Below are 64,976 nucleotides of genomic sequence, written 5' to 3'. Positions count from 1 at the left end.
GCGAGGTGATTTGAGGCTTGCCACTGCTGGTACGAAGCTCGGGCTGATGACGTGTGAGGGGGACAATTACAGGGAGGTCCGCTTGATTGTGGAGAGGAGCGGACTGTATCCACTGGTCAGGTGCAGCTATGTAGAGACGGATCCAGGGCTTATATCGGCCCTTGTGGAGAGGTGGCACGAGGAGACTAGTAGTTTCCACATGCCATTTGGGGAGATGACTGTCACCCTTGACGACGTCTCCGCTCTTCTTCACATCCCGGTTGGTGGGAGATTCTACACTCCAGGAGTGGCCTCGAGATATGATGTGGCAGAGACCTGCGCTTTGCTGTTAGGGGGGGATGCAGATTTGTACATGGCTGAGTTTGATAAGCTTAGGGGTCCGACTATGAGGTTCAGCTTCTTGCGAGACCTTTACCCGAAAGCTGTTGCAGGTTTGTTTCATTCATTATCTGAACTTTTTCCAACTATTATTTATATTTACTTAATCATAATTGGTATTACATTGTAATGTAGAGGGGCGGTACGAGCATGCAGCCAGGATGTACCTGATGCATCTTGTTGGCGCGACATTGTTCGCCGACAAGAGTGGGGGGCACTCATTCTCCGCCCGTTGGATAGGCATGCTACAGGATCTTGAGCGGGTGTCGGAGTTCGCGTGGGGCGCCATGGCCCTTGCCACGTTGTACGACCAGCTTGGACAGTCTTCTCGCAGCGGGGTCAAACAGATGGGCGGTTACACTTCCCTGTTGATGGCCTGGGTCTTTGAGCACTTTCCAGACAGGCTCGTTCGCCGGTATGCGAACCCGGCTTACACAGAGGACCAGCCCAGAGCTCGTAGGTGGACAGAGTCACGGTCGGGGCATGCTAGGCTTGACGAGAGGCGAGTACTACTTGATGAGTTGACGGCCGACGACGTCACTTGGACTCCATATGAGGCCCACAGGGAATGGCGACAGCGGGATGAGAGGGCTTTGTTCTCAGGCTACATTCGGTGTCCCTATCCCCCTGCTGTGCGACCTCATCTTCCGGAGCGGGTCATGCGACAGTTTGGGTATATACAGACGATCCCGCGCCACCCTAGTGAGATGGATAGATCTCCCGCAGCTGAGGCTGTTGATGCGGCATTCGCAGGTTATGTGCAGTACTCATTCCCTGAGGGCGACCCTGCTATAGAGGAGGGACAGGCTGTGGGCGGTTACATGGATTGGTACGCTAGAGTGTCTCATTGTTTCATCATACCGGATGAGAGGAGGATTGATCTCAGTGCCGTGGTAAATTTTAAATTTTATTTCTATTTTCTTTATGCACTTGTGGTTTTCTGTATGTGATTTACTAACAGCGTTTTTTTTATTATTTACTTTCAGGCTGCTTTGCGTAGGGCTTTAGAAGTCCTTGAGTTGTCACTTGAGGTGGATGATGCTTTGCTGCCAGGCACACAGGCCCGCGCTTTAACGGAGAGAGCACTTCGCATCCTCCAGGACTTGGCTGGGACACAGGGCATTGCTTACGCTGCTGGGAGAGGAGGTCTGGGAGCAGGTGGCCGAGTAGGTGGCCGAGCCGGCGGCCGAGCAGGTGGCCGAGCAGGTGGCCGGGAGGGCGGCAGGGCAGGAGCCAGGGGAGGTCGTAGGGGTAGGGGAGGTCGTCGGGGTAGGGGACAGTAGGGGACATTAGTTGTATGAGCATTTTGTTGACATTACTATTATGATATTAGGGGACTATGTATTTTGCACTACTATTTCGGATTAGTATGAGTTTTATCTTCACTTTAACGTATATTTTTTTTTTTTATTTTTCACTTTTACCCTAAACCCTAATAATTTGTGAGCTTTATCTTCACTTTAACATTTTTTTTTTCTTTTTCACTTTTATAATCAACCCTAATAATTTTAAAAATCAATAACTTTTATAACCAACCCTAATAATCGACCCTTGTAATGGAAACCAAAACCTGGCACTCAACAACACAAACCCTTGTAATGAAGTTTAATCTTCAAGATATAATCCGAAACTTCAACCTTCGGATCAGTATGAAACTTCAACTTCCGGATTAGTATGAAACTTCAACTTCCGGACACCTCTGACAGATTCTATCACCTTTTTCAGCACCATTACTCCATAGCTTCACCTACCTCACCACCATTATGGCATGCATAAACTCCTCAACCACCAAACCACCCCCCATTACATTTCACTTCTGATCACCCTCACTCCCTCACTTCCTCTTTTCTTACTACCCCTCAACCCCCCACCACCATCATTGCACCACCACCAACAACCTTCATGCACCACCAACAACAACCTTCATCAACCAGCACCACCTTGGTATGTATCATTGCATCCATTATAATTTGCCAATAATATACGTTTGTTTATATTTTCTACCATTTAAATTTCTCTTCATTTTTTGCCACCACCATCACTTCAACTTTTCTGCCCCGACATAAATCCGAATGTTCAAGTCTCGGATTAGTACGAAAGTTATAGTCTCGGATTAGTACGAGAGTTATAGTCTCGGATTAGTACGAATGTTCATTATACGGACTGTTAACCAGTGGCAGATTGGTTTATGCAGGCAGTATGACGAGCACATTTTTCTATGATGATGAAATGCTGCTTCTAAAACAAGATAATGATGTCAGTGAAGGAATGTTGCTTCAACAACAAGATAATGTTCAGCCTATAAGTGTGGATACCACTCATTTATGGTCGACCGATCAGGTATTCATTGCGTATACCATAATGACATTATTGTTTAGTGATGCTTGAATTGATTACTAATTTTAAAATGATATGTTACCACTGTACAGATATTTGAAACTGTTGATGACCTTAAACAATGGGCTAAGAATGTTGAGAAGGACAATGGATATGCGATTGTGACTGGAAGGTCTGATTATTCCAGAAAAGGTGGAAATATGTATATTGTTCTGCGGTGCTCGAAGCATGGTGTGTACATCCCGTACAAGGACCCTAAGTCCTTCAAGTACAACTCCACCGGATCACAAAAATGTGATTGTCCTTTTAAACTTAAAGGACGACCTACGGAGGGTGATAAAAATTGGTGGCTGAAAGTGTTGGAAGGGGTACACAACCATGAACCAGCTAGATCTTTGGTTGGCCATTCCTATGCTGGTCGACTAACAGAAGAAGAGAAGGTTCAAGTCGACAGCATGAATAACAATTGGGTCCCACCGAGACACATGTTGGCCACTTTGAAGGAAAATAATCCGGGTAACTTGTCTACCATCACTCAAGTGTATAATCGCATCAAAAAAGTTAAAGAATTAGACCGCGGGCCACTTACAGAGATGCAATATTTGCTGAAGAAGTTGGCAGAAGCCAACTATGTTCACTTTGAAAGACATGAAGAAGATTCAGGTGTCATTATGGAACTTTTCTGGGCTCATCCTAATGCTATTAAACTCTTCAACACATTCCCTCACGTGGTAATCATGGATTGCACATACAAGACAAACAAATTTCAAATTCCATTGCTTGAAATGGTTGGCCTCACTTCTACTGGTCTGACTTACTCCATTGCATTTTGCTACATGACTCGTGAGCGCACACCTGACTATGTTTGGGCCTTGGAGTGCATGAAATCTCTACTTGCTGACCCTGCCCGATTACCTGGAGTGATTGTGACTGATAGGGAATTGGCTTTACTCAGTGCTGTTCGGAATATTTTTCCTGAGGCTACCCATTTACTATGCCTATTCCACATAAACAAGAATGTTGAGGCAAAGTGCAAATTGTGGGTTGACACAACGGATTTTAAAGCCTTAGTGATGCAAAAGTGGAATGAAGTGGTATATGCGGAAACAACTACACAATTTGAGGAGGAATGGAGCGACATGTGTGATATGTGTAAGGATCATCCAAGGTTCACATCGTACATTTATGACACTTGGTTGGTTCACAAGGAGAAATTTGTGAAGGCATGGACAAACAGAGTGAAGCATTTTGGAACGACAACAAGTAACAGGTACTACGCACATGCAATCTTGATAGACTTGCTTCATTTGATAGAATTGATTCATTTAATAGGCTTGTTTCATTTTTTGTATGCATTTGATAGACTTGTTTCATTTGATAGAATTGATTCATTTGATAGGCTTGTTTCATTTTTTGTATGCATTTGATAGGCTTGATAGACTAGCTTCATGTTTGTATGCAGGGCTGAAAGTGCACATGCAAGCTTGAAGAAGATGCTTAGGAATGGCAAGGGTAACCTGTGCGATTCATGGGAAGCAATTGATAGGTTGACCATCGTACGCCACAATGCAATACAAGCATCGTTTGAGCGCAGTATTAACATTGTAGAGCACCGTTTCAAGTCTCCAATGTATAAGAATATGAGAGGATTCGTTGCTAAACATGCACTTCACCTAATGTATGATGAACAAAACAGATTTTGGGGTCATGGTGAGAAATGCGGTTGCGTGATGAAAGTCACTCATGGACTACCTTGCGCTTGTGCACTTCAGAGTATGGCCTCAATTCCGTATGCAGCAGTTGATCCATTCTGGAAGATACTTTCTTGGGAACAAGTGCCTGTTGTGGAGAGTCAAACCTCAAACAGTGGATGCATGCCGCTAGAGATTGAGGCTTTATGGGCTCATTTCAATACCTTGGATGATGCGGGCCAAAGTATGCTGAGAAGGAAGCTTAAAGAGCTTTATTGTCCTCAAATCAGTTCATTGTGTCCTCCTGAAGTGAAGATAAAGCACAATCAATCGTCCAAGGAGAGGAAAACCAAACCTCCCAGAGGTCAATCAATAGGATCCACCCAGCGTGACCTTTCACATTGGGAACATGTTGGCAATCAGACCAAAGAACAAGAATCGAAAGCTAGCAAGAGGAAACCTAGGCTCACCAAAACTCCTAAAACAACTCCAACATCGCAAGCTCCTAAGTCAAAGAACAAGATGGCTATGACGGCCACCGGCTCCAAAATCTACTTACCGGAGTTGTCATCTTTTTTATGGCCATATATACATGAAGTGATAGATGTTGTCGGGGATGGTAATTGTGGATACAGAGCCGTCGCTGCATTGCTGGACCTTCAGAACGGTCAGGACAGTTGGCCTCGGGTTAGGGAAGAGCTGATTGTAGAACTCACACTCTATGAGAAACACTATACACGCATGTGGGGTTATGATGTGGTACAAGCCATGCACAATCGTCTCACTCTCCCTCCTGATGGTAGAGCCACTAAAGCCAAATGGATGCATCTACCGGAGATGGGGTACCTTATTGCTAACCGGTTTCGGGTGGTTTTCATCTCCATCTCGTTAAAATCTAGTTACACTTACCTTCCGATGAGAGGAGGCGCCCCACCGTTAGAACATCCTGTCATAGCTATTGGTCATGTGACCAATCACTTTGTACAGGTATATCCTCAATTAAATACATATCTTCTTTTTTATTAATACACTCTCTTGTCACGTTAAACAATTTATATTGAAATATATCTAATTTTACTACTATACTCTTAAATGTAGCTGAAGTTGGTGTCTGGACATCCTATGCCGCCAATTGCTCCCCAATGGGAATACAACGTTGAAGAACCCGAGTCCGAATGGTGTAAACCGTATAAAGAGCGTTTGGATAGATTTATGGCTGAACACACTGTTTGGATTGGTCCTTGTGTTATTACCAACTTTGATTTAACAGACATAACAGAAGATTGATAATATGATTCATGTTTGTAATGTTGTAACCATGTCTGTAACCATATTATTAGCAAGAATATTTTCCTACATGTATTAAGACAATGCTCCAGTATTGTAACGAGGTCTGTTTGTCCCATATTATTGTCACTGCATTTTCACGTTTCTGTCTGTGACAGTATCTGGTTTTAGAGGTACGAATCTTGAAGTTTCATATTAATCCGGGTTTTCAACTCTCGGACGTCTTAAAAAGGGGGGGTGGTAAATTTAATTATGAATCAGTCCGGAACTTATAGTCCTGGATTGATCCGAAACTTAAAGTCCTGGAGTGATCCGAAACTTATAGTCCTGGATCACCCTTATCAAGCAGCAGAATGCCTACACAACCAACTCTGACCACCATCAATTACAATCTCAACCACCATCACTGCCTACACAACCAACTCTGACCACCATTAATCTTCACCACCAACCCCATTACTCATTCCTCCTACACCATAAATCCCTTTACTTCCTATATTAGTCCCCTATGCACCAAAGGCATCCTACACCATTACATTACTTCCCTTCTTCCCTTGTTGCAGGAAATAACCAGAAGAAATGGAACAAGATCCACCATCAACCTTCATCCGCCCTTGCAAACGCCAAGACAACCTTGCCTCCAGCTCTCGTCCTCTCATTCCCGGCCCAGCTGGCGCCGTCCAGGCCGCCATGATTCACCGCAGATCCACCGACGACAAACCAAACATTTCAACCCAACAATTCGTTAGGCAAGTCCTCCAAGACGGCCACGACACCGATCCCGATTTCCAATCCAATGCTTGGCTTTCAGCCCTGCAATTAAACGGATCTGCCACTCCTCTGGGCGCAATCACTCACCATCATGAAAGAGTAGATCACGTCATCGGTGTTATCAAATCCTGCAATCCCAATGGGTTTGGAGATGCAACAGTTACACTCAAGGTATTTCCTTATTCCTCCTTATATTTCAGTGAAATGATTCATGTTTCTCTCATGACATCTGAGATTGAGATTCAGGACCCTACGGGCACTGTTGGCGCTAGTATCCATCACAAGGTCTTCACTGAAAGCGTATTTGCGAAAGACATAACTGTTGGATCTGTTCTGCTTCTCCAAAAGGTTAATCTATAGGCAACTTTAACATTTTAAGCTTCTTTGGACAACTTGGACATCACATCGTTTCTTCACTTTGCTTTCAGGTCGCTGTGTTCTCTCCTAGAAAGTCTAATTGTTATCTGAATAAAACCTTGTCCAATGTAGTCAAGGTATGATAATCTTCTTCCACATCTAAAATAAAGCATTTGAATCTTTTCCACATCTACAACAAAGCATTTGAATCTGTTTTCATTATACAGGTATTTTCAAAGGACAGTGCACCTCCACCTGGAAGCTTCACAAACATAACAGAAGATTAATATTAGTTCTTTACTAATCTATATTAAGGACTATTTGTGTAACTTTTGAAATGCTGAACTTAGATTTCGTATTGTTATTTTGCTTTACTTTTCTAATGCTTAACTTGGATTATTGTATTGTAATTTTGTTTAAATTGGATTATGTAACTTTTCAATTTTAAAGTCATGTTATATTTGCTGCAATTGGACTAAAGTCATGTTATTTTAACTGTAATTAAAGAATCCGAAGGTTTAACTCTCGGACTAGTCCAGAACATCAACCTCTGGACTGGTATGGAGGTTTAAGTCCCGGAGGGTATTCCCGGCATTTTTTTAAAAAGACTAGGGTGGCAATTCTAAACCCAGGGGTGGGAAATCTAATTCCCCTAATGAACCTATGATCTGTATTGTTAACTCTCTGTTTTTTTTAATTTTGTATGCGTGGCTTCATTTGAGTATTTGACCCTTCCTTTTTTTAGTGGATATTGACCAATATCTAAACTTCAACCCAAAAGATTAGTTAAGCATGAATAAAATAAAATTTAAGAAAACCTTAAATTCAGTGAAATAAACCTTCTACTTTTTACGAAAACTAAATAACCACTAAAAAAAACTAGGGAGAGTTTGAGTTTTTATACAACCTTAAAAGGTGGAATAAACTTTTAAGATACTCATAAGAGCAGCTATTGGTTACTATTGTTTTAGTCAAGAAATCTACACTTTGAAATCCTAGTTTTAATGTCTTAAGTCCTAGTGATCGTAAAAGGAGTATTGTAGTACAAATCTACTCGATGAGACATTCTCAAACTCTGTTCATAACTCAAGAAGTTCATGTCCTAGTTGGATAGAATCCTTGATCGTCACTCAAGAAATCATAATCGGTCCCTACTCATGATAGTGGTGAAGATCTCGACTAGTCACTCGGTTTGGATCTCATTCCTTACTCAAAATATTCATCTCTAAGGGTGAGCGTCTCCTATTGTCACTTAGAAAACCTTAACCAAACCTAAGACAAGTCTTTCTTAGATGGGGAGAGTTAGACTGTGTTGATTCAAGGAGTTTCTTTTGGGGGGGTTGAAGATGATGAAGATGAAAATCATGTGATTTCTAGAAGAAAAAAAAGAGCTAAGAACAACTGATTTTTCATTTTTGTATTGATATTTTTTTGTTCAATTGCACTTTTGGTCCCCGAAATCGTTAGTTTTTTGATGAAAAATGGTATAAGGACCGACATCACTAACGACACAAACGCGGGGGATTCAGCTTGCTAAATAAATAATTTAAGGACTCATTCTACACAATTGAAATTCGTGGGAGACCGAATGTGCTTTTAAACCTTTTCATTATAATTATTAATTCTTGTGAATTTCAATGCACTTTTTAGTTTTAATAATTAATTTATATATTGAATAATTAATAATTATACAATCATTACTCTCACTTTTCCTTTCACTCTCTCATCATTTTCCACAAATCCAAACAACTTAAAAATTATATCATTTTTAGTTCATATTCTTTCCTTTTATATTTCTTCATCTTATATTTCTTCCACTCATTTTCACCTTTACATCCAAACAGAGCATAAAAATTGAAATCCCATCACTCTTAAATGGAATGGGTGAAGCCATCAAAATAGAAATATGACCGCACGTTCCTTTTCCCATTTCAAGAAGTTGTGTACTTTGGCTAGGGATGACAACGGGTCAGATTGGGCTCGAGTTTTTACCTCTCATAACCCGAACTCTCATACGCAAACCCAAGCCCGTCGAGTTTCGGAACCCGTCGAGTTTCGGGTTTACCCAAACCCGTTGTAGCCTCAAATCCACGCTCTAACTTAACTTGATGCATACAGTTTTTTGTAAAATAAAACACAACTTACTTTATTTTGTTGTGAAAAAATTGCTTTATAATTTCTTTCAAGAAAATATGGTATCTTATTGTTCAGATATAACAAAATTATTAACAAATGAAGTTGTTAACATATTATATAAAAAATATGGGAATGCTAACTTACTCCTTCTAAAACAAGTGGGAGTAAGTTAGCAACCAACACCTTTTCAATACTAGTATGTTTTACCCGTGCAATGCACGGGATATTCATTTTTATTTTTTGTGATTTTTTAAAATCCGTGTTATTTTTTTTAAATATGTTTTACGAATTAAAGGAACAAAACTTATTTTAGATATAAGAAATCATAAGCTTTTTGTTACTGAATGTTTGTTTTTGTTTTTTGAGTTGCTATTTTTTTTGTCGTTGTTTTCCTAAATGCTCGATTGATGGTTTTTTATATCTATTGAATAGTTTACTACAGGGAGTTTTTTTTTGAAACATATTACAAGGAGTTGAAGTAACATGTATGTACTAAAAATAGACATGAGATATTTTTTTTTGCAATTGGAATAATTACATTAAGAATAAAACTGAGAACATATCATTCCACATTTCTTATAGAAAATCTTCTTCATATGACATTGCGAAAGACTTCTTTATAAACTACATTTAAAGTACTATGAGAATTGTTGTCATCACTATCGCAAATGAAGATTTTTAATCATTTACGGTGTGTGACTCTAGATGATGCTACATATAGTTGGTCATGTGAAAACACTGGTTTTGGCAAATATAACCCGCCCTTTTTAATGATTTATGTTGACTTTTATTTATTGACATGGCAAAAGAGAGTGCTATGGAAAATTCTCATTTGAATTCATTTTTGTTTATCGTGTGTATTTTTTTTATCTAAAGCTGTGTTTTTTTGTTATCTTTATTGAAAGAAAAAAATTTAATTAAAAGAAAAAAAAATCAATTTTAGATATAAGGAAATATAGATTTGTAAGTTTTTTTTTTCTGTGAATGTGCTCCTTTTTATTTGGTAGAAGTGCAATTATTTTATTTATTTATGATTAAAATGTACTCACCACTACGTTGCATCATAAGTCTTTGTCTATGCAAAATATCATCAATTTTTTTTTTCCGAAGCATCCAAAAGTGATGTTCATCTTCAACTCTTTTAATTAATCAATGGTTGCACAAAATTAAATTCAGCTCTCACCTATTAAAAATTATTCACTTTTAATGTCTCACATCCATTAGAATATTGATCATCTTTAATGTTTCTTCACACGTCACAAATTAATCACTTTTAATATCTCTCAATTAAAAATTAATATCTTTTAATGTTTGTCATCAGTTACAAATTATTTAATGTTTCTTCTTTTTGGTTTCCTAAGGTATCCCCACAACCGACATCCATGAGACTAATCCCCCAAGGCTCTGCGATCATGTTCTGTGGGTAGGCCACCTACCAATATTATTTTAGTACTTCTAATGACAAATACTACTTTTATCTAGTCTTTGTCTTTCAGATGAGAAATTTGTGCTACATTTTCCTACATGATCCAAACCACAACTCAAACAACAATGCATAAACACATGAAAAATCATAATTGAACCTTGAAAACCATTTTTGAATTGGAAAGAAAAAATGACTTGAATCTTATTAAAACCTCGATGGGTCTCAATCGGGAAGGTCAAGTACAAAGAGAAATAAAAATTGGTATCATCACGAAAGGTAGGCGTGCCCGGTTGATTTCATTAAAATTATATTTAAACATTGATATTAATTCTAAAACATAGTTATCACACGCACCGGCAAGATAGCATCCCACTATTTTGGTAGTTAGTTATTTAACAATTTAAAAAGTAGTGAAAATTTCAGTCGGAAAAAAAAATACTGAAAAAGGGGTAGGATACACTAGGGTTTACATGCACTTTGGGTATGTGATGACTTGTTTTTCTTCATATGCCCATCATGCGAAGATACTCCATAAGAGGCTAAATCAGCATCACGTTCAAAGGGTGCAAATCTGTTCTTCCTCTGAGCTGGCAAAGGAGTAACTAAAGCTGCCTTCTTTTAAGTATGAAGGCAACTTTCTTGCATGCAGTCAAGAAAGTCATGTTGATTGTCTAGTGCATTGCTAATACATATGCAGAAGTAATTAAGTTAACATTAGATCAATTTCTAATTCTACCACTTCTGTGTAATTTTCTAACCAAAATACATCCCCTGTTTGGCAAACTGTACATAAGGTAGATTTAGAACCAAATATTTAAAGGCTCAACTTACAATTGGCTTATCTTGAGGTGGATATCAATTCAATCTTTTTCATGCTCATTGATGTGGCAAACAATTCCACAGGCCAAGGTATCAGCAAGTGTGAACCTAGCTTGGTCACCAGCCTGCAAACCCGAGTGCCTCACCTCCCTTTAGTCCTGCAGTGGCTTTCCTGTTTGCTGAGGGAACCAATCCAAACCTTCCAGCACACAACATCAGGGTTGTGTAGAAGCCACCACCATAATCTAACAAAAATGTAAAAATGAAATCAATCACGCATAATCAAAATATGTGCCTTTAAAATCATGAGATCCTACCAGATTAGTGGGTTAGCCAATGAAGTCACACCGAGCTCCCAAAGCATCAGTTTCCCCCTTACATCTCATGGGTTGGACATCAAACTGCAGAAGAAAGATAAGTAAACCCAGTTCATAATTACATATTCCAGCTAAAAGTTATAGATATGAGATACTATCTCAAAAGCCATGCAAACTCATGTTAGTATGAGAGGGGTGCTTACCAATGAAGGGTGCAAAAAAGGGGGGAAATATTGGGAGCCCAAATGAAGCACATAAATGTAGCATCACAGGTCTCCATAATAAATGCATTCTAAACCCCTTCTTAAATTATAGCATCATGTAGCCAAACAAACAAATCCCATAAACTATATTCACAATCATTTTAGTTTAAAAACAAAACTGGACAACTGATAGCATAAAAATGTTTCTCAAAACAAAACTGAATTCTCAAATCCGCACCGTGAATTCAGATTTAAGCATGTAAATATTTTCATTCTGATGGCAAATTCACGTGAGATCCTTGACTATCACCCTAATCAAATTTAAGCCAAATACACAAACTGTTTAAACCACAACAACAATCCATAGAACATGCTAATCTAATAATCTCATTAAATAACATCGCCCCATTAAATAAAACCTCAATCCATTAGCAACAAAATTCTCTTCAGATGTAAACCATTTGTTCTTGTTTGGCTTCCTCCTTTCATTATCTTTCCAATATTTGTATTTCTGTAATGGACATGCATAGCATCCTTTTTATTTACCCTCAAGATCTCTATCACAATAACCCACTTTTAAAAACTAACCTTCAATCGACACTTGGGAATAAAGTAAAAGACAAATTTTGGAAACTGGGAAGCAGTTTATGAGAATTTTAAAAAGTAGCAGGCCTTCCAAACTTCAGGTTAAGTGTTATTATCTGATCCTGAATGAGTGAAAGTAAGGGAGATACAACTACTGTAACTCCAGGTAGAAGAGTTGCTGGAAGATGTAAACACAAATTAAAATAAACATGTTCAAAAGCATATAAGTTATAACTATAAGATGACAGATAACAACATTGCACCAATTAATGTAGTTTGGGTACATTGAACAGCTTGGAACTGTCATTCCAGTAATGGTAAAAGGAGGGACATTTGAGATACACATTACAACCATTTGAGAAAGTATTTACTTCAAAAGAATATAACAACCAATGAAATTAAGTTGTTAGAAGAATATGACAAAAAAAAAATCAACAAAAATATAAGAATGAGGCTTAAGAAAAAGAAATGACATGATAGCAAAGAGATTTACCACCCCCAGTAGGCATAAGAATAAATGAATCTTGCTTTGCTAAAGCTACTTTACATGCTTGATGCTGCAATGGTTGAAGTGACCTATTATCAAAGATAACAACATTTGCCAATTCGATATCATTTAGCGCCTGCAATTCTTCATAAGTTAGAGTTCTGTTTTTGTCCTTTGATACAAAGGAGGATTGTATTTTGCTGGGAGTTGATACTGAGCCTTAGCTTGGATGATGCAACTTCTGCCACCCTGTAACATATTTTAACTATTCAGTATAATCTTAGCCTCACATGGAATAGTCAAGGGAATTCTCTACCTAGTACCTACTACCGTTTCCATCCAAAAGATAACCATATCTAGAACCACGTAAGATGATCCTTGAAAGAAGGTAAGTTGAAAATCCCATTTGAATGTTTTGGAAACAGCTCAAAACCCAAATATCAGAGAAACTTCCTCTTGCAAATCCTATTAGTTTACATTCAATAAAAATTAGGAAACACCAAAAAAAGAAAGAAAACATTTTCATTTCGAAGGGTAAAAAGGATAAGAGATACGTATCCTACCTGATCAAGACTTTATTGAACACATAGTTATGGTTGTGGTCACCTTTGTACGCCATAGCTCCTTCCCCTCTCTCATATCTCGAACCTACAAAAGGGTAGTTCCAACTCAAAGTTCAATAGATATACAATTAGATAATTCAAAGCTTGAGTTGTTTAGCCACACATCCAAAAAAAATACATGTGAGGAGTATACCTATTTTTCTTTCTCTTTCGTTGATTGTATGTTGTAATGCTGGGAATAGAAAATAACAATAATAATAACAAAAACCACATCTCAACAAACCTGATACTGTTTGATTTGGAACTTGTGGCTCTAACACCCATCTCTTTAACCTTGCATCAACATCTTTTTTTATCCTTTTCTGTGTTGATTTTCCCTCATTTGGTTTTGCTTCTTCTTTCTTTCTTTTTTCCTGTTTCATGGGTTGTTTTCCTACACGTCTTTGCCATATTAAGTTATAAACCAAGTGACACCCCAGTTCAATGAGAAAATTCTACTGCATACACAAATCATGTCTATATAAATATTGCACAACTTTAAATTGGTACTTACAGAATAACATTCAAATCACCGTTGGAAGCACAAAGTAGCCAATGGAGATACACTGGCAGCAACCTGGATATAGCCACCATGGCGTAGAGGTCAAAGCCTATGCATGATGCCGCGTAAAGGATTAGAGGAATGGGAGCGGAGCAGAGGGTTAAATGAATAGGTGCGGCGCAGAGGAGAAAACATCTCATAAACTGAAAATCAAAAGCTCACTCTCATAAACTCACAATGCGTACCTCTCTACCCGCTCGACTTGATCTTTTAAGCCTTTGCGATCTTAACTACAGAGACGAAACGATAAGGAATTAGAAAAGAAGAGTAACTGAAAACGGAGAAAAGCGAAACGGCGGAACATTGAACAGTCGCCTGAATCGTTGGAAGAAAGTTATGAATGGCCAAGATTGAATCCTTTGCTAAATCAACTTGGAGGTCTCATGTGCTAAATTTTGCGGGAAGGACAACCCTTGCGAAGTCTGTCATCAGTGCTCTCCCAACTTACTGCATGCAGACAAGCCTTCTCCCCAAAGAGGTTTGCCACAAGCTTGAGAAAATCCAGAGAGATTTCGTGTGGGGAACCTCTGACAGAACTCGCGCGGCTCACCCAATATCTTGGTCCAAGTTTTGTTGTCCGAGGCAGGAAGGGGGCTTAGGTTTCCGTCGGATGCATGAGTTCAATCGGGCTTTGGTGATGAAATTGGGTTGGGGCCTGGTAGCAAACCCTGATGCTTTGTGGGCTAGAGTTCTCCGTGATAAATATGCGTGTAGGAACCAATCCATTCCGGTGGTACAGCGACGTCACTCAGAATCCCATGTCTGGAGAGCGATACGAGGAACATGGGATGATCTTGGACAGCATCTTCGTTGGAGGATGGGGGATGGGAGCAATATCAATTTCTGGTCTGATGTGTGGCTTCATTCAGGGACTGTCCTTGCCAACGTGGCGCTTTCTCCGGTCCAATTCATCGATACTGTTAGGAGTGTGGCAGATTATTTTGATCAGCGAAGTGGTGCTTGGAAGTTGGCAGAGTTTGTAAACCTTCTCCCTGCCCACGTTGTGTCTGAAATTCTCACCATGCCTCCACCAGCGCCAGATATTGGAAGGGATCGTGTGATATGGGGCTTAACTAGTGATGGAAACTTCACTTCTAAATCTGCCTATGATGCCCTAACTTCTTCGGGTAGCAATCAGACAAGAGATTGGAAGTATGTGTGGGGTTTGAAAGGCCCCTTTAAAGTTTGTAACTTTATGTGGAGGCTCCTGCATAATGGGCTTTAGGTAAATTACCGGCGATGGCAATCCAACTTGACAGCAACGCCAACGTGCCCGCTCTGTAATGAGGAAGATGAGACTCCTATTCACCTATTCCAGGACTGTGCAATGGTGAAACCGTTATGGTTGCATCTGGTTGATCAACGCCATGCGAGCCTCTTCTTTGTTGGTGACCTGAGAGGTTGGGTTATGAACAACCTGCAGACAGATTTGCTAAACTCGATAGGGAGGAGTGGCCCTCCAGATTTCGCTCTCCTCCTTTGGGCCATCTGGAAGTCGCGTGCTAATTTTGTCTTCCAGGGTGTTTCGTTTGACCTGAGGTGCTTGGTGCCTATGGCAATGAAGACTAAGCTTGATTACACTCATAGCTTGCGAGTGCTTCAAGACCCAGTCGTGGGCGGAACTAGACGCTACGAGGAGGTCGAGATTGGTTGGGAACCACTGTCAGCTTCGTGGTTTAAATGCAACACTGATGGTTCTGTTCGCGGTACAACTAACTCAGCAGGTTGTGGAGGAGTTTGTCGCGATCATCGGGGTAATTGGTTGTTTGAGTTCAGCCGTAACCTGGGCTCTTCGAACGTCTTATGGGCAGAACTCTGGGCTATGTTTACCATGGTTACCCTTGCCTGGGAAAGAGGTTTGCGTAAGATTGTGGTTGAGAGTGACTCCCTAGTTGCTGTCAATTTGGTAAATGAGGGGTGTGCAATTCTTCATCCTTATGCGTCCCTTGTGAACCAGATTCGTGTTTGTTTGGCTAGAGATTGGGATGTCGTCTGTGTTCATGTCCGGCGTGAGGCGAACCAAGTTGCTGATTGCCTTGCAAATGCTTCTCATGGCTTGGGGTTGGGGCTGCACTGCTTTGAGTCTCCTCCTCCTAGTTGCTTGAACCTCTTGTTGTTTGATCGGATGGGAGTCACTTTCCCTCGCTCTATCTTAGTGTAGTTTTCTTCCGTTTTTGGGCTTAGCCCTCCTTGTAACCAAAAAAAAAAATCCTTTGCTAAATAATGTGGTCTTTTACCAAAATGCCTATACACAAAATTAGATTGCAGTGCAATGAATAATTAAATTACAAACTTACCCTCAAGGATGCAGAAACTCTGCCTTTATATATAGTATAGATAGATAGATAGATAGATAGATAGATAGATAGATAGATAGATAGATAGATAGATAGATAGATAGATAGATAGATAGATAGATATGTAATTTTATATATATTGGTCAGGTTCGAATTCGGGTTTCACCAATACCAAACTCAAACTCAATTATATCAGTTTTTCCCGTAAAATTGGGCCGAATTCGGCCAGGTGCCCACGGGCTCGGGTTATATTACCATCGACCTTGCCTGCATACACTTTTACCATTTTTCAAAACATTGGAAAATGTATTATTATTATTATTATTATTATTATTATTATTTAAATTGGAAACCGAAACCTACTATTTGTACGTATGAGATATTAAACGCTTTTTGTTTTTTTTTTCGTTCTTTATTTACTAAACTTATTTCTATATTATAAATTATGCATAGCTCTTTATATTTTAATATTATGATATAACAAAAAATACTATGAAATATTATATTTTAATATTATTTAGTGTATATATATTCTATTCAAATAGTAAAATAATATTATATAATTAATACCGGTTTGATCACGGTTCCACAACGGTCCAACCACTAAATCTTAAATCGGTGTCATGATTGGTTCAATGACCAGTCCGGTTCTGCAAACATTGGTTTGTCCTGTCCACTACACATGTGATTAACATCTTATCATAAAACCAGGGTGAATCCATGAATCTCTCATGGGGGAGTTTGGTACAAGGTTGGGAATTACATTCCCGGGAATGTGGAGATAGATAATCATATTCTTGTATTTGTCATAAGGTTGGAAATTGGATGTCTGGGCATAAAACATTTGCAGGAACAGAATAACTTCCATAATTCCAGTCATCTGATTCCCATGAAATGGGTTGGAATCTTGCATTTTCATGGGTAAGTAAATGTAACTTCCCACTACTCACAAATTCCATCATATTTTTTTCATTTTTTATTTTTAAATTTTAAATTAAATTAATTTAAAAATATTCCCGAGAATCCTAAATTCTAACCAATCACACCTATAAGTCTTACTCATGAATAATATTTCCAACAATCTGATTCCCGGAAAAAAAAAATTCAACCTTGTACCAAACGTCAAATAGTATTTGGCATCTGTTGCTACATGTGTCTTGATTGATTCCTAATGATATAACAATAACAATATTTTGGGCTTAGGCCCTCCTTTTAGAAAGAAAAAAAAACAATATTTCATGATGTTTAACTTCCCCGTAAATTAACAACTACATGAACGTACGAAACAGAAAAGTGTAACTCATAATCAATCAATAACACCTACATCAGGGGGAAAGTGGTGGCACGCCTAGCTGGTAAGCAGGGTCAGTCCCAACATTTTGGAGGCCCTGGGTAAATAATAAAAATGAACCCCTAAACTTTTTTTTTTGAGAAAGTTTAATGGGAATACTTTGCCAAAAAAAAGCTTTCTACAACGGTTCTTTAAGGACAACCGCTGTAAAAGATAGATTATTTACAGCAGTTCTTTAAGGACAACCGCTGTAAAAATAATTCGAATTTTTTTTTTGAGGCCCCTTCTTTTTGTCGGCCTGGGCTGTGCATAGGCCGAGGGCCGGCCCTGCTGGTAAGCTATATAGCTGAAAGCTGTAAAACTACCTGATAACTGAAAGCTGATAGTTGAGAGCAGATAGCTAAAAGCTGAAAAACTACATAATTAGAACAAAAGTGTTTTGTAAAACTAGTTAGTGAACAAGCTGAAATCGTAAAATAACATAAAAAAAACACACTTGTTTAATTTTTTTATATTTAAAATTACTTTATTTTTACATTAATACCTATATGATATTAATATTATAAATATTTTAATTTCACTCAAGTTATTTATCATCTTAAAAATATAATATTAATTTTTACTTATTTAATTTTATATATTTTTTAAAATTAATAGAATAAAAAAAATTAGTAATTTGTCATATAAGTTTTCCGATGAAGAAAAAAAAATATCTGTAATATAAAATTATTTGTTTTATTCCAAAGTAATAATTATTTGTGTGCGGGAACGTGTGTGCATATTAGACAAATGTGATAACTAATAAGTAAATAAGTTTAGTAAAAAATATATAAAGCTAAAGGTGGAATTTTAATAAAATAATAAGGATAAAAATGAGAATATATTTCATAAGCTTTAAGCTACCTGAGATAGCTTATAACAACTTAAAGCTTTAAGCTACTTAAATAAGCTTCATCATCAAACACTTTTATGGAGCTTTTAAGTTTGTCGAATAAGTTTTAAGCTAGTAAAATTTGTTATAAGCTAGCTGAAATGACATGCAAAACATAGTCTTAAACCAAATAACAGTCTGATTATTATTGAAATAACATGGCATAGCCTTACCTGTGGTACAAGAAAAATAAGATAATATCCTAGGAATTTTCACTTTGTATTGGGTTGAAGTGTCCTTACTTCTCTTTATATATATTCCTCATTGCCTATAAAAAAACTTGGAGACTAACAGACCAATTGAATTGATCTCTTGTTTAGCCTCACCAGTCGAATCCTCTCTCCATCTCGCTGCAGCACCAGTCCACCAACTTAAGCCCTCCGATAGTCCGATGTATCTAATGTTGGGGATGAAGTGGTCAAAGTTTAGTTTTTCATTTAGTTAATAATGGAAAATGTTTTCTCCACACCTCATTTTGAGGTGGAAGAAGGTGGAGGAGGAGAGAGATAGGAAGAAAAGAAAAAGTAAGATAGATAAAGTATGAGATGTAATAAATGATAAGAGGAGAGAGGTAGAAACAAAAATAAGTGAAAATGAAGTGTATAAAAGATGAGGTGTGTATATATCATTACTCGTTAATAATTCCTATTGTTTAGGACACGTTAGACATTGCACCGCACTGTTTCTACACTATAAAGTTTTGTTTCAGTTTTTATCTCCTTGTTAGTTTTCAAATTCTATGACAATATGACATGACATGGCCATGTGTAATAGCCACATGAGAATATTCAAATCCCTGATCGGTAATAAATCAATTGCTCTTTTTCAATAAAACAACTTTCAGTCCATATACTCTTGTTCACAACATCTAATGGCTCCAAATGCTACTGTAGAACAAAAACACATGTGATACCTTTTTTATTCAATCGTTGCCACAACCGTGATTGTATTGGGAATTTAAGTAGAGTTATACACTTTTTTTATTTTCTATTCTTTAAATCTTAAAATTTTCAGTTTCAAAAAAAATATCTTAAAATTTAACAAACAAATATTTCGTAAGTCATACAAATATTTTATAAAAACTTAAAGTTCACTAAAAATTAAAATAAGACATTCTTCAAATTTACATGAATATTACTTTGAAAAAAAAAACATGTTTTTTTTAATTTTTCTTTAAATATTAAATTCAAATTTGGGGTATTCCTTGTTAAGTTTCTACCACTTAGTACGAGGTAAGAGATTAGTCTCACGACTACCAGTTGTAGGAACACTTTGGCTACGGGTGTCGATCGCAGTGATAAAAAGTGGTGGTTTGAATTCCTAGATTGAGAGTTCAATTTTTAAAAGCCGCACTATTGGAGAGACATTTGTGTTCAGCACACAGGGGTTGAAATTGCGAGAGCAACCTAGAAAATATTATAAATTATTCTATTCATATAATTTAATTAATTGATACGACACATTCTTAAAATATAAGTGGTTTACAGTGTAAAAAAACTTTAAACTATTCATGTTATTTAAAGAAAAATAAAATAAATATTCATGTATATTTACATTCAGAATATCATATTTAATTTAGTTAATTTTTAGTTTTTATAAAATATGATATACGAAAAAACCTTTGTTTGTTAAATTTTAAGATTTTAAGAATAGAGAGTAGAGTTTAATGGATATGCACTCTTAGTGTAAAACAGTTTTACAATGACAACCAATCACAATATGCCACGTAAGTGAAATAATAACTTTCACCTTAAATTTTAATTAAAACAAGAATATATTTATTGATGTGGCGAAATTCAATTAGGTTACTTTTAAACAAAGTTTACCCTAACGGTGCACACACATTAAATTCTAGAAAGTATTACATAAAAAAAGAATAGAAAATAACTCTCATTACAACTTACAAGCACAGTTATGGCAACATGATTGAATATATGGGGTGCACATGTGTTTTTGTCCTACAACAGCGTTTGGAGCTATTAGATACATCGAAGGGGAGATGGTGAGAGGATTCAGCTAGAGAGGATCCAGATTAATTATTTATTTAACAGCTAAATAAACCACTGACTCAGCATTAGCACAATGTGTTAATTTCCAACTTCAACAATCTCCAGCTTGAGACCGCCTTGAGCTGGAGGTTTCTTGAGCTGATCCCACTGTGTAGGTGCCGACATTCGCTGCAGTCCATGGCAGAGATGATCGATCTGCAAAGATGAAGATCTCAGATCTCGAACGAGAAAAGGGTGTGGGGCGTTGGGCGTGGCGTCAAGCGGGGAGGATTAAAGCAACGTCGGCAGCGAGGACCGAAGTGGAATTGCTCCCAGGATGGGTTTATGGTTAGGATTTATGAGAAGAGGAGATCGAGATTCAGGGAGAAAGGACAGAGTAGAACCTTAATTATTAACCCCCGCAAAACTAAAAGAAAACCCCCATTATTTACATAATTTCTAGAGGTTGATAAAAACCCCACTAACCATCTGGATTTACGAGGGTTTTATAAAACTCTGCAACGAAACCTAGGGGTGTTCATCGGATCGGATCGATACAATGAAACCGACGAACCGAACTAAATCAAAGCAATTGGATCAGTTTTTTTTGTTTTTCGGTTCAAAATCGATCCAAACCGATGAAAACAACCAATGAAGATAGGTTCGGTTCACGATTTGAAAAATTAAAAATCAATAAACCGATAAACCGAACCGATGATATATACATATTTATAAAATATTTAATTATATATATATATATATGTATGTATGTATTTTTTGAAGAAATATTGTTTATGTTACACTTTTTATGTTCGATAGACTTAATATGTTTTTGTTTTCTATTATTAATTTGTATTGGTACTAATATCAAAAACTACTTTAAACATTTCTACATTGTTAAGTATTTTAGTTGTTGATTATGAATTATGGATTTGTGATTAAGCTATAATTAAGTTATTGATTTGCTATTTTTATGCATTGTTAAGTTGTGAATCATATGTGATTGCTATATATTTAAAGTTGTGGAATTGATATTTACCAATAAAAAAAGAATTTGTGAAACCGATGAACCGAACCGATCCAAACCGTTCATCATCAGTTCGGTTCGATTTTAGAAATATTTTGACTAACAATCGATCGAAACCGAACCAATAAATTTTGATTGAATCGGTTTTTAGTTTCACCTAAAACCAGTCCAAACCGAACCGTGAAACCCCTGCTAAACTACAACTTTTTTGGTAGTGGTTGCAATTTGGCCCAATGTCCCAGAACTCCTGGTATAGTTGACAGATCTATCTTGTAGGAGAAACATATACATATAAACTTGTAACATTAAAAACATAACATATTATTATAAAAAGTTTGAATGTAATCACAACTTTTCTCTATAAATTTTCATATTTTTGAAATATTAGAATCTTTTCTAGATTAAATTCCTTTTTTCATGATTTAACGCATGCATATAGGAAATGAGGCGGTCACTCCTCGTGATTTTTTCCCTTAATATGTATTTTTCAAAAGTTATATTTGTCTATGTTAGAATTGCAATGTAATGAAATAATACAAGAAATAAGGGTTTGAATTGTGTTCTTATAAAATTTTGAATTTTTCAAACGATTAGTTTTAAAACGTTTTTGTAATTGTTTAGTGCAGCGGATAAAAGAGCAGAATAGTAAACTATAAAAACACATGCGGTATATTCCGGTTCACCCTTAAACGATAAGGTCACATCCAGTTCATGGCTTAACCAGGATTTCACTAAACAAGTATTAATGACTTCTCCTACACCAAGTATTATCTAGGACTTCTCCCAACAAGTATTCTCCAGGACTTCTCCTACAAGTATTTTAAGGACTTCTCCTTACAAGCATTTTCAGGACTTCTCCTATAATCTGTCTCAAGATTGTTTCCTTCTACAAGAATCTTTTCTTACAAGAGTGATAGTAGAGAAATTTAAGCTCGGGAACTATGAAGTATTGGGTATGAGATTTGACTCTAAGATTATACTTTATGTTCTAGTTCTTGAGAGACTAAGGTATAAAGGATTTGAATCTTAGGAAAAAATTTCTCTTTCTGAAGCAGACAGAGTGAATAGTCCTTTCTGAATTGTGATCTCAAAATCTAGCTTGCAATATCTTCATATCTTGCTCTTTATACTTTTAAATTTTCTATGAGATGAATTTCAACTAATTAATAAGAATGTGTTGAAGAGTGTTCAAAGGAGAGTATTGCTTGCACTTCTCATTTAAGTTTTGATAAATTTTTCTACTTTACCAGATAATTTCATATTCAAAGTGTTCTCTATAATAATATAGTTTGGTTTCATTGGTGTACAAATTAAAGGGTTAAAAACATTCGCAGGAAGGAACATTTTTCATCAAAATATTTTCATGTTAAAACTAATATAAAAATAATGTTTATATAATTTAAGCATATTTTCATTTTTTTTAAATTAAGAGTTAATACAAATAGTAGTATGTTAAATTGAAAGTTAAAATATGTGGTACTGAAAAACATAAATATTTTTTTTTTTTGGTTAAAAAGGGGTCCAAGAACATAAAATATTAATATATATATATATATATATATATATATATAATTTCTGCCTACCTATTTTGGTTCTCATTTCAAAATACACATATACTACCTTATCTTTATATCAAATTATCATTATGTCAAATTTAATATGCTTCCGATTCTGGTATCAGAGCTCGGTCCCGTGAGGGATTAGGGTCTCTGGTTGATATAGTGTGTGTAAAAAAAAAAGTTTTTTTTAATCAAAGCCAGTTTTCTGAGGGATTAGTATAAGGATAGTGTGAGTTACCCCTGCAGTCTAATGGTCCCGGCAGTAAAGCCTTGGATAGGTAGTGAGCCCGTTGGTTTAGCTAGATTGGGAAGAAGCACGAACCCTGGTACAAACCTCATTAAAATATGGCCAGATTAATTAAAACCTTAAGTGAGATAAGCTTGGAAAAACCTAATAATAAAATGATAATCCAACCTTCAGCCTCTAGTATCGAGGAGATCAATAGATTGTCTCAACAAGAACTAGAAATAGCCTCTATAGAAAGAGCCCTTCAAAATTGGTCAATACCCATAGTCAAGAAAAATGAAATTTACAAACAACTTACTTTGTTCAATAGGTCTGACGACTCTATTTTTACAATAGAGTGTTGTCAGCATAGTTCTGATCACAAGAGTACCATAAAATTGTTAAATGAAGATATTTTAGATCAACATGTAAAAAATGGATATAATTTCATTCACATAGGTTTAGTGCAAGTAGCTGCAAAACCTAATTTCTGACTAGGAATCAATTCTCCAATAATTGTCATGTTGAGAGACATGAGATTGTTAAAACCAAAAGATTCTTTAATTGCCGTTTTAGAATCAAACCTTCATGATGGTCATGTTTTCTTCAATTGTTATCCAAACTATGCCATGAATTTACAAAACAGTTGGACTAAAAAGCTTTGCAACTAGATTTGTTGGCAAATGATGACATATTTGAAGAAGAAAGTGATCCCTTTTCAATAATATATAGAGTTTATTATAAAGTTTCAAAAATTAATTATAATTTTAAAGCATTAAGATCATCACCAAAACAAGAAACTGTTATGTTAGAAGCAAATCTAAAGAGATCTTCAGTACAAGTTCCGAAGAAGCTTACTCATGATGAAATGATGAGTAAGGTTCCTGAAGAATGGGTATTCAAGAACTCTTTACCTCAACCAAAAGTTCATAATATACAAGTACGAGAACTAATTCAAGAAGGAACAAACCTAACTCTAAGGATGAATAGATCAAATTCATTTTCTATTAGAACTCCTGAACAATTATACAAGGTAGATATCCCAAGGTGTATCCTCAACAAAGTCAACAATAAAACTTAAAGGGTTAGACAATAGTTTTCCAAACCTCTCCCAACCGGTTTATCAAACCCATCCAGATTGGTTCCGTTGCTGAGTCATATGTGCTCCTTTGTTTAAAAGGCTTAAGAAAGATCCACCACAATGGAAAGAAGAAATGACCCTAACTGTTCAAAAGATAAAACAGTCAGTCAAATATCTTCCATGCCTAGGAATACCATACCCTGAAGCCTCTTTAATAGTAGAAACAGATGCCTCAAATTTAGGTTATGGTGAGATCCTTAAGCAAATATGTCCTAATTCTTCAAAAGAACAAATTGTACGATTTTATTCAGGAATTTGGCATCCTGCCCAACAAAAATATTCAACTGTCAAAAAAGAGATTTTAGCAATCGTTTTATGTGTTACAAAATTTCAAGATTATCTTTTTAACAAGAAGTTTTTAATCAAGACCGATTGCAAAGCGACCCCATCTGTTTTACAAAAGGATGTTAAAAATTTGGTTTCAAAACATATTTTCGCCAGATGGCAATCATTACTTTCATGTTTTGAATTTGATATTATTCATATTAAAGGAGATCATAATTCCCTTCTAGATTTTCTAACAAGAGAATTCTAATAGGGAAACCATGAGTGAAAAACCGACTTCGAAAGACCATTATGGTCCTCCACTGGGATCAACCAGAAAACTACCAAATTCAATAGTAGGATCATCAACCCCAGTGGTAGTAACACCACTTAAAATGATTAAGCTTCCTAGCCCATCAACACCAATAAAATCTTCTCAGAGGCCCACTGCCTCTCAGATAGTACAAACTCCCTCAAAATCAAAAAGTTCGTTAGTCCCAATATCCAACAATTATTCCATACTAGACTATCATAACACAATTTCCTCAAAAACTCCAGGAAAGACAGAACAATATGAGTATCAAGAAAAACCAGAACGCCTTCCGTCAATCATGATCGAAAAGGCTTGGTTTGACTGTCACCCAAGAGAAATTGCTAAACAAGTATTTCCTCCAAACTTTCATTACATGCCCGGGCACCCTTCAAAAGGAAGACTCTTTTACGAGTTTACCTTAGTGGACACTAACTCAATAGAAGTTACCCATAACAAAGACAAAAATGGAGAAATCATTTACTCAAAGGTGAAGATCCTCAAAGTTCTCAACATACAAGAATGGAGCCAACCTCTGTTCTAATCAAAACAGTTCTCAAGAGAATTTACTCCATCAGGGCACAATTACTTTGATTACATGGATGCATGGTACTACTTTCTATATCTCCGACCATTCCAACATTCATGGTTTGTATGGTTCAAAAAGGGAATTTCTTTGAGATTCCCACAATGGTTCAAGTTATGGTTTCATCAGGTAGGACTAGATTTTAGCATCTTCCCTGAAGAAGTCCAACCTTTATTCAAACACTTTGTTCAAAAGACTCATTTTCGTCCAGAAGAAAGGCTTTTATATTTCACTGCTTCACAGGCCATCTCCTGGATAATGACCTGGGATTGGTGTTCATTTCAACTTTATAATGAAACTGATCTCTATCAACTTCAAAGGGCTATCCGGATTAAATGGTGGGCTAAGTTCGACATCAAGTTAATTCAGAAGGCTAAAATTAATGAATGGGCAAAAATTTATCTTCTTACCCAGAAGAGCCAAGCACAGTTAACTTGCACACCATCTACGCCTCTAATCAACCAAAATGCCTTGTTCTTACAAGAAAAGTCAAAGATCATGGTTGAACTAGCCTCAGCCACCTCTCAAGAAGAATTCAAATCTAGATTGGAGCTAGTTTCGGAAAGTCAAAAATCTGATTCACTAGAAGACGAAGCTTCCTCCAATATTCAAGACAATAATTATCTTCAAGAAAATGAAGATGATTGTTTCAATATGGGCTTCCACTCTTTCTATTAAGTGGAAGACATAATTGCAAAAGACAAGACATTTGGATCAAGATCAAAGCAAATCATGGAAAAATGACAAAAATGATAGGCGTGGCAGACAAGTTCTATCAGCCATCAACCCAAAAGAAGAAGCAGCCAAAATAGTCATCAATAATTTTCAAAAAAGAAAACTCGAGTTATTTCAAAAAAGTAACCAGAGTTATCAGAACCCAAGATACAGTAGTGGTTCAAAGTATGTATAAAAGAACAATAATTATTTATTCACACCTCAAAATGAGGTGGAATGAGGTGGAGGAAGAGAGAGATAGGAAGAAAAGAAAAAGTAAGAGTGAGAAAGTATAAGATGTGATAGATGATAAGAGGAGAGAGATAGAAATAAAAATAGGTGGAAATGAAGTGTATAAAAAAAGAGGTGTGTATATATCATTACCCATAAAAGAAAGCTTACCCATTCGGGGAAGGCATCCGAAAAAACTCATCTCCTTCTCTCTCATAATCTGTGTAATATCTCTTTCGCATTGTAATCCATGTTTTGATGTTCTCAATAAAAGCTCTATTATTGTAAGTATTTTATTCTTGTCATTCTATTTTTCTGCCTACCTATTTTGGTTATATATATATATATATATATATATATATATATATATATATATATATAAGAGAATGCTATGATTTTTTTTTTCGAGAACAATAAGAGAATGCTATGATACACACCCACCACTTTTTAAGAAGGAGTAGTATAGCAATTAACACCTTTTATTTTGGGCAAAAACACCCCCACCTTTACTGTTTTTAAAACACTAAAAGTTTGGACATGCTAACGTTCTCCCACAATAAAATAGAGCAATCCTCAACAAAGGAACATCCCCAAAATGAGACAGTATACAGGACCAAACGCAAAAATGCAGATCAACATCTCCCAAACTCCAAAAAGGTCCTCAAACCGAGGCATCATCAAATAGCTTATCTTGCCCCACAAAACTGTAGCACAACTACGCAGTATCTTGATCCTCTGATAAGTATTGATACTCAACTTCCGAAACAACTCAAAATTGAACACAAATATTTTCCAGGTTGTCTTCAAACTCATTATCAAACCTAGAAAAAACCCCAAAATCTCACTTCCTACAACACCTTTTCAAACTCATCATCAATATCACTTTCCACTCTCTCTTATTCCCATAAAAATCAAGAAAAGTTCAAGAATCCATATTTAAAAACTCACCCACAACTTACTGGACACGCATCAAAGAGGAGACACCTTACCCACAATTCACGCGGAGGTTCCTAGCCAAGAACGAGACCAAAGAGGAGGCACTTCGCTGAAAGAATCTCTACTTCATCAGCGTTGTCTCCGCCGTCGTCAAGAACCCCTTCTTCAATCCATATATGTTCGTCCTTCCTTTGTCAGATCCAGATCTGATCGCAACAAGGGATATACTGTAACAAGGTCCTTCCTTCCCATGTCTGTTCGTTCTTATTCTTGTAATTATGCAACTGACTTTGAATTAATTGATTACCAGGGCTGAAGTTCTGTGCTTGTGTGTTAGAGCATCCAAAAAAAAACTACTTGTAACATGGATTCGCAATATGGTTATGTGCAATTGGCTCAAAGGAATTTCATTGAAAGTTGTACTTGACTTGAGGAATCAACACTTAAAGAATTAGGCTAGATTAACCATATAATGATCCATGAAATTCCATATACTCTCTTTTATCTAAAGCATATAACTTGTTTTGGTGAAGCTAAACCCAAGTGTTTGCTCTTAACATAATTTATTCTTTGATTATGAAAACTAAGCTCTCTACCAATCAAATTTATAAATTTTCTTTACTTCTTTGTGTTCTAAACAACTCTTGCTTATGTGAATTGGTGTTTCCCCAATCCATGTGGTTCGACAATCTTTTATATTACTTCGAGTGTAATGTATACTTACGGATAACGTATCACCCGCTCCATAGTTAAATACAAATGTGTTGCTCAAACAGATCTCATTGTAACTGTTATATTCATCCAAATTAATCTCAGAAGTTTTTTCATTAAGAATCTTTGACATGTTATATTCTGCACCATTGGAGTCATGTGTCGGGACTAAAAGAGAAATTTTCTACTATCATAGAAATTATTTTAATAAGCAATTGAAACAATAACACATGGGAACATGAAAATCCAATCAATACGTTAACTATAGTTGACCCAGGAGCAACAAGAGGACTTCCAAAGAAGTAAGCAACAATGTTCTAATCTAGGCCGAATGAGCCAATACTGAGCCCTTTTCTTCCTGGTCAAATTTGATGTGGAATGGTAGCATCCTTCTAAATAAGGCAAAGCAAAGAAAAAGATTGATATTGCCAGGAAGAAATAGTCGGGGAGGATGTGGTATGAAAAGCTTCCAAGCAAATACTAAGAAGACTATTTGCAGCCTTGTTTTTCCTCCATTGGGGCTCTTCTCTTTTTCATGATCATAAATTGAAACGTGCTTATAAATAACAACCACCAAATTGTGAACCCGGATTCCCTACAGTTAGGGAATCTTGCATTCGGTGCTGTCAGAGGTCCTGAACCAACCTTGATCAAATCCTTAGATTTAAAATATTATTACACTCTTAAACTAATATTTTTAAATTAGAGTTGTATGATTTTGATCGAGCAAATATAGTTCTATGACTTCACTGAATTCAGGATTCACTTACTTTATCAAATTATTTACCTGGGACGACATAAGTAACAAGAAAACAGCCTGAGGATGGATGATCATGTGAAAGAAATAGTTGCCCAAGGCTTTCTTCCATAGGAGCTTCCATCCTCGGGCGGCTCTTGTAAGTTATATCATCTCAGGTAAACTATTTGATAAAGTAAATGAATCTTGAATTCAGTGAAGTCATAGAAGTACATCTGCCCGATCAAAATCCTACAACTCTAATTTAAAAATATTATTTTAAGAGTGTAATAATATTTTAAATCTAAGGATTTGATCAAGGTTGGTTCTGGACCTCTAACTGCACCGAATGCAAGATTCCCTAACTGTAGGGAATTCGGGTCCACAATTTGGTGCTTATTATTTATAAGCATGTTTCAATTTATGATCACTAACCTTTAAGATTAATTAACATGCATTTTTAAAATATGACTAGCTTGCTAAATTGTATCATTGAATTTTTTAGATGCTTAGTTATGGATTGGGTGAGAGTTTCAGATAGTGCCTAGTTTACTCTCCCAAGACATGTGGTGGCTTTCAATGAATTACTTCAAACCTTACCAGCTGCAAGGGAGTCAATACAACTATCCCAATAACAGCTATGTGCTTGGAAGAATGCCTACAACAGGGCGCAGCCAATGCAGCTCAAAATTAAATACATGTTTTTAACACTGTCTTCATGATGTAAATGTGCAACTCCATCTTCAGATTCCTCATCAGCACCATCACCTTTTGATCAAATATTCCAAAGCTTTCAAGCCATTCTTTTACCTTACGGAGACAGTTATAAATAAGAACGAGGCTAAATCATATAAAGCAATGTATCCATATAAAAACACTAATGAGTGAGACCTTAAAAATTTAAAGGTTAGGAGGATACATATAAAAAAAAAAAATTTATACTAGAAGACTCTATATAAGTATGCAAAAGCCTATATACAGCAAACACATACCATAATAAGAAAGAAATTGATCAATTACCATATAAAGTGACATGCTTAGCAAGCAGATCTGAGAGAAAATTATTAATGAGCTTCCTGCGCTGTATCTAGGGCCTTTAAATCTAAAATAAAAAGACCCAATTATCTACTCCATAGGTTAGGACATGGCCCATTAACTATATATTTTAACCAAAATAACAATACGAACACATATTTCACTATCAAAAGATGATATCACCTGCATACATTCTAAGGGCTGACAAAAAAGTTTTAAAAAATAAAGAAAGAGAAAATGCACCACAAGTTATAAAATGAAGGATTAGATGACACTTGATACTCTACAACAATTAGTTAGTGCACTCCCTTACTTTCATGTAACATTATGATTAGCTTATTAGTTATTAGCTGTCGGTATCGTACTATACAAGCATTTATGACTAAACAACAACAAAAGCTCTATCGTACTAAGTGAGGTCAGCTATATGAACCAAACTATGCCATTGTGATATGTTCAAAAACCAAATTATAAGTGATATTATTGATAATGAGATCATCTTTAAAAATATCATTATGAGTTCTTTCAGAATTCTAATTTAAAAGGGGAAACGCACCTTTCAGTCAATTTAACATGCCCCGATTTCGCCAAAGCACGCTCCACTTCTTCACTTACCTGTATATTGTAGAATAAGATAATAGATTAAAAGAAATACCTTAGTAATGGTAGATCTTGAATGATAGGTTGTTTTATAGATTCAGCTCTTATTTCTATATGAAAGCAATTAACATAATACTGCACTATCATAACATTAATAAGGTACTAGTTTTTCTTTCAAAAAAAAATAAGGTACTAGTTTTATGATCTCACTTCTCTTGTGAAGTGTTCAAGCATAGGGTCTACTGTTGTACAGAAATGTGATTAATCATTGCAGGTAAAACAACCTGCTAAAAATATAACTCACAATTTGTGTTAGTGCTCCCACACCTATGATTAAATTCCAGGTGTGAAATTGCAAATCAATTTCTTAAATAGAAATATAATCCTAACATTCCAGATTGTCATGACACAAAATAATGTGAAATTCATATTACCTGAAGAATGGCAAAGCCCCTTGATAATCTTGTTGTCCAATCATTCGTCATCTTGTTTTTGAATTTTTCTTTATGAGTATTCTGCAAAATATGGAACAGATGTGTATGTAATCCGAAGAGATGTCAACCATGCAATTGTTACTCTTAAAACTAAAAAACTGGTGAAGTGGGATGTGAGGCTAGGTGAGTTTTAAATGGCAAAATATTATGTGAGTCAGGATTATTTTGTAAGGTTGAAGGTGGGTGCTGTTGCTGATGCCTTTTTTTTAGGAGATTTGCCCGGTCTTCTCCCCCTTAAGAAGGGGAACGCAGAATTGGTCTATCTTTCTTTTCTTTTTTTTGAACTTAAATTGGTCTATCTTTCTTGAGCCTTTAGCTGATAGTTTTTTTTTGTGATAACTGGGCCATGTTCTCTTTTTTTGTGCGCGGCTTCCTTTGACCCTTCCTTTTTTTAGTCGATAAGGACCACAATATCTAAACTTCAACTCAAAAGATTAGTTAAGCATGAATAAAATAAATTTTAATAAAACCTTCAATTCAGTGGAAGAAAAAAAATTAAGAACAACTAATTTTTCATTTTTATATTAATTTTTTGTTTAATTGTACTTTTAGTCCCCGAAATCGCTAGTTTTTTGATGGAAAATGGTATAAGGACCAACGCCACTAACGGCGTAAACGTGGGGAATTCAGCTTGCTAAATAAATAGTTTAAGGACTCGTTCTAGACAATTGAAATTCGTGGGAGAACAAATGTGCTTTTAACCTTTTTCATTATAATTATTAATTCTTGTAAAGTTCAATGCACTTTTTAGTTTTATTAATTAATTTATTCAGTGGAAAGTGGAAAGGGTGAAGCCATCAAAATAGAAATATCACCACACGTTCCTTTTCCCATTTCAAGAAGCTGTGTACTTTGGTTAGGGATGGCAATGGGTCGGATCGGGCTCGAGTTTTCCCTCTCTCAAACCCAAACTCAAACTCAAACCCGTCGAGTTTCGGGTGTTGTAGCCTCGAATCCACGCCCTAGCCTAACTTGATGCATACAATTTTTTGCAAAATAAAACGCAACTTATATTATTTTGTTGTGAAAAAATTGTTTGAGTTTAATGGATATGCATTGTCAGTGTAAAATAGTTTTACACTGACATACAATCCATGTTTGCCACATAGGAGAGAGTTACATTCATTTTTAATTTTAATTAAAATAAAAACATATTTGCTTATTTGGCGGAATTCAATTGGATGTCAGTGCAAAACTATTTTACACTGACAGTATATATCCATTAAATTCAAATTGTTTTATAACTTTTCTCAAGAAAATATCGTACCTTGTTGTTCAGATATAACCAAATTATTAACAAATCAAGTTGTTAACATAATATATATATATATATATATATATATATATATATATATTGTTCAGGTTCAGGTGCGGGTTTTACAATACCAAACCCAAATCTAATTATATCGGTTTCCACCCCCCTCACCTAAAATTGGGTCGAATTCGGCCGGGTGCCCACGGGTTTGGGTTATATTGTCATACTAAGTTTGGCCAATACAACCTGCTGCCTACATACACTTTTACCATTTTTCAAAACATTGGAAAATGTATTATTATTATAATTTAAATTGGAAACCGAAACCTACTATTTGTACGTATGAGATATTAAACACTTTTGTATAAATTTTTTTATTTTTCGTTCTGTATTTACTAAACTTATTTCTATATTATAAATTATGCACAGCTCTTTATATTTTAATATTATGAAGCTATATAATAAAAAATACTATGAAATGTTATATTTTAATATTATTTAATGTATATATATTCTATTCAAATATTAAAATAATATCATATAATTAATACCGGTTTGCCCAAAGTTTCAACAATGGTCCAACCACTAAATCTTAAATCAGTGTCATGATCGGTCCGGTTCTGGAAATATTGGTTTGTCTTGTCCACTAAACATGTCGTTAACATCTTATCATAAAACCAGAGTGAATTCATGAATCTCTCATAGTATTTGGCATCTGTTGCTACATGTGTCTTGGCTGATTCCTAATGATATAACAATAAAAATATTTCGGGCTTAGGCCCTCCTTTTAGAAAAGAATAAAAAAATATTTATAATGTTTAATTTCCCCGTAAATCAACAACTACATGAACAGACGAAACAGACAAGTGTAACTCATAATCAATAACACCTACATCAGGGGAAGACTCGAGGTTAAGGTGCGGTACTATAGACAACGAATTTTATGAGGTGTTATGCAGGTCCACCGTGAGGTTGTGATTTTATGTGATGAAAATATATCTCTACCTTTGCGTGATACACAAATTATGTATTGTCCTTTTCCCTTTTTTAGAGGATGCGTGTGATACACAAGTCATGTTATTGTTTTCCCTCTTCAGACTAGGTTCAAAAATCATTTCAACCACCACCTATTCTGCAGCTTGACTTTTCTTCTTTACCTTTCCAATCGAAGTCATTTGTATAGGGAGGAGGTGAGGTCAGTGATTCTCGATGCGATGATGGGAGTGATGTTGGAAGGAACTGTGAAGCCCATTTTGATGGAGCTCCAGGAGGAGTTCGAGAACATGGGATCTCTAATGTTTTGAGGCTCGCGGCAGCGCTATTTGTGAATGTTTTGGGAGGCAGTAAAATTGACCTTCATCATAGCTCAAGCTCCACAATCCTTGTGGACTAGAGCTAGGGAACTACTGTTCTGGGAGACGGTAAAACCGACCATCATAGCTCAAGCTCTAAAATTCTTGTGGATCAGAAATAGGAGACTACTGTTCTAGAAGGTGGTAAAACCGACCACCCACCACTCGGCCAAGAAAAAGAAGAGGAGCAAGTAAAGTGACAAGAAAATGAACACACAAGATTTACGTGGAAAAAATACTCTCAATGTGAGAGGTAAAAAAACCACGGGCGATCACGAGCAAAGTAACAATACACAGTTACTAACCACTAGACCAGCTCAAGTCATTAATAACATCTTGAACATTAATTATTATAACTAAATTTTATTTTAGAGGAAAGTTTAATGGGAATTTTTTTTTGAGGCCTCTTCTTTTTGGAGGCTTTGGGCTGTGGGTCTGCTTGCACAGGCCCAGGGCCGGCCCTGTACAAATCTTCTTATAGAAAAGAGGACAAAGAAAAATATTTTGCACTAAGCTACTCTCTCAAATTGAATACAAATTCTCACCAAAATTACTCACTCACAACCAGTTTTATTGTGAGTAATGAATGAGGACAAAGCTTTGTGTGTGTTGCATTGCTTCTGTCATTCACGTTCCACCATATTTATAGCCTCCAACCAAGTACTTAGGAGGGAAGATATCAAGCACTAGAAGGACATTTGTTGCATGCTAACAGCAGGAGCTGGAAGGCTATAATGGAATCATGCAACAAAGCATGAGTTCAATTGTTCAAAGCTTTGGGAGAGACATGCAAGAAGCATGAGAGATGGAACATGCAAGAAGCATGAGATGAAACATGCAGCCAGCATAACGTGGAGAAAGTAAACCATGCAGCAAGTTAATTGGTGGTAGAAGAAACAAGTAGGAGGCGTCATGGGCGAATTTGAATCACAAAGTCTAACAGATTAACTGATTAAAAATGTGAACCAACTCCATGAACAACCTTGGTTGCTATGGGGTGGTTGGATTCCCTGTTTGGAGAAGGACAAAAGGTTATTAAAAGGAAGGACACTGATGCTGGAGAAGCAAGTTTTTTTTGAATTTATTTGGTCATATCATTGTAACTGAATTTTATTGCATGAAAACGGGTATTTTTGTATCTAGTTGGCTTATAGCATGTTTGGATCCAATTAATTTTTTCTCACAATCAATTTTTACACCCGAAAGCTATTCATGGAAGTTTTTCCTCATAATTGATTTTGACTTTATAGCATGTTTGGATCATATCATTGTAACTGAATTTTATTGCATGAAAACGGGTATTTTTGTATCTAGTTAGCTTATAGCATGTTTGGATCCAATTAATTTTTTCTCATAATCAATTTTTACACCCGAAAGCTATTCATGGAAGTTTTTCCTCATAATTGATTTTGACTTTATAATCAATAATAGAAGATTCTAAAACATTCTATTATTGTATGCCAAACTTGTGTTTACAATTTCATGTATTCTTGAATTTTGGGAATTGGCTTTTTAACTTTGCTATGGTTAATTATTCAGCGAGACATTTAAACTCTCTTAAGCTAATGTTAGTTTCCCTTGGCCATTATGTATGAAATTATGTTTTATTAGCTATGAAGATGGTGATTTTTCTTGGTACCTTGATACCAGTAGGATTTGAACTCAGGACTTGAAAAATTTTAATCTATCAAGTACCATTTAGGCTAACCATACCAGTGAAGATGGTGATTTATATGAACTGATAGACGATAGTGCTATTTTGTTTTCTGCAAATTTGGTTGATGTTTACACTAACCAATTCCAAAAATGGAACAATCTCTAAGAACCACTTTGAAATAAATGATTATATGAGATTAATGTTACCATTGATGGCAATATCCTTGGTCTCAATACCAATATAAACGATAATAAAACTCTTGCTGGAAAATCGATAAAGGTTTTTTTTCTTATTTGCACTGCTTTGAGACTAAACCCTTTTAAGATTCAATCGTAGGAAACATATACGGGTTTTGCGTCCTTTGAGAGGTGTAAAACTTATGTCGTTCAATAGCTAACAAATTTAAATGATGTTTTCACAAGAGATTGATTGTTTGTTTGTACATAAAGGTTGTTGAACCCCTAGTTTGGTGCCTTCCTATTTATATTCTGATTTGGTTTTTCCAAAAAAAAATAATATAAAGGAAAACCCAGAAATTGATGGAGAAACAACATGTTTGAGAATTTGCTAGGATTAAATTTCATTGTTTGACCTTTTTGCATTCTAGTGATTCAAATACATTACAAACCTAAAAATATGATTCATAGCATTGTGTGATTTGTGTCACCAACCGGGTCCTTTTATCCTCATGCGGCACTACACTCACCGTCATCCTCATCGTCGTTTACCTCCACCGCCAAATTTGAAGATGTATGCAGTGCTTTATCTACCTTTCTCTCCCTATCTCTCTACAACAACATTTATATTATAGCAAGTACAAGAATCTCACATTTTTTTTTCCTTCTCTATTTTTTCTAGATATGGTCCCAACAAATAAACAGAGACTTCGGATATGAATAGGTCAAGGACACCATCGGTGTCATTAGAGGTTTGGGTAGAACACCGAAACATGGTGGCTATAATTGAGCAGGGCATACATGGTGATTTGGTGTACCGGAGGCAGCGGCATAGCGACACATCTAGTTTAGATGATTTGGATCCTTGTTCTGTCATCTTTCTTTGGATAACTTAGCTCTAGATAATTTGCTTAACCCTTGGATAATTTATTTTGCAATATATGATTGGCTTATGTTGGATACACTGTTGTGGGATCATTTGTAATTATTAAGTTATTGGCTTATTTTGATGGAAAATATGTTGTTAGGTATCATTTACACTGTTGTTGGATTAATTATCTGCTATATGTTATGTATATGTTGTGTTTATAGGAAAAATAGAAAACCACACTTATAAGTGCAGTTTGTTAAGTATCACATTCCACTCATATAAGTGCAAAAATTTACCATATACCGCAGGCCGCACATATAAGTGCGGAAACATAAATTTGTGAATTTCTTCCTTTTCGCACATATAAAGTGCAGAATTACTTTTCCAAAAAGTAATAATGCACATTCTGTACTATATATATGCGGAATGGAAGGGTGTTTTCGGTAACATGGTGGCGTGAAAATGCATGTGGGTCTTTAAAATCAATTCCCTAGTGCAATTGGCCTATTTTGAGTGAATTTAGATATTATTTTTGGGTTAATGGTCAAATTAGTCCTTGGTTTTGTAAGTGAGTTTGATTTCAGTTCCTCAGCAGATAAATGACAATTAGTAGCGGTCATTTTATAATTACAGACTAATTTTTACCGCCATTAAACGCCATTTTTCTACCAGTGAACTAAAATCAAATTCGCTTACTGAATCAAGGACTAGTTTGACTATTAATCTTTTATTTTAATAAAAAAATGGATTTTTTTAATTTCATTATTGGATGGTTATATTGACTTTAATTTCAAATATTGATTTATCTCCCTTTAATATTCTAAGGGAGACAAATACAACATTTGAAAAATACATATTAAGGAAAAAAAAGGAACTTAATCTTGAAAAGCTTCCTAATATTTCTAAAATATGAAAACTTATAAAGAAAAGTCATTCAAACTGTTTATAATAATATGTTATGATTTTAAAGTTACAAGTTTATAGGTATATATTACCCTACAAGTTAGATATGTCAATGTTGGCATCCCCAACAACTATACCAGGAGCTGTGAGGCATTAGGCCTAATGGCAACGCTCATCAAAATCATGATCGACCCCACCAAGTAGGTCAAAAGGTGTCATACGTTAGTAGTGAAACATAGTTAGGAACTCATGTAAATAGCACCAGCCTCCAAAGCAATAGAGATAATGTAAATGTGTCTAGCCCACCAAACTTTGTCTTGGGAAAAACATATAAGTTGGAGAAGGTTCCAATAATTCCCAAGGAAGTGAAGTTTATTGAACTTGCTAATGGGATGTCACTACCTCCTCAAAGATAAGGGTTATGTTGATGATTTTAATCTACTTTTGGTGGGAGAATTTCGCTGCAAGGAGCCACACTAGCGCAGGTAAGAGTGGACCAATAAGGAAGAACCATTTCACTTCAGGGTAAATGCATCTTCGGTGAACACTCTTTTTAGTCTCACTACTCCCCATATGATTGAAGCCTTGTAAAACAAAACATCATCAGGGCAAGTCCATGACTATCCTTAGCCAACATTGATTAATACATATATTTGGAATAGTTGGTAAAAGTCACCATGATATGCCAAAGTGGACACTTGAAGAAACTAGAGTTCATGTCACAAAAAAAAAAAAAAAAACAAGACATTGTCAAAAGTCAAATGATTTGCAATGTTCATATTTGATTACTGACATGTAAAATAATTTTTAGTTTAAAATAGATCAAGTTTGATTTGTTGTTAAAAACTAATCTTACTTGAATGATGAACACTGATATTGGAGGGACTTTCATGTGGTGACCCAGTTTTAAGTGACCAAGAATCTCTAGTGTCTGTGTCATGCTAATGTATCGATAGGTCTTAAATGTTGCATTAGCGATGGACTTTCCAGAGTAAAGGTACCCACTTAAAAGTTGTGTAATCAGGTTCAATCCTTTACAAAATTGGGTAAAGGACTGAACGTGATTACACAACTTTTAAGTGGGTGCATTTACCCTGGAAGACCCCTAGCTAATGCAACATTTAAGACTTGTGGGTACATTAGAATGACACATACACTAGAGATTCTTGGTCACTTGAAATTTGGTTACCATATGAAAGTCCCTCCAATATCAGTGATCATCATCCACATACGATGTGTTTTTATTTTTTAACAACAAATCAAACTTGATTTATTTTAAAATAAAAATTGTTTTACAAATCAGTAATCAAATATGAATATTGCAAATAATTTGAGTTGTGGCAATTTCTTGTTTATTTTGTGATAGGAACTCTAGTTTCTTCAAGTGTTCGCTTTGGGATATCATGGTGGTTTCTAACAACTACTCCTAATATATGTGATCAATCAATGTTGCCTAAGGATAGTCCATGGACTTGCCCTGGTGATGTTGGGTTTTACAAGGCTTCAATCATATGGGGAGTAACGGGACCAAAAAGAGTGTTTACCGAAGATGACATTTACCCTGAAATCCACTCTTACCTGCGCTAGTGTGGCTCCTTGCAGTAAAATTCTCCAACCAAAAGTGGATTAAAATATCAACATACCCCTCATCTTTGCAGGGGTAGTGGCATCGCACCATCAAGTTCAATAAACTTCACTTCCTGGGAATCATTGGAATCTTCTTAAACTTCTATGTTTTCCCCAAGTTTGGTGGGTTAGGAACATTTACATTATCTCTATTGTTTTGGGGGTTGATGTTATTTACATGGGTTCCTTACTATATGTTTCACTACTAACCTATGACACATTTGGACCTACTTGGTTGGGTCATGATTCTGATGATCGTTGCCATCTGGCCTAATGCCCAACAACTCCTAGTATAGTTGTTGGGGATGCCAACATTGACAGATCTAACTTGCACCTCATGCTCTTTCTTCTTTGGATGTCTTAAGCTCTATGGGCTCTGAGGAAGATGTTTCTCTTGCTCCTCCTTCCTCTGAAGTAGTGGCGTTGGGGTGTAATGATCTGATGCTTCCGATGTCGTCTTGCTTCGAGGAGGGCTCTTGCTCGGCTTCTATTGATGTTTGTGGTGTTGTTGGTTCTGTGCTTGAGGAGGAGGATGCCATTGCAGGTCAGGATAGTGAGGTGGTAGGTTCGTGGTCGGGTGATGAGATCATGTTTGAGGATCCTACTCTAGAGTTCTCCCCTCCGAGGCCTCAGCCTCGTGGTCGACCTAGGATGATTTCAAAGGTGAATATAGTGGCTTGATGGTGTCTCCTCGTAGGCTTAGAGGTCGGCCTAAGAAAGCTTTCCAGGAGAATTCGGCATTTGTCCCTCCGCCGGCGGATCCTCCTCGTTAATCCGGGAGCGCGGATCTCGCTGCTGCATCGCAGTCGTCTAGTCCCCTTTCGGGCCGTATTTCACGCGCGCAACGAAGGCTTGGTTTCTGGCAAAGTTCGCATGCATGACTTTTGTGGGTAGTGATGAAGAGGCCCTTCGAGGGTTGGCCGCGAAACTTAAAGATAACTTTCCTTCTATTTGTTAGGATATGTGCACTTTTTCTCTTGGGTGTTTGTTTTTTGTCTTCGGATGGCTTTGTGGTTTTGTTTTATGCATTCCCATTGGATTGTGCATTTTTTTGATTATTAATGAATAATCTCTTTGCTCTCAAAAAAAAAAACTTGCAGGGGCAAATATATACCTATAACTTGTAACATTAAAAATAAATATTATTATTATAAAAAGTTTGAATCTAATCATAACTTTTCTTTATAACTTTTCATAATTTAGAAATATTAGAAAGTTTTTCTCGGTTAAGTTCCTTTTTTTATGATTGAACCATAGGCATATCGTAAAATGAGGCAGTCCCTGCTCATGAATTTTTTTTTTTCCTTTAATATGAAAAGTTGTAAAGCAATTAGATTCTATAACTAGCACTAAATGTTGGTAGCTCACACTCAACACACTGAATCAGAGAAAATGACATATCTTACGATCATATTTGAGTATATCATTTCAGTAAATTTTGAGAGCAGGGGAAACAAAACATACTTCAATCTCAGTAGTCATGTGCTTTGTTTTTTAATGTCTTCCATTCCTTCAAGACATCACGAAATGCTGCAGCAAAAACGCCATGTTAAATATTATCATTAAAATGCAGCACGTTTATAGGTTGATGAACTTCTACATGTGGAAAGAAAATGGTTTCTAACAACTAAATCAGGTACACCTTAATTAAGAGCAACTCTTAAGACACCTTAAGAGCACAACTTTGAAGATAGGGAAAATGCTGAAATTATTATCTGATATTGTGCAAAGAAAAAGACTGACCATGAATTCCATTTGTCTGACAGAAAATAAACTGAGAGGAAAAACTACAAGCAATCTAAAAAACAAAAAGGGAAATCCCAAACACTTTGAGTTTGATGATTGAGTTGAATGTAATGACTTAAAACTAAAAGGGAACTTAACTTGTGTGAAAAGAAAAGAAAGAACTATTGACTAGTCAAGGAGGTGACTGTGATGGAATAGAGCTGCATAGTAGACATTGTCAAAAACTAAGAAATCAGCTTGGTAAAACAATTGGAAAAAGTAACCACATGCAGAAAGCATCGACAGTTTTAGGAATTACCCCAACCAATTTTAAATGAATTAATTCAAACCTTACCAGCTGCAAGGGAGTCAATACAACTATCCCGATAACAGCTATGTGCTTGGAAGAATACCTACAAAAAGGCAAAACCAATGCAGCTCACCTTATCAGCACCATCACCTTTTGATCAAATATTCCAAAGCTTTGAAGCCATTCTTATACCTTACGGAGACAGTTATAAATAAGAACGAGGCTGAATCATATAAAGCAATGTATCCATATAAAAACACTAATGAGTGTGACCTTAAAAATTTAAAGGTTAGGAGGATACATATAAAAAAAGTTTTCTTTATACTAGAAGACTCTCTATATAAGTATGCAAAAGCCTATATACAGCAATCACATACCATAATAAGCAACAAATTGATCAATTACCATAAAAAATGACATGCTTAGCAAGCAGTTCTAAGAGAAAATTATTAATGAGCTTCCCCCGCTGTATCTAGGGCCTTTAAATCTAAAATAACAGGCTCAATTATCTACTCCATAGGTTAGGACAAGGCCCATTAACTATATATTTTAACCAAAATAACAACACGAACACAGATTTCACTTTCAAAAGATGTTATCACCTACATCATACATTCTAAGGGGTGACAAAAAAGTTTTAAAAAATAAAGAAAGAGAAGCACCACAAGTTATAATCTGAAGATTAGATGACACTTGATGCTCTACAACAATTAGTCAGTGCACTCCCTTACTTTCATATAACATTATGATTAGCTATTAGTTGTCAGTATCGTACTAAACAAGTATTTATGACTAACAACAACAAAAGTCATATCCTACTAAGTGAGGTTGGCTATATGAAACAAACTATGCCATTGTGTTATGTTCAAAAACAAAATTATGAGTGATTTTTTTGATAACGAGATAATCTTTAACAATATCTTCCTGAGTTCTTTCAAAATTCTAATTTGAAAGGGGAAACACACCTTTCATTGAATTTACCATGCCCCAATTTCGCCAAAGCACGCTCCACTTCTTCATAGACCTGTATATTATAGAATAAGAAAGATTAAAAGAAATACCTTACTAATGGTAGATCATGACTGATAGGTTGTTTTGTAGATTCAGCTAGTTACTTCTTTCTATATGAAAGCAATTAAAATAATATTGCACTAGCATAATATTGCAGTATCTTTACATTAATTTGGTACTACTTTTATCATCTCACTTCTCTTGTGAAGTGTTCTAGCAGAGGGTCTACTATTGTACAGAAATGTGATTAATCATTGCAGGTAAAACAACCAGCTAAAAATATAACTCCCAATTTTTCTGAGAAGAGGTTCCAAAGATGAGCATAGTCTCTTGCATACTATCCCCATTTAAAGCTTTTACAATTACGCTGTTTTGAGCAATCATCGAAGTTTGTACTAAAATGCACATAAAAACTAAAAGTCCTGAAGATAAGGACACCAAGAAATAGGTTTGGGAAGCTCAAAAGTTGAGAACATATAAAATCCATGTATCCAATGCCACCCACCTTCACTTAGTAAAAGATTATCATCAATTAGATTAGTTGTAAAATCCAACTCAGATGGGTATTCCCAAATGTAAAAAGAGTGGCTCTCCCTGCACTCTTGTTAATCTCTAAAATGTGAATTTCACATAAACAGATAATTATCTTCTATAAGAAAGTAGGCAATAAAAAAGGATTGGATAATGAAGTTACTGAATTGGATAACCTACCAGACTAGGAATCTTGAGCCACAACACTGCTTACTGGAAAAAATGATGGTAGCAGAAAGGGCAAATGAAAAATGGAGTGGTTATGGTCTAAGAGAGTTTTACCGATCAATCAGGGACCACCATTGAATTACGAAGCAAAACACCAGAAGCTTCGGGGACGAGGAGAAGCGCAGAGAGAGGTCGAGAATTTATGCCAACTTTTGCTTCACTCACGGTCACTCTTCACCATATCTCTATCAGGAAAGAATACGTGATATAGAGAAGAGAGTCATGGCTATTATATATATATAGCCTTTTACATCTGATATCAGAAACAACAAATAACAAACAATCCTATAAACCTGCCGAATCCTCTCTCCATCTCCCTCAGCACCAACTTAAGCCCTCCGATGTAGAACAAAAACACATGTGCACCACATTTATTCAATCATATCGTTGCCACAACCGTGATTGTATTGGGAATTTAAGTAGAGAAATACACTTTTTTGTTATTTTCTATTCTTTAAATATTAAAATTTAAATAATCAAAAATCCTAAAATTTAACAAACAAACATTTCGTAAATCATACGAATATTTTATAAAAACTATAAGTTCACTAAAAATTAAAATAAGACATTCTTCAAATTTACATGAATATTCATTTTAAAAAATACATGATTTTTTATTTTTCTTTTAATATTAAATTCAAATTAGGGGTATTCCTTGTTCACTTTCAACTGCTTAGTACCAGATAAGGGATTAGTCTCATGACTATCAGTTGTAAGAATATTTTGGCTACGGGTGTCGATCGCAGTGATAAAAAGTGGCGGTTTGAACTTGAGAGTTCAATTTTTAAAAGTCGCACTATTGGAGAGACATTTGTGTTCACCACACACGGGTCGAAATTGCGAGAACAACTTAAAAAGTTATTACTCTATTCATATAACTTAATTAATTAATACGACACATTCTTAAAATATAAGTGGTTGACAATGTAAAAAAAAACTTTACACTATTAATAAATATAAATATAATTTTCTGATGGAACGAAAAAAAAATATAAATATAAATTTGGTATACAAATATTCATGCCATTTAAAGAAAATAAAATAAATTTTTCATGTATATTTACCTTCCAATATCATATTTAATTTATCTATTTTTTATAATTTATGATATACGAAAAATCTTTGCATTTTCCACCTTGAAACATGATAGTCAGGTTTTTGGCTAGCAGTTGTCCACTGCTTAGTAAACTATTCTTCAAATCAGGCAAAGAAAACTTCAGTGATGATGTGTGCCATGCCATTTACCTACAATCTTATATTGCCCTTTCCCAATACAACGATAGAAGTATTGTTTCCCAATTTAACAGATTCACGATAATTTTCATCAAGATCTGAGAAAAATTATTTCATACCGCACATATGATAGTTGCATCCTGAATCAAGGAACCACTGATTGTCATAGGAACTTGTGATATTATCAAAGTGCGCCATGAGTAGCAATTCCTCTTGGCTGTCAGCATAATGAGCCCTCCTTCTTCTTAGATAGACATTTCCATTGGAAGTGTCCAAGCTTGTGGCATTTGTAGCATTCCACAGTTGATCGATCTTGATTTGTCTACCACGACCTCTGCCTCGAGCTCTAGAGCCACGTCCTCAAACTCGACCTCCATAAGTAACAGCAAGAGCATGCTCTTCTTCAATAGAAGGACACATATGTTGTTCACGTAGAAGCAACTTGAGATAATCAGAAGAAGCACAAGAAAGGGGGGTTTGAATTGTGTCATTCAAAAACTTGATTTTTCCAAACGATTGAAGTTTTTATCGTCTTCTTTGAGATCGTTTGGTGCAGCGGAAAATCAATCATAGAGAAGAGCAGTGGACACACAAGATTTTTATCCTGGTTCACCCCCAGAACGATAGGGCTACATCCAGTCATTGACTGTACCAAGATTTCACTATCCAAGTATCAAGGAATTCTCCTTACAAGTATTTTTGTCCATCCCTCTTTAGGAATTGCTGAGTATTCTTTTGCCACTGCCTCTCCAAGCATTACTGAGTATTCATTTTCCCACTGCCTCTCCAAGTATAACAAGTATTTTGAGAACTTCTCCTTACAAGTATTAGTAGGACTTCTCCTTACAAAGTATTATATAGGACTTCTCCTTAAATAATCTTTCTCAAGTACTAGTGTTTGAACTTTGCTTTAAAGTTCATCAATGGTAAGTGCATTTGTGTTGTTGGACTCATCAGTAGAACATACAACATAGTTGAACCTTGGTGTCAACGACCTCAAAATCTTGCTCACAACATTGATCTTATCTTTGTTCTCACCGTTGGCTTTCATATTGTTGACGATGGTAAGAATTCGAGCAAAAAGAGCAGTAATTGTTTCTCCTTCCTTCATGTGCAGACTTTCATATTCCTTGCGCAAGGTCTGCAATTGGGCTTGCTTCACTTTGTATGTCCATTGATTCTTTATCTTCATGGAGTCCCAAATATCCTTTGTTGTATCCTTTTTTAGAATTGTCTCCAAGATAGAACGATCTAATGCTTGAAAAAGATAGTTCTTGGCCTTTAAATCTTTGAGCTGCAGCTCCTTATTCTGTTTCTTTTGTGCATCTGTCAATATTGTTTCAGCTGCAACCTTAGGTATACCATCCTATATTAATCCCCAATACTCTTTCGATCGGAGGAAATTTTCCATGAGCATTGCCCAATGATCATAGAACCCATTGAACTTAGAAACGACTGGTTGTACATATGAATTATCTGAAGCCATTCTTGAGCAGATGAAGAACTATCGTGCTAATAACGTGTTGTGAATAATGAGAAAAAAAGTAAAGAGAGCAAAAGGGACAAATACTATAAATGGGGATGAGTTATTTAGTGCAGCCTCCCTTCTATTTACAACATTAGGGTAAGAGTGTAAAGACAAAAACACATGGGTCAGACCTATAACCTTGATGGGTATCCAATTCATAACAAAATCCAATATATGGCACTATATCATTTATTTATACGGGATTGCACTATATCATGTCTCTCACCCAACATTTAATTCACCTAACATTTTGCTTATCCAAAAGTATTGTATTTTATTTTAAGATGTCGCAATCCAGGGTTGTCCAGCTAAAGAACTGATCTTATTTCTTAGCAATCACTAATGTCATGTAATCATCCTTCAATGATGGTATCTTGTAAGATTTGTTCCTTAAGTTCTTTAGCTTAATTAAGGAACACACATTGGAGTTAGGGATGGCAGCAGGGGGTATACATATCCGTACCCGCACCACTACCAGCGGGTAGTTATTCTGTGCTCGTATCCGTTTGAGTGTCAAATGGGTACCCGTTTAATAGATATTAAACGAGTTTGGATACCCGCGGATATCCGTATCTTTTGGGGCAGCACCATAGTTTTCCTTCACTCCACAAGCATTCACCTCAATGTGGCCATATTTTTTAACACAACAAAAATAGGTGATACAATCTTCAAGCTTACCCCCACACAATCTTCAAGATTCAATCTTCACAACAATGCCGAGCCCTTTTCTTCCTGGTCCAATTTGATGTGCAATGATAGAATCCTTCTAAATAAGGCAAAGCAAAGAAAAAGGTTGATATTGTAGGGGAGGATGTGGTATGAAAAGCTTCCAAGCAATACTAAGAAGAATATTTGCAGCCTTGTTTTTCCTTCATTGGGGCTCTTCTCTTTTTCATAAAATGCATTGTTTCATTCAAGAAATATTTTCCAATGACAACTTTAACTCCTTAAACATATAACATTCATTTGACATTCCCTTTAAAAATTAAAATTTTATCAAACTTTACAACCATATAAATCACCAAAACAAGTTAAATTGATAAGTATTTTTTTATTTCAATTCCTTTAACCCCTTGAAATCAATAAACAATGGTTAAACTGTTGCAGAAGGAAGGCAATAGAGAAACCTTTTAGAAAGGATCCAAACTCAGTAAAAAGAATTTTCAAAAGTTAATCATTTCTTGTAGGCACATCAATGAGGAATTAACAAGACTTTTCAAAATCTACCAAAAAAAAAAACGAATAAATGAAATACCTAAAGGACACTTTGGCAAGAATTGAAGGTCACCACATGTCGGGAGAGTCAATCTGACACTCTCTGAAACTCCCAACCAATCCATAACCAAGCATCTAAAAAATTTAATGATACAATTTAGCAAGCTAGTCATATTTTAAAAATGCATGTTAATTAATCTTCAAAGTTACTAATCATAAATTGAAACATGTTTATGAATAACAAACACCAAATTGTGGACCCGGATTCCCTACAGTTAGAGAATCTTGCATTCGGTGCAGTCAGAGATTTAATCAAGGTTGGTTCATGACCTCTGAGTGCACCGAATGCAAGATTCCCTAATTGTAGGGAATCCGGGTCCACAATTTGGTGCTTATTATTCGTAAGCATGTTTCAATTTATGATCACTAACCTTGAATATTAATTAACATGCATTTAGCTCGCTAAATTGTATCATTGACTTTTTAGATGCTTAGTTATGGATTGATTGGGAGTTTCAGAAAGTGCCTAGTTGATTCTCCCGATATGTGGTGGCCTTCAATCCTTGCCAAAGTGTCCTTAGTTAGGTATTTCATTCATTCGATTTTTTTTTGTAGATTTTGAAAAATCTTATTAATTTCTCATTGATGTGCATGCAAGAAATGTTGGAAATTCTTTTTACTAAGTTTGGATCCTTTCTGAAAGGTTTCTCTGTAGCCTTCCTTCTACAACATTTTAACTATTGTTTATTGTTTTTAATGGCTTAGAGGAAATGAAATGAAAAATAACTTATCAATTTAACTTGTTTTGGTGATTTATATGGTTGTAAAGTTTGAGAAACTGGAGAAAATCTAAATTTACCAGAGAAATTTTTTTTTATGACATTATTAGGCGAATTGGTAAAATTAATTTTTAAGGGAATGACAAATGAATGTTACATGTTTAGGTTTATGGAGTTAAATTTGTCATTGACAGATATTTCTTGAATGACACAGTGCATTTCATGAAAAAGAGAAAAACTCTAATGGAGGAAACACAAGGCTGCAAATATTCTTCTTAGTATTGCTAGGAAGCTTTTCTTACCTTATCCTCCCCGGCTATTTCATCCTGGAAATATCAACCATTTCTTTGATTTGCCTTATTTGGAAGGATTCCACCATTTCACATCAAAATGGATCAGGAAGAAAATGACCTCATTCGGCCTAGATTGGAACATTGTTGCTAACTTCTTAGGAAGTCCTCTTGTTGCTCCTAGGTCAACTATAGTTAACGTATTGATTGGATTTTTCCTGTTCCCAAGTGTTATTATTCCAATTGGTCATTGAAATAATTTCTATGATGGCAGAAAATTTCCCTTTATTAGTACTAACACATATGACTCTAGTGGTGCGGGATATAACATGTCCAGGATATCAAGTGGCAGAACCCTAATCAAACGACCAATAAGCTCTACAAGTGTAGGGATGTCAGGATTTGTCAGAGTTTGATTTCGAATATATTCATAGGCTTTGTGCAGGCCATGGAGAACAAGTATCATGAGCATATTATCAATCTTCTTTTTAATATCCTTTACATCATCCATTTCCAACATCAGTTTGACTTCATCACAAAGAGACTGAGTCTTCTTCAGACAGGAGGGCAGATCAGAATCTGTCATATAAAGAGACGATATACCTCGAGTTGTCTCATAAAGCCTTTGAAAATCATTAGCATAAAAGGTTTCAGTTGTCTTCAAAATGTCGTAACACGTTTTATAAGCGCGAAAGTGAAGCATCAAACTCGGTTCAATCGACTACCATAACAAGGATATAAGTTGAGCATCAACTTTCTTCCAATCTTCTCTTTTAGAAGCATCAATGTTAGAAACCTTGGAAGAAAGATGTCAGATAATCCCTAGCCAACAAACCAATAGTCAACAGCATTATGCCAACTCAAAGAGTTCTTCCCATTAAGCTTTTCCAAGGGAATGGTAGGAGATCCGAAAAAAGCATACGACACCAAACTCTTCTTCTGCAGTTGATCTTCAGCCATGAAGAAAATAGAAAAATACCAAAGAACAAAGGGTCAGCGAACCAACGTATACCGAAACAAACAAAACTGGGCAAACAATGAGAGACATCAAGGGGGGACGTCCAAACAGATGCAAAACAGAGCACCTAAACTTCCCAAACCAAACTGATGCAAAACAGAGCCCCTAAAAGAAACCAAACCTTACCAACAATGAGATACGACACAAGGACCGTACAAACATGGTCAAAACAGTAGACCCACAAACCAAAAGTGGCGGAACGACGCCAGAAAAATGTATGGAAGGCGGCACATGGAGCACATGCGCGCCCACGCGCCAGCGAACCTACGGCGCGTGGATGGCGGCGAGCTATGATTGATGAGATGTCTGCCTTGGAGGCCAATCATACATGGACACTTCTTCCACTTCCTCATGGTAAATCTACAGTTGGATGTCGATGGGTCTTTACCATTAAGGTTGACCCTGATGGACAGGTGGACTGCTTAAGGGCCCAACTTGTTGCCAAAGGGTACACTCAGATCTATGGTCTGGATTATAGTGATACATTCTCTTCGTTGCTAAGATGACATTTGTTCGTTTGTTTTTAGCCATTTCTGCCATTCGCCATTGACCTTTGTATCAACTTGATATTAAGAACGCTTTCTTACATGGTGATTTGGAGGAGATTTATATGGAGCAACCACCTGGGTTTGTTGCTCAGGGGGAGTTAGGTAAGGTTTGTTGGTTGAAGACATCTATATATGGTTTGAAGCAGTCACCTCGATCTTGGATTGAGAAGTTTCGCAAGGTCATTCAAAAGTTTGGCATGATTCATTGTGAATCCGATCATTCAGTGTTCCTTAAACGCTCATTATCCAATCAATTCATTTATCTTGTGGTGTATGTGGACGATATTGTCATTGCAGGTGATGATCAAAAGGGTATTGGGGAGTTGAAACAACACTTGTTCAAGAACTTTCAAACTAAGATCTTGGTCAGTTAAGATACTTTCTTGGGATAGAGGTGGCACAATCAAAGCAGGTATTGTTATTTCTCAAAGGAAATATGTTCTTGATATTCTAGAAGAAACTGGAATGCTTGATTGTAAACTTGTTGATACACCTATGGACCCCAATGTGAAGCTTCTTCCTAAACAGGGGGAGTCATATCCTGATCCAGGGAGATATAGAAGGTTAGTGGGGAAGTTGAATTATCTTACAATGACCAGACCAGACATTGCCTTCCCAAATAGTGTTGTGAGTCAGTTTCTTAATACACCATGTGATAGTCATTGGAATGCAGTCATTCGGATCCTAAAATATGTTAAAGGATCACCTGGAAAGGGGCTTGTTTACACATACAAGGGTCATACTGATGTCATTGGATATGCTGATGCAAACTGGGCATCTGATGTTAGTCATAGACGGTCCACTACTAGTTATATTGTGTTCTTATTGGAGGAAATCTAATTTCTTGGAAAAGCAAGAAACAAACGGTTGTAGCGAGGTCTAGTACAGAAGCATAGAATTATGTTATGGCTAATGCTACATGTGAATTTCTCTGGTTAAAACACTTGCTTCAGGAGTTGAAGTTTTGTGAGTTAGGTCCTATGGAGCTTGCTTATGATAACCAATCAGCTTTGTATCTTTCCTCAAATTCAATTTTTCATGAAAAGGACCAAACATATAGAGGTCGACTGTCATTTTATCCAAGAGAAGATCCTCTCCTGAATCATTAAGACTTCCTATGTTCAATCTAAGGATCAACTTGCAGATCTGTTAACTAAATCCTTACGAGGCCCTAGGAAACAATATATATATGTAACAAGCTGGATGCATTTGATATTTATGCTCCAGCTTGAGGGGGAGTGTTGAGAATTATTATTAAGATTTAGTTTAGAAATAGAGATTGGTTTTAGAAATAGATTTTTATTGTAGATTAGCATCTTTTTAGATTTAGATAGATATACTTTTGATCTCTTTTCTACATCTATAAATTGTATACAAATTTATCAATGAATTATACAGAAGAAATATTTATTAGATTCAATAGTAACCACATGCAGAAAGCACTGACAGTTTTAGGAATTACCCCAACCAATACATGGTTTGGGAAGACTTCAGTTGCTGCAAGGATTCCCCTGCAATTTTAAATGAATTAATTCAAACCTTACCAGCTGCAAGGGAGTCAATACAACTATCCCAATAATAGCTATGTGCTTGAAAGGATACCCACAAAAGGGCGCAGCCAATGCAGCTCAAAATACATGTTTTTAACACTGTCTTCATGATGTAAATGTACAACTCCATCTTCAGATTCCTCATCAGCACCATCACCTTTTGATCAAATATTCCAAAGCTTCGAAGCCATTCTTTTACCTTACGGAGACAGTTATAAATAAGAACGAGGTTGAATCATATAAAGCAATGTATACATATAAAAACACTAATGAGTGTGAGTGTGTGACCTTAAAATTTTAATGGTTAAGAGGATACATATAAAAAAAGTTTTCTTTACACTAGAAGACTCTCTTATAAGTATTCAAAAGCCTATATACACCAATCACATACCATAATAAGCAAGAAATTGATCAATTACCATAAAAAAAGGGCATGCTTAGCAAGACGATCTGAGAGAAAATTATTAATGAGCTTCCGCCGCTGTATTTAGGGCCTTTAAATCTAAATTAACCCAATTATATATCTACTCCATAGGTTAGAACAGGACCCATTAACTATATATTTTAACCAAAATAACAAGACCAACACATACTTCACTGTCAAAAGAAAATATCACCTACAGCATGCATTCTAAGGGCTGACAAAAAAGTTTTAAAAAATATAGAAAGAGAAGATGCACCACAAGTTAATTATAATCTGAAGGACTAGATGACACTTGATGCTTTGCAACAATTAGTCAATGCACTCCCTTACTTTCATATAACATTGTGATTAGCTTATTAGTTATTAGTTGGTGATATCGTACTAAACAAGCATTTATGACTCAACAACAACAAAAGCTATGCAATTGTTGATATGTGAGGTCGGCTATATGAACCAAACTATGCAATTGTGATATGTTCAAAAGCTAAATTATGAGTGATCTTATTGATAACGAGATCATCTTTCACAATATCTTCCTGAGTTCTTTGAGAATTCTAGTTTGAAAGGGGAAACACACCTTACAGTCAACATGCCCCAATTTCGCCAAAGCACGCTCCACTTCTTCATTGACCTGTATATCGTATAATAAGAAAGATTAAAAGAAATACCTTACTAATGACTGATAGGTTGTTTTATAGATTCAGCTAGTTACTTCTTTCTATATGAAAGCAATTAACATAACATTGCACTATCATGACATTAATAAGGTACTACTTTCATGATCTCACTTCTTTTGTGAAGTGTTCAAGCAGAGGTTCTACTATTGAACAGAAATGTGATTAGTAATTGCAGGTAAAACAACCTGCTAAAAATATAACTCACAATTTGTGTTAGTGCTCCCACCTATGATTAAATTCCAGGTGCGAAATTGCAAATGAATTTTTTTAAATAGAAATATAATCCTAACATTCCAGATTGTCATGACACAAAATAATGTGAAATTCATATTACCTGAAGAATGGCCAAGCCCCCTGATAATCTTGTTTTTGAATTTTTTTTTATAAGTATTCTGCAAAATATGGAACAGATGTGTATGTAATCCGAAGAGATGTCAACCATGCAATTGTTACTCTTGGTGAAGGTGATTCTGATATACTATAAGCCATGAGAGTCTGGATTATTTTGTAAGGTTGAAGGTGGGTGATAGGAGAATTTATGGATGAGAGAAGGAGAGAAAGTAAAGGCTAGCTGATGCCTTTTTGTAGGAGAGTGAAGGAATGTTTCAATTCAATGGGAGAGCGAGTGTATTGCTGCCCAGTCGGGAAATGCTAAATGTTCCGAAACATTTCTTCCGAACTTATCAATGCTCTACATGAGGCCACTAGTTCTCTTTTTAATGCTCTAAAATATTAATTAATGCAAACTGTTGGCTTTTTTTTTTTTTAATTTCCATGTTGACCAGTATTCTTTTTTTAAAACAGTATTCTTTCTCTTTCCGAAATTTTTCTTTCCTCATGATTCATGAACCAGTTGCCCCTCATAATACAGGTTCCCATTTTCAAACTAAATAAAACTACATGCTATAATTTATGATAATGTTAAAATGTATATTTATTTTATTATTTTATATTATTCTATAACTATAAATTTTCAAATATATTAGTTTAAAAGAATGTTTCATTCCGTTCTCTTTATTAGTTTATTTCATACTTTAGGAATAATGCATTTTTATAGTTGCATGCAAAACCTATTTATTTGAGAATTATTAGTGACAGTATTCATTATTTTTTGAGTTTAATTACTAGTATGCACTAATACTGTATATACGTTTTACATAATTGTCTAATGGCTTAAATATGTTATTGGTCCCTCTAAAATTAGGGTCTTTTGGTTTAGGCCCCTCTATGTTATTTGTCTAATCATACATTTTTTTTGGTACATTGGAAAGATAAATTACACCCTCTAAGGATTGATCCCTAAACATTTCTTTCCTCAACTCATATGTCTCTAACTCATACCACTTGATTTATCACTTATTTAATTAGAAACTTTTCAATTTTTAAGTTATAATTAAATTTAAATTTACAACTATTTAAGATGGAAAATGAAGAATTGTTATTGGATGCATGTGTAAAACTCTTTATACTTTTTTGTTACATCAGAAAATATAAAACTCTTTATAATGCATAGAAATTATAAAGAGTTTTATACAAAAAAGTTTTATAAAAAGTTTTAATGTATAAAGAGTTTTATACAAACCTACTCTATGAGATATTTCCAAACTTTTTTCCTAACCCAAAAAGTTCATATCCTAGTTGGATAGAATCTTTGATCGCCACTCAAGAAATCATAATCGGTCCCTACTCATGATAGTGGTGAAGATCTCGACTAGTCACACGGTTTAAATCTCATTCCTTACTCAAGATATTCATCTTTAAGAGTGAGTGTCTCCAATTGTCACTTACAAAACTTTAACCTAAGTTAAGATAAGTATTTCTTAAGTGACTGATGTAAGAATGGTTACTCTCATAAACTAAATTCACATCAACTTCTCAATTATCATGCAAATCCTAAGAATCATACTATAGTCAATAGATACATGAACGTGCAAAGATAGTCAACAAACCTAAGGCATAGGTGATTTTTCCCTTTCTTATAAACTAAACATGCATCAATCCATATTGAACTACTTAGATTTATAGTCGTTATTTAAAAGACTTGAAACGTGACTTTGCTGATCGATTTTGGGTGAACTCATAGTCGTTATTTAAACTATTTATAGCATGGATTTGCAATATGGTTATGTGTTTGGCTCAAAGGCCTGAGCCCCCCCCCCCCCAAAGAGCCTCGATTTGTCTTTATTGTATTGTAGTCCCAAGAATTCTATGTTTGTTCAGGAGAACAACCTGACGAAGTTGATGCTAAAGGTGCTAAAGTTGTTTGAGAGCAATCTCAACCATATGCACACCAATAATTCACAGGTGTTGTTGGAGGACAAGGTAAGTTGGTGTATGAAACAACTCCTATATTAGGGCACTTATGTGACAAATCCAATAGCACAATTCAAGCCACCACGCTACGACGTGAAAGCTCAACAAGCCAATGTAATAAACCAACCTTTATTGTCAAGGAACAGGGCCGTGTACACCACTAGGCCAATTAGGCAATTGCCTAAGGCCTCCCAATATATTTAAGGCCCCCAAAAAAATTAGCACATGCAGATTTACTACTAAAACTTAAGAAATGTAATAAAATAATGAAAAACTAAGTAATATCAATGGCAACATAGGAAATGCAACGTGAGAACTTAGAAGTGCAACTTTGATAGTTATTAGTAGTAGTATTTTGTATTAACAAATTTACATTTTCCAAAAAATAAGTAAATAAAATCTATGTTATTTTTACTTTCTCACAATTGAAAAAAAATAATTTCTCTTCCTCATAATAGTTATTCTCTAAAAAAAGATTTTTTTTCACGTTAAAGTAAATTATTAAATGAGATATTTGACATTAAAGTGTTGCAAAATCTCACATCGTTTCATTCATTGTGTTCCTGGTTTTGTTGTTCATAACTCTTTTTATTTATTTTGTTGTATAAAACTCTGATAAATGATTTCGCAGTTCAAAAAACTAGAAGATTAATATAAAAATTGATAATTGATATGATATATCAGGTCTCTTTCAAATTCTTGTCAAAATAAAATCACTTTAATATTTTCGCCTTAGGCCCCAAAAACTCTATACACGGCCCTGTCAAGGAACCAATGTTTCAGTAACCAAGAAAACCAATGACCGGATCTTAGATGACCAATTTGCGATTCGGGATGAGGACTAAAACCATATCTTTTTACCTAAATGCATTAATATTTTTGGTTTTCGCAACTTTACTTCTACGAGGAGGGACTAAATCAAACTCACCTGGGATCAAAAACTTTAACTTAATTTTGCATTAGGTGTAACTTTAATTGATAATTACAAAAAGAAAAAAGAAAAATCTTTATTGATGATTTAAAGGACTAGCTAGCCAGTATAACATTCATAGACAAGGGTCAAATACAGAGAAACAAATTACATGATAACTCAACCAATCCCTTAAGGTGCTTGCTACGATACCACAACACTTAGTTGAGGTATGATACAAGACTTGACTTGGACCAATGACATTTAAGTGAGTATCTCTTCTTTTTCCCATATATATGTTTTAAAATTAAACAAAAATTCAAATACACTGTCAGATGTCGGTTTCCTATTGGTACACGTCAAATCGCGTCAATCATGTACCATACAATGATGGTATGGTAGAATTCACCATCCCCTTAAACATTTTTTTATGATAATAAAAACACAATTTCATGGTGGAAGCAGCCGCATAGAAAAGGAGCAACCCAACTCAAATGGTGGAAGTAGGAGGAGCAACACTACTAACAAAAAAATCATGCTCAATATCCTCATCATGGCAACACTGAAACGTCGTGAGCACGTGCATATGACGGTGGCACTCCGAGCACGTGAACCTCTCCGGTATCCTCCCCATCGAATGTGAGAATTCAAACCTACAACACGGGTTCGCCACCGTGTGTACGTAGCTTCCCATAATGGTCCTTAAACGCCGCCTCAAACCCCTCTTTCTCCGTCGCATCCTTCCACATCAAATCGTACTCCACCAGCGTCTGCAACCCCGTCGACGCGTGCCCTTTCACCACGATATGCGATCCCCTCACCAGCACGATCCACCCTCCCAGCTTGTCGTAGCTGAGAAGCTCTTGATCTCCTGCATCACGTGGTCGTGTTGCGTTGTGTCCTATTGCTTCAGCTGGATCTAGGAGAATAGCATGCTCTGGAGGTGGGTCCAGAAGAACCTGATCATGCTCTTCTCTGACCAGCAGGGAGTATAGAGCTTCTCCCGTGTGATGGTGTCGATCACCTTCTGAACCTGTTTGCGTTTGTTGCTTTTTCCGACGTAGACCATTTCTAAGGGGATTTGTGTCGCCTGCGCCACCCTCCGGGCTTCCTTCACGAATTTCTTCACCCACTCGGCGTCGTCCCCGCCGTACAGGAAAATTTACTTTCCTTCCTTAATATGTTCATGAAATTGAAATTTTGAATTTGATTAGTTTTTAAAAATTGCTGCAAATTTCTAGAAATTTCTACATGACACCATCATATAGGATTAGAAAAATCTAGACATTAAAATCTCTTGTAAAATCTGGAAACTATCTAGAAGTATGTAAATAATTAAAAATGTTTACCGACATTGTATAGTCGGTTATGAAGAGCCTATAAATAGGCCTTCAGACTTTGTAATTGAATCACTGCAAACTAATAAAGCCACTTCCTCTCTAACTAGTGCCTTAGCATCCATTTCCCACGACATTACACAACCTTCTACCCATTTTCAACTATTTTCTTGAATAATTTTCTACTCATTTCTGTCCAAATATTATCAGTGGTATTAGAGCTACGTTCGATCATATATTGGGCGTAGTTATATTACCTCCCTACTATTTCAAAACTATCCCACCTACTACTAAAAATTTCTCTTGCACTTATAACCCACTTCCATAATTTTTCTAAGCTATGACTAACACCTCCCAACCTTCATCTATCACTGTCCCAATTTTCAATGGGGAAAACTATGATTATTGGAGTGCAAAAATGAAGACATATTTTTGCTTCCAAGACTGTTGGGATGTCGTAGAAGAAGGATATACTACTCCTGCAGATACTTCAACTCTCACTGCAACACAAAAGAAAGAGCTGAAGGAGAATAAGCTCAAAGATTCAAAGGCGCTATTCACTTTGCAACAGGCAGTGACCGATGCAATTTTTCCAAGAATATTGGGTGCTAAAAGTTCAAAAGAGGCTTGGGATACGTTAAAGGAGGAGTTCCAAGGTAGCGACAAGGTTCGTGCCATCAAACTACAGACTCTAAGACGAGATTTTGAATTGTTAAAGATGAAGGAGTCTGAAAATGTTAAAGATTACTACTCTAGAATTAAAGAAATAGTAAATCAAATGAGAGCTTTTGAGGAAGATATTTTTGACAAGAAAATTGTCGAGAAAATTCTAATTACTGTTCCCCGAAAATATGACTCAATCGTGACAACAATTGAACAAACCAAAGATCTGTCTACTCTATCAGTGACAGAATTAATGGGCTCTCTTGAAGCATATGAGCAAAGATTGATTAGGCATGATGAAGATACACTTGAAAATGCCTTCCAATCAAAGCTCAAATTTCGACAGAATAAAGGATATTGAGGGAAGAGGAACTATGGAGAAACTTCTAGAAGAAGAGAAAGTTCTAGAAATTTCTCCAAGAACAATCAAGATAAAAACCCTCCATGCAACATATGCAAAAGGCTAGGTCACACCGAGGCAGATTGTCGATATCGTGATAAGCCACAATGCAACTACTGCAAGAAGTTTGGGCACGTGGAGAAATATTGTTACAGTAAAAATAGACATCAAGCTAACCTTGCAGAAGAGCAAGAGCAAGATCAATATCTTCTCTATGCCTCCCAAGACTCAGCCGGAGAAACTGGAGGAAGCTGGTACTTGGATAGTGGTTGCAGTAATCATATGGCCAAGGATGAGAGTATCTTCAAAACTATTAATGATTCTGTCAAAGTGAAAGTTCGTCTGGGAAATGGCGCTGTGGTGGAGTCAAAAGGTAAAGGCACCGTCATGGTGGAGACAAAGAAAAGTACGAGACTCATCAGTGATGTCTTACTAGTTCCCAACCTAAAAGAGAATCTCTTAAGCATTGGCCAAATGATAGAAAGAGGCTATACTCTTCACTTTGAAGGAGATGTATGCTGAATCTATGACAAACATGACAAAAGGGTTGAATAGCCCAAGTTAAGATGCAGAAGAGCAGCATAAGCTTCCCTCTAAATTTCAAATATGTAGCTAACATTGCCATGAAAGCGCAAGTTGATGACTCATGGCTTTGGCATAGAAGATTTGGCCACTTCAATACACAAGCCATAAAGCTACTATATCAGAAAAATATGATGAGAGACCTTCCATCCTTAAAGGAGAGTAATGAAGCCTGCGAAGGGTGTCTCCTCAGAAAGCAACACAGAGTGTCGTTCTCAACAGGCAAAGCATGGAGAGCAAAAGACGTGTTGGAGTTGATCCATACGGACGTGTGTGGACCGATGAGGACGCCATCACATGATAACAACAGGTATTTCATTCTCTTCACCGATGACTTCTCTAGAATGACATGGGTCTATTTCCTAAAAGCAAAATCAGAAGTTTTTAGAGTATTCAAAAAGTTCAAGGCCCTTGTCGAGGAACAAAGTGAAAAACATATAAAAGTACTTAGAAGTGATCGTGGCATAGAATACACATCCCGCGAGTTTGACAAATTCAGCGAGGATGAAGGCATAGAGCGACAACTTACAGTCGCATACACTCCACAACAAAATGGAGTGTCCGAAAGAAAGAATCGAACGGTTATGGAGATAGCCAGATCAATGCTCAAGGAGAAGGGAATGCCTAACACTTTCTGGGCAGAAGCAGTCTACACTGCTGTTTATATACTCAACATATGTCCAACAAATGCAGTACAAAATAAGACTCCAGTTGAAGCTTGGTGCGGAAAGAAGTCATCGGCAAAGCACCTAAGGGTCTTCGGATCTATATGCTACATTCATGTGCCAGATGTAAAAAGGCACAAACTAGAAGACAAGACTATACGAGGTATCTTCCTTGGGTATAGCACAAAGTCTAAAGGCTACCGGGTCTACAACTTACAAACTAAGAAGCTTACCATCAGTAGAGATGTTGAAGTTGACGAGAATGCATCTTGGAATTGGGATGAAGAAAAAGTGGAGAAGAACATTCACATACCAACGCAACGGCCTCAAGAAGAAGTTGAAGAAGAAGCAGAAAACCCAGGTGAGCCTTCTTCACCTCTGCAACAACAAGAACAACAACAAGATTCATCACCAGAGTCTACTCCCATAAGAGTAAGATCTTTAGTGGATGTATATGAAACCTGCAACTTGGCCATACTTGAGCCTGAAAGCTTTGAAGCGGCATCAAAGCAGGACGTATGGGTCAAGGCAATGGAAGAAGAAATAAAGATGATAGAGAAAAACAACACATGGGAGTTAGTAGATTGCCCACATGGAAAAGACATCATTGGGGTTAAGTGGGTCTACAAGACAAAGCTCAACCCTGATGGCACTATACAGAAGCACAAGGTGAGGCTAGTAGTGAAAGGTTACTCACAACAACCTGGCATCGACTATAATGAGACATTTGCACCGGTAGCTCATCTTGATACGATAAGAGCTCTAATAGCTCTTGCAGCACAAAAAGGTTGGAGCATTCATCAACTAGATGTCAAATCAGCCATCCTCAACGGTGTACTCGAAGAAGAGATCTATGTGGAGCAACCACAAGGGTTCGTGTGCGAAGGAAATGAAAGCAAAGTGCTAAGACTTAGAAAAGCTCTCTATGGCTTGAAGCAAGCTCCTCGAGCATGGTATAGTCGGATTGATCAGTACTTCATCGATCGAGTATTCAGGAGGAGCAAGAGTGAGCCTACATTGTACATCAAGACTCAAGGTCAGCATACTCTCTTACTCTCCTTGTACGTAGATGATCTTATCTACACAGGAAACAATATTAAAATGATGATGGAGTTCAAAGAAGACATGATGAAGACCTTCGAGATGACTGATCTTGGCTTGATGAACTACTTCCTCGGTATAGAGGTAAGTCAGAGAAATGATGGAATATTTATCTCACAAAAGAAATATATAGAAGGCTTTCTCAAGAAGTTCAAGATGTATGACTGCAAGCCTGTAAGTACTCCACTCGTGACAAATGAGAAACTACAGAAGGATGATGGAGCACCAGAAGCTGATGCATCGCGCTACAGGAGTCTAATTGGTAGTCTTCTATATCTGACAGCTACACGACTAGATATCATGTATGCTACAAGTCTTCTATCAAGATTCATGCAGAGCCCAAGTCAGATACACTTTGGAGCAGGCAAAAGGATTCTAAGATACCTGCAAGAAACAAAAGAGTTTGGCATATGGTACAAAACCACAACCAATTCGAGGTTGCTTGGCTACACCGATAGTGATTGGGCAGGTTCGGTTGATGACATGAAGAGCACCTCTGGCTATGCTTTCTCACTTGGTTCAGGAATATTTTCTTGGGCGTCAAAGAAGCAAGCTACAGTTGCACAGTCAACAGCAAAAGCAGAGTATGTGGCAGCTGCTGAAGCAACAAGTCAAGCGATATAGCTACGGAGAATACTTGAAGATATGGGAGAAAAACAAGATGGGCCTACTATACTCTATTGTGACAACAAATCAGCTATTGATATGGTGAAGAATCCGGTGCATCACAGCAGAACAAAGCACATAGCAATCAAATATCACTTCATCAGAGAAGCTGAGACAACAAAAGAGATACAACTCAAGTACTGTAGGACTGAAGATCAAATCGCAGATATATTCACAAAGGCGTTACCGAGACCAAGATTTGAAGAGCTGCGTAACATGCTTGGAGTTGGAGAAATTTGCATCAAGGAGGAGTGTTAAAATTGCTGCAAATTTCTAGAAATTTCTACATGACACCATCATATAGGATTAGAAAAATCTAGACATTAAAATCTCTTGTAAAGTCTAGAAACTATCTAGAAGTATGTAAATAATTAAAAATGTTTAGCGACATTGTATAGTCGGTTATGAAGAGCCTATAAATAGGCCTTCAGACTTTGTAATTGAATCACTGCAAACTAATAAAGCCACTTCCTCTCTAACTAGTGCCTTAGCATCCATTTCCCACGACATTACACAACCTTCTACCCATTTTCAACTATTTTCTTGAATAATTTTCTACTCATTTCTGTCCAAATATTATCAAATGGCTTAAACAACATTTTAAATTTGCAGTTGATGGTGGAGCTTATATATGACACATTCGAGGAGGGGGGGGATTATGGACAATTGGGATTTGATGTAACCACAATTGCAGCTGTAGATCACTTGGAAATCCTTTTACAGTTGATTTTGATGCCAGAATTAATTATGTGGAGAAGCTTATGTGATGTGAGTAGCTCTTAGATTTCAAAATTGATGAAAAAGAAGACTATCCAAACATGCTACAAAACTATGATCATGGTAAATTGTACTATATCATAGAATGAGTAAAAAGTCGGCAGTACAATAAATGACCCCCCTTTTGTAGTGGGAGGGGCCTGAAACCCTAAGGAGAGTGAGGAATTGGGCCTTACATTCAAGACACAATTCCAAATGCTAATAAATCAATAAGCCTGAGCCCATTGTTAAGATGGGTGATCCTTCATGTAGAGCAGAGATCGTCTTATAAAGGGTCCTTCGCTTGTTAGGACTTGCCTAGTCCACTACCTATGCCTTAGCCAAAGTTATAACCTTTTTGAAGTCTTTCTTATTCTTGTAAATATACAACTGACTTTGAATTGATTGATTAGCAGGGCTGAAATTATGTGCTTGTGTGTTAGAGCACCCAAAAAACTACTTGTAACATGGATTTGCAATATGATTATGTGCAATTGGCTCAAAGGAATTTAATTGAAAGTCGTACCTGACTTGAGGAATCAACACTTAAAGAACTAGGCTAGATCAACCGTAGAATGGACTCCATGAAATTTCATATACTCTAGCTCTTTTATCTAAAGCATAACTTGTTTTGGTGAAGCTAAACTCAAGTGCTTGCTGTTAACATAATTTTTTCTTTGACTCTGAAAACTAAGCTCTCTACCAATTAAATTTATAAATTGTCTTTACTTCCTTGTGTTCTAATTAACAACTCTTGCTTGTGTGAATTGGTGTTTCCCCAATCCCTGTGGCTAGACAATCTTTTATATTGCTTCGAGCGTACCGTATACTTGCGGATAGCGTATCATCCGCTCCATAGTTAAATACAAATGTGTTGCTCAAATAGATCTTATTGTAACTGTTGTATTCATCCAAATTAATCTCAGAAGTCCATTAAAAATCATGGACATGTTATATTCTGCACCACTGGAGTCATATGTGTCGGTACTAATAAAGGGAAATTTTCTGTCATCATAGAAATTATTCCAATAAGCAATTGGAACAATAACACATGAGACCAAGAAAAATCCAATCAATACCTTAATTATAGTCCTCTTGTTGCTCCTGGGTCAACTATAGTTAACGTACTGATTGAATTTTTTCTATTCTCATATGCTGTTGTTCCAAATTGGAATAATTTCTATGATGGCAGAAACTTTCCATTTATTAGTACCGACACATATGACTCTACTGGTGCAAAATATAACATATCCAGGATTCTTAATGGAAAAACTTTTGGGACATTAATTCATATGAGTATAACAGTTACAATAAGATCTATTTTAGAGCACATTTGTATTTAAACTATGGAGCGGGCTTCGCCACTATGACTTCCCATCATCCCACATGTTTTCTTCTTCCACAGAAACTAAGAGCTCATTTAATTATTTTCTCAGTTTTATGAATATAAACTATTTCCATAAACAATTTAAAAAAACTCTTTTCAAATATTTTTTAAAAAAAACATCTTTGATAATGTTATTTTACAAAGTTCAATTCATGTGAATTGAAAACTAGAAACTAAAACAGAAAGTATTCCTAAGATGTTTTGGATTTAGTTTTTAATATTTAAAATAATTATTTTTTTAGTGCCATTTTTTAAAAAAAATAGTGTGTCTTCCTTTTTAAAAAACTAAGAAATTATTTACAAAACAATAATTAAATAGCCCATAAATTTCTTTATGACCCGTGATTTGTAGTTCTATATTATATTTAATTTTTCTTAATAACCCATTTAATTATTTTGTTCTATTTGAAAGGACGATTCTTCACATATGGAGGAAGATCGATGAAAAATCCTCTAAAAAGACGAGTTGTAGACAAAGATGTGCACAGAATATATGTGTATATTCTATGAACCTCAACAAGCCTGCCATCTTACAGCATGCATGTAAGCATGTTCATGTATAAGTATAACCCACGCTAAACAACATTGTGAATATTGAATGGCAACAATATGTATGTGTATATCGAAGGCTAATATTTCAATTTCAATGTCCGATCCAGACACTGAGAAAGCCTCGATCATGCTAAGCACATCAAAACCAAAAACCAAATGAATTCTTAATGATTATCACTAATTTTAGTTTTAAAAAAAGTAATCATTAAGGTAGAACTAAAAAGAGCAATAAATTTAACTAACATAAAACATGCGTAGATAATTCAATGTGTTCTACTCAGCTACAAAACCAATAAGTATCTAAACCCATTTGCAAAAGATAGAAGTGCATGGATATTGTAATTACTAATTAAAGAACAACAAAGCAAGGCAAGGCATTAAACGCCACCGTATCAAGTGCATTTAATTTTTTATTTGATCAAAATTAACAGAAAAAGAAGTGATCATAATTTAAAGAAGCAAAACACCCATAAGGTCATAATCATAACTATAACTACTCAATCAAGGAATATTGTCAAATAAAAGGGGTAATACTTCACGACTCAATCAATAAGAATCATGACTCATCAATTTTCCATTTGATTTTATCAATTGTTCATTCCTTATTCATTATATCATTATCATTATTCATTAGTTGGTCCAGCAAGCAAAATCAACGTGACTAATTAATAACAAGTAAGGAAAGTTTCAAAAAAAAAAAAACAAGTAAGGACACACAAAAAAACATGTGAAGCAGACACAGTAAGAGATGACCTGATCAAAGGTGATTCTGATATAGTGGCGCGAACGATGGCAGCGTGGTGGTTGGTCACGTGGCATGCAGTTGGGGAAGAAGGAGAAGAAGTGACGGTATAAGCCATGAGAGTCAGGATTTTGTAAGGTGGGTGAGAGGCGAATTTATGGATGAGAGAAGGAGAGAAAGGCTGATGCCTTTTTTTAGGAGAGTGAGGGAATGTTTCAATGGGAGAGCGAGTTTGTTGGCTGCCCAGTCTTCTCCCCTTAGGAATAGGATTTTTCTTATTTAGGAAGGGGAACTCGGGTAGAGTTGGTCTCTCTTACTTGCGCCTTTAGTTGATAATTTTTGTTTTTCCTTTGACAACTGGGCCATTTTCTATTTTTGTGTGCGCGGCTTCATTTGCTTCCTTTTTTTATTAGATAATGATCAATATCTAAACTTCAACTCAAAAGATTAATTAAGCACGAATAAAATAAAATTTAAGAAAACCTTGAGTGAAATAAACTATTTTGTATATTTTTAGATTTTTATCATTTTTGTGTCTTTTAAAATCTTCTACTTTTTATTAAAACTAAATAACCATTAAAAAACTAGGCAAAGTTTGAGTTTTTACAAAATCATATAAGGTGTAATAACTTTTAAGATACTGATATGAACTATTAGTTACGAATGCCTTAGTCAAGAAATCTTCCCGTTGAAATCCTAGCCTTAATGTCTTAAGTCTTAGTGATCGTAAAAGGAGTATTATAGCACAAACCTACTCGATGAGACATTCTCAAGCTCTATTCGTAACCCAAGAAGTTCATATCCTAGTTTGATAGATACTTTGATCGTCACTCAAGAAACCATAATCAGTCTAGGGTCGGCCCAAGGCCAAAGCCACCCAAGTAAGGACTTTAGGTCCAAATTTTTTTTACTAAGTCAAAAAGACCCCAAAAAACCAAGCATTTATAGTATATTAATCAG

The 64,976-nt window shown here is 35.9% G+C and overlaps 5 protein-coding genes and 3 long non-coding RNA genes across 8 annotated transcripts; 4 read left to right on the top strand and 4 right to left on the bottom strand.

Moving 5' to 3' along the window:
* The first annotated feature begins 11 nt into the window (after positions 1-11).
* Positions 12-5,218, top strand: LOC130720745 (uncharacterized). Its single transcript, XM_057571442.1, has 7 exons — positions 12-431; positions 514-1,271; positions 1,365-1,629; positions 2,573-2,718; positions 2,808-3,985; positions 4,178-5,165; positions 5,210-5,218. The coding sequence occupies exons 1-7, from the start codon at positions 47-49 to the stop codon at positions 5,216-5,218; spliced, it is 3,729 nt and encodes a 1,242-aa protein (XP_057427425.1). The 5' UTR covers positions 12-46.
* Positions 5,219-5,233: 15 nt separating this feature from the next.
* Positions 5,234-5,746, top strand: LOC130729615 (uncharacterized). The gene is made up of 2 exons (XM_057581424.1): positions 5,234-5,393; positions 5,505-5,746. Exons 1-2 carry the CDS (start codon positions 5,244-5,246, stop codon positions 5,691-5,693), a joined length of 339 nt encoding a protein of 112 aa, XP_057437407.1. The 5' UTR covers positions 5,234-5,243; the 3' UTR covers positions 5,694-5,746.
* Positions 5,747-6,164: 418 nt separating this feature from the next.
* Positions 6,165-7,108, top strand: LOC130720737 (uncharacterized). The gene is made up of 4 exons (XM_057571431.1): positions 6,165-6,635; positions 6,711-6,812; positions 6,893-6,958; positions 7,049-7,108. Exons 1-4 carry the CDS (start codon positions 6,273-6,275, stop codon positions 7,106-7,108), a joined length of 591 nt encoding a protein of 196 aa, XP_057427414.1. The 5' UTR covers positions 6,165-6,272.
* A 19,595-nt stretch (positions 7,109-26,703) lies between these two features.
* Positions 26,704-28,080, top strand: LOC130729613 (uncharacterized). Its single transcript, XR_009016058.1, has 2 exons — positions 26,704-26,807; positions 27,089-28,080. It is a non-coding gene; the product is annotated as an uncharacterized LOC130729613 (long non-coding RNA).
* A 323-nt stretch (positions 28,081-28,403) lies between these two features.
* Positions 28,404-31,432, bottom strand: LOC130729614 (uncharacterized). Its single transcript, XR_009016059.1, has 3 exons — positions 30,976-31,432; positions 30,498-30,556; positions 28,404-29,716 (listed from the first exon to the last, which is right to left on the bottom strand). It is a non-coding gene; the product is annotated as an uncharacterized LOC130729614 (long non-coding RNA).
* Positions 31,433-40,210: 8,778 nt separating this feature from the next.
* Positions 40,211-43,004, bottom strand: LOC130732493 (uncharacterized). The gene is made up of 4 exons (XR_009017048.1): positions 42,735-43,004; positions 41,876-41,934; positions 40,956-41,013; positions 40,211-40,405 (listed from the first exon to the last, which is right to left on the bottom strand). It is a non-coding gene; the product is annotated as an uncharacterized LOC130732493 (long non-coding RNA).
* A 7,727-nt stretch (positions 43,005-50,731) lies between these two features.
* On the bottom strand, positions 50,732-52,763 carry LOC130732492 (uncharacterized). The gene is made up of 3 exons (XM_057584529.1): positions 52,277-52,763; positions 51,843-51,896; positions 50,732-51,040 (listed from the first exon to the last, which is right to left on the bottom strand). The coding sequence occupies exons 1-3, from the start codon at positions 52,382-52,384 to the stop codon at positions 50,825-50,827; spliced, it is 378 nt and encodes a 125-aa protein (XP_057440512.1). The 5' UTR covers positions 52,385-52,763; the 3' UTR covers positions 50,732-50,824.
* Positions 52,764-55,273: 2,510 nt separating this feature from the next.
* On the bottom strand, positions 55,274-64,342 carry LOC130729612 (uncharacterized). Its single transcript, XM_057581423.1, has 2 exons — positions 64,028-64,342; positions 55,274-56,335 (listed from the first exon to the last, which is right to left on the bottom strand). Exons 1-2 carry the CDS (start codon positions 64,132-64,134, stop codon positions 55,819-55,821), a joined length of 624 nt encoding a protein of 207 aa, XP_057437406.1. The 5' UTR covers positions 64,135-64,342; the 3' UTR covers positions 55,274-55,818.
* Between the last annotated feature and the right edge of the window lie 634 nt (positions 64,343-64,976).

The sequence above is a fragment of the Lotus japonicus genome, chromosome 1 (assembly GCF_012489685.1).
Source record: "Lotus japonicus ecotype B-129 chromosome 1, LjGifu_v1.2".
Taxonomy (NCBI): Eukaryota; Viridiplantae; Streptophyta; class Magnoliopsida; order Fabales; family Fabaceae; genus Lotus; species Lotus japonicus.
Note: the sequence above shows the minus strand (reverse complement) of the source record. Positions and strands in the feature narration are given on the sequence as shown.

Coding starts and splice junctions, on each gene's coding strand:
- LOC130720745 (XM_057571442.1), top strand. CDS start 47: ATGACGTGTGAGGGGGACAATTACAGGGAGGTCCGCTTGATTGTGGAG. Junction 1,272..1,364: donor GGATTGATCTCAGTGCCGTG/GTAAATTTTAAA, acceptor ATTTACTTTCAG/GCTGCTTTGCGTAGGGCTTT. Junction 2,719..2,807: donor ATTTATGGTCGACCGATCAG/GTATTCATTGCG, acceptor ACCACTGTACAG/ATATTTGAAACTGTTGATGA.
- LOC130729615 (XM_057581424.1), top strand. CDS start 5,244: ATGGGGTACCTTATTGCTAACCGGTTTCGGGTGGTTTTCATCTCCATC. Junction 5,394..5,504: donor TGACCAATCACTTTGTACAG/GTATATCCTCAA, acceptor TCTTAAATGTAG/CTGAAGTTGGTGTCTGGACA.
- LOC130720737 (XM_057571431.1), top strand. CDS start 6,273: ATGGAACAAGATCCACCATCAACCTTCATCCGCCCTTGCAAACGCCAA. Junction 6,636..6,710: donor ATGCAACAGTTACACTCAAG/GTATTTCCTTAT, acceptor ATTGAGATTCAG/GACCCTACGGGCACTGTTGG. Junction 6,813..6,892: donor CTGTTCTGCTTCTCCAAAAG/GTTAATCTATAG, acceptor CTTTGCTTTCAG/GTCGCTGTGTTCTCTCCTAG.
- LOC130732492 (XM_057584529.1), bottom strand. CDS start 52,384: ATGGTTGACATCTCTTCGGATTACATACACATCTGTTCCATATTTTGC. Junction 51,897..52,276: donor GGGGCTTGGCCATTCTTCAG/GTAATATGAATT, acceptor TACGATATACAG/GTCAATGAAGAAGTGGAGCG. Junction 51,041..51,842: donor TGGGGCATGTTGACTGTAAG/GTGTGTTTCCCC, acceptor TGTCTCCGTAAG/GTAAAAGAATGGCTTCGAAG.
- LOC130729612 (XM_057581423.1), bottom strand. CDS start 64,134: ATGGCTTATACCGTCACTTCTTCTCCTTCTTCCCCAACTGCATGCCAC. Junction 56,336..64,027: donor TCAGAATCACCTTTGATCAG/GTCATCTCTTAC, acceptor ATATTAAGGAAG/GAAAGTAAATTTTCCTGTAC.